Source organism: Somniosus microcephalus, chromosome 12, assembly GCF_052327205.1.
Source record: "Somniosus microcephalus isolate GS21.2 chromosome 12, FLI_Smic_1.0, whole genome shotgun sequence".
NCBI classification, from domain to species: Eukaryota; Metazoa; Chordata; class Chondrichthyes; order Squaliformes; family Somniosidae; genus Somniosus; species Somniosus microcephalus.
The window spans coordinates 80101675-80173763 of record NC_140998.1 but is presented as its reverse complement, the minus strand read 5'-3'; positions in this window follow the sequence as shown (position 1 = coordinate 80173763).

The window sequence follows — 72089 nt, the reverse complement described above, 5'->3', positions numbered from 1 at the left end:
CAGAGAACCCAACCTACTTACCTGACGTGATCTCCGAACGACGTGAACCCTGTTAAAAATGTGGTAAAATAGAAATAGGCTGGCAAAACAAGTATTTAACTATCTTAAATGCCTCCCCCGCCACTTGATGTCGGGTCTGTTGGGACATCGCAGACCTGACACTTTGGAAACTTACATGGGGGCGGGTTCGGAGCAGGTTCCCAACCTGCTGTCAATCATTTCAATTTTGACAGTGGACCCGCCTCCAAACCCGCACTCTGAGCGCCGGCAAAATCGCGGCCTGAGTATCTGTCTTCACGGTAGAAGACACAAAAACATTCCGGAAATAATGGGGAACCAAGGAGAGAATGAGGAACTTAAAGAAATCAATATAAGTAAAGACAATGGGCCAGAAATTCAAGTCCCCACGGGTGAGTATGCGCTGGGTACTCACGCGTAGGCCCAACGAAAGTGCCGGTTTCATGCATGCACTGCGCATGCGCGGGAAACCGGAACTTCCGTTCCCTTAAAGGAAGGGGTTCACAGGTCGAATGCGTACGCCGGAGAGGCAGTGCGTGCGCCTGGAACTTCCGGTTTTTTTCCAGATTTCTCCGGGAGGGTAAGTCTCCAGGAGCTACGCTTTTAAAAAGCAGTCGCAAGGCCTGCTTTTAACAAGATAAGTGGTGAATTAAGTAAAATTAAAACATTTTTTCCACAGGTTTATTATTTTTAAATACGTTAAAGAAAGGTAAGTTTATTTTTAGCCCCGCTAAAAACTGTAATTAATTTTTTCAAAAATTTAAATTATTATTTTAAATAGTTATTTTATGTAATTTATAGTTATTTTAAAAATGTGATTAAAAATAAATTATTTGAAGTTTTAGTTATGTTTTGGGGCTGAATTGTATTCATAGATTTGACAGGTCTTCCTGTCAAATCTATGAATAGAGATTCCCTGCTACGATTGGCTCTCCATAGCCCATGCGATCCCAGGGGACGCTTCGAACTAACTGCGCCCCTGGGATACGCAAGCACTGCGCGCCGGCAGTTGGAGCAGGCCCAGGATCGGAATCCCACGCAGGCCTACAGCACAGCGGCCGGCGCGCTAGGTAAGTGCAGGTCAGAGGCTTGCACCCGTGGGAAGCCTCCGACCCGAATTTCTGGGCCATAGTATTGGAGAAATTAGTGGGACTAAGTAGCGACAAATCCCCTGGACCTGACGACCTGCATCCTAGGGTTTTAAAAGAGGTAGCTGCAGAGATAGTGGATACACTGGTTTTAATCTTCCAGAATTCCCTAGATTCTAGAACAGTCCCCAAGGATTGGAAGGTAGCAAACATAACCCCGCTATTTAAGAAAGGAGGAAGAAAAACAACGAGGAACAATAGGTCAGTTAGCCTGACATCAGTAGTATGCAAAATGCTAGAATCTATTATTAGGGACGTGGTAACAGGGCACTTAGAAAATCGTAATATGATTAGGTAAAGTCAACATGGTTTTATGAAAGGGAAATTATGTTTGACAAATCTGTTCGTTTTTTTTGAAGATGTAACTAGTAGGATGGATAAGGGGGAACCAATGGATGTAGTGTATTTGGATTTTCAAAAAGCATTCGATAAGGTGCCCCACAAGAGGTTATTACACAAAATTAGGGCTCATGGGATTGGGGGTAATATACTAGCATGGATTGAAGATTTGTTAACGGACAGAAAACAGAGAGTAGGAATAAACGGGTCATTTTCAGGTTGGCAGGCTGTAATTAGCAGGGTACCACAAGGATCAGTGCTTGGGCCTCCGCTATTTACAATCTATATTAATGACTTAGATGAAGGGACTGAGTGTAATGAATCCAAGTTTGCTGATGATACAAAGTTAGGTGGGAAACTAAGCTGTGAGGAGGACGCAAAGGGGCTGCAGAGAGATATAGACAGGTTGACTGAGTGGGCAAGAACATGGCAAATGTAATACAATGTGGAGAAGTGTGAAGTCATCCACTTTGGTAGGAAAAACAAAAAAGCAGGATATTTTTTGAATGGTGAGACTGTGAAATGTTTGCATTCAGAGGAACCTGGGTGTCCTTGTACATGAATCACAGAAAGTTAACATGCAGGTACAGCAAGCAATTCGCTTTTGTTGCAAAGGGATTAGAGTATAAGGGTAAAGAAGCCTTACTACAATTATACAGGGCATTGGTGAGGCCACACCTGGAGTACTGTGTACATTTCTGGCCTCCTTACCTAAGGAAAGACATACTTGCCTTAGATGGAGTGCAACAAAGGTTCACTAGACTGGTTCCTGGGATGAGGGGATTGCCCTATGAGGAGAGATTGAGTAGACTAGGCCTATATTCCCTAGAGTTTAGAAGAATGAGAGGTGATCTAATTGAAACATATAAAATTCTTAAGGGATTTGACAGGGTTAATGCTGGAAAAATATTTCCTCTGGCTGGGGAATCTAGAACACGGGGTCACAGTCTCAGAATAAGGGGTCGGCCATTTAGGACAGAGATGAGGAGGAATTTCTTCACTCAAAGGGTTGTGAATCTTTGGAATTCTCTACCCCAGAGAGCTGTGGAGGCTCAGTAATTGAGTATATTCAAGACAGAGGTCGATAAATTGTTGGGAACTAAGGGAATTAAGAGATATGGGGATAGTACAGGAAGGTGGAATTGAGGTAGAAGATCAGCCATGATCTTGTTGAATAACAGAGCAGGCTCAAAGGGCCAAATGGCTGACTCCTGCTCCTATTTCTTATGTTCTTATGACTTTCCACAACTATACAGCTGAGATCAGGCACTTACCCACCACTTCATGGTAAAGCACATTAGAGCTTCTCTCTACTGTGATCCCCACCCCACTGACAACCAATATCTACATTTTCAAAAGTTACATTTTGTATCGACTCTAATGGAGCATCTTCCTCTTAAAAACAAACCAATTATGTTCTTGATTTCCAATTACACTTTTTTTTCCTGATTTACTGTATGACGTCTAGCAAATCTATTTTAACCTTTAACTACTTCATGGGAAGAAATCATCAAATATGGTGTTTTACTAGATTTCTAGGATGTAATAACACATTTAAGTGGAACAAAATGAATTGTAGTCAATGCTCATGCTGTGAACAAAATCATTACTGTGTGTGGTTCACTTAGTGTTTTCCAAATACATTGCAGCAGGACTTCAGTGAAAAAAGCTCAAACTTCTTTGTGTGTATTTTGATTTCCATCTAGTTTGCTATACTTATGAGTTGTGCAATTTTTTCCAAGTCAGACAATGAACTATAGTCTCAGGGGTATTCCAGCACACATTTGACAACTTTAACAAATGAAAAACAGAATTTAGAAAATAAATTATGGTTGAGAGGATACGACCTGATGTTTCCAAATTGTTTTGCCAAAATGTCATGTAAATGTTAATATGATTTTGATGCGATAAAATATTTAACTCTGCAAAACACAATCTGTAGTCCTTTGTGGAACTACAGCAAAGCCCTGTTAAATCAACATAAATAAATAGTTAAAATAGGCAAGATTGGGGGATTTCATAATTAAGACTTCTTTTAAAAAAAACAAAATGAATACAAAGAATCACAATTAACTGTAATATCCTTTTTGTTTCTTTCTTTTAACATTTTTTTCCTTTTCTCATCAACTTTCTCTGCCAATTTTCTCCGGTCCCTTACTCTCCTGAATGCTTTGGCTGCTTGCTGAGGTATGGTTCCGTGGGTAATGACCGTCCTTCGGTACCTGACCCAGTTGCCATCGCCTATGTGTGAGTCTTGGCAGGATGCTTGACTGTGAGGAACATGACAGCTGAGCATGATCTTGCCTTCACCTGAGGTCCATGCACATACACTTTCAGCTGGAGTCACTGGACAGCACTCGGGAGTGAAAACCTTGCCAATTTCCCCCTTCCTAACCCAGGGTCAGTGATTATTCCTCCCCTACTGCTGACCCAGCTGAGAACAGCTAACTCAACACAGGCTGTGGATTGAACCTGAGACATTCCTGGTCTTTATGACTCAGGTACTCATTAGATAAACTTGCTGAACCATAAGAGAGCTTTCTATTGATTTTAAAAAAAATATTGTTTAAACAATCTAGGCTGATAATATGATGTGGTGAAATGGCCCACAGGAGCTAGTGACTGTCTGAGAACTGAATTAATGTCAGTAAGGTTATAGGCCCAAATTTACTAAAATTTTCCAGTGAATTTGGGGTGTAAATACAGTGTACTTGGGATGTAATTTGTGTACGACCCCTTGTCTGCCATGTTTCTGCAATAGATGGGATGCACATTGCAATTCAAGCTCCCACAGTTAAACCGTTCAACTTTCTGAATAGAAAGGCGTTCAACTCTCTGAATGACCAGATTGTACATACGAAGAATTTTCTACATCGTGTCATGATGCCTTCATCCTCAGGAATTCTGCCCTACCTAAGCTCTTCAAGGAAGATAGTCAAGCACCCACATGCCTTGTGGGTGAAGAAACATACTCCTTGCCACAATGGATTATGGCCCCTCTGCGAGTGGCAAGAAAGCTGAGGTGCTATAGTGAGGCACATGCCTCTCCCCAAATTATGTTAGGGATTTTAATTGGGTGCTTTTGCTGCTTTGTTAGATCAGAAGGGGCTCAGCAATATGCTTCGATGTGTGAACATAAGAACATAAGAACATAAGAAATAGGAGCAGGAGTAGGTCAATCGGCCCCTCGAGCCTGCTCCGCCATTCAATAAGATCATGGCTGATCTGATCCTAACCGCCAATCCACTATCACAGAACCATCTCCTGAATCTAACAGAATTAGACACACGAAATAGGAGCAGGATCAGGCTACACAGCCCCTGGGCCCGCTCCGCTACCCGCAGGGCCATGACCGATCTGAACCTAGACTCATGTCCAAATTCCTGCCCGCTCCCCATAACCCTTAATTCCCTTTACTTCTAGGAAACTGTCTATTTCTGTTTTAAATTTATGTAATGATGTAGCTTTTACAGCTTTTTGGGGCAGCATATTCCATGGACCTACCACCCTCTGAGTGAAGTAGTTCCTCCTCATCTCAGTCTTGAAAGAGCAGCCCCTTATTCTAAGACTATGCCCCCTAGTTCTAGTTTCACCCATCATCGGGAACATCCTCCCCGCATCCACCTGATCCAACCCCTTCACAATCTTATATGTTTCAATAAGATCGCCTCTCATTCTTCTGAACTCCAATGAGTAGAGTCCCAATCTACTCAACCTCTCCTTATATGCCCATCCCCTCATCACCGGGATTAACTGAGTGAACCTTCTTTGTACTGACTTGAGAGCAAGTATGTCCTTTCTTAAGTATGGACACCAAAACTGTACGCAGTATTCCAGGTGCGGTCTCACCAATACCTTGTACAACTGAAGCAATACCTCCCTATTTTTATATTCTATCCCCCTAGCAATGAAAGCCAACATTCCATTGGCCTTCTTAATCACTTGCTGCACCTGCATACTAACCTTTTGAGTTTCGTGCACCAGGACCCCCAGATCCCTTTGTACTTCAGTACTTTCAAGTTTCTTGCCATTAAGATAATAACTTGCTCTATGATTTTTCCTGCCAAAGTGCATAACCTCACACTTTCCAGTATTGTATTCCATCTGCCAAATCTCTGCCCACTTACTTAGCCTGTCTATGTCCCCTTGCAGGTTTTTTATGTCCTCCTCACTCACTACTTTCCCTCCCATCTTAGTATCATCTGCAAACTTTGATATGTTACACTCGGTCCCCTCCTCCAAATCATTAATATAGATTGTAAAGAGTTGGGGACCCAGCAGTGACCCCTGCGGAACACCACTAGTTACTGATTGCCAGTCTGAGAATGAACCATTTATCCCAACTCTCTGCCTTCTGTTAGATAGCCAATCCTCTATCCATGCCAGAATATTACCCCCAATCCCGTGATTTTTTATCTGAAGCAATAATCTTCTGTGTGGCACCTTGTCAAATGCCTTTTGGAAGTCTAAATACACTACGTCCACTGGTTCCCCTTTATCCACCCTATATGTTACTTCCTCAAAGAACTCCAGCAAATTTGTCAAACATGACTTCCCCTTCATAAAATCATGCTGACTTTGTCCTATTAAATTATGATTATCCAAATGTCCTGTTACTGTCTCCTTAATAATGGACTCCAATATTTTACCTACCACAGATGTTAGGCTAACCGGTCTATAGTTTCCAGCCTTCTGTCTACTGCCCTTTTTAAATAAGGGCATTACATTAGCAGTTTTCCAGTCTGCCGGGACCTTTGCTGAGTCCAGGGAGTTTTGGAAAATTATTACCAATGCATCCACAATCCCTACCGCCACTTCCCTCAAGACCCTAGGATGTAAGCCATCAGGTCCAGGTGATTTATCCGCCTTGAGTCCCATTATTTTACCGAGTACCACTTCCTTAGTGATTTTGATCGTGTTTATCTCCTCCCCCCCATAGCCCCCTGTTTGTCCAGTGTTGGGATATTCTTAGTGTCTTCTACTGTAAAGACTGATACAAAATATTCATTCAGTGTTTTTGCCATCTCCATATTTCCCACCATTAATTTCCCGGTCTCATCCTCTAAGGGACCAACATTTACTTTAGCCACCCTTTTTCTTTTTATATAACTATAAAAACTCTTACTATCTGTTTTTATAATTTCTGCTAATTTACTTTCATAATCTATCTTCCCTTTCTTAATCAATCTTTTTGTTATTTTTTGCTGTCTTTTAAAGTTTTCCCAATCCTCTATCCTCCCACTAGATTTGGCTACCTTATATGCCCTTGTTTTTAGTTGAATACTATCCTTAATTTCTTTACTTAGCCACGGATGGCTGTCTTTTCTTTTACACCCTTTTCTTCTCAGTGGAATATATATTTTTTGGAAGTTGTAAAATAACTCCTTAAATGTACACCACTGATCATGTATCGTCTTACCCTTTAATCTATTTTCCCAATCCACTCTACTCAATTCCGCTCTCATACCTTCATAGTCTCCTTTATTCAAGCCTAGCACGCTTGTTTGAGATCCAACCTTCTCACCCTCTAATTGAATATGGAATTCAACCATGTTATGGTCACTCATTCCAAGGGGATCCTTTACTAGGACATTTTTAATTAATCCTGTTTTGTTACACAGGACCAGATCTAAGGTTGCTTGCCCCCTGGTCGGTTTAGTTACATACTGCTCAGGAAACCCATCCCTAATACACTCAATGAACTCATCCTCAAGGCAGCCCTGCCCAATTTGATTTGTCCAATTAATATGATAGTTAAAATCCCCCATAATTATAGATGTTCCCTTATTACAAGCCTCAACTATTTCCTGATTGATACTCCATCCAACAGAGTTGCCACTGTTCGGAGGCCTATAGACTATGCCCACTAGTGCTTTTTTCCCCTTATTATTCCTTACCTCCACCCAAACTGTTTCATTATCCTGATCTTTTGACCCAATATCATTTCTCTGTATTACAGTGATTCCTTCCTTTATTAACATAGCCACCCCACCTCCCCTTCCTTCCTGCCTGTCCTTCCTGATCGTTAAATAACCTGGTATATTTAATACCCAGGCATTGTCACCCTGCAGCCATGTTTCTGTAATGGCCACAAGATCATACCCATATGTAGTTATTTGTGCCAGTAACTCGTCTATTTTGTTACGAATGCTACATGCATTCAGATAGAGAACTTTCAAAGATGTTTTGTGACACTTAGTTCCTGCTTTTGCCCTTTTTATTACTTTACCTTTTACTCCATACCTTCTGCCCCTTCCTGACATGCTCTGGTTTTCAATTTCCCCACTGCTACCTAAGTCTATGACCTTCTCTGTTGTCATTTTTATTATTTGCTCTCTAGGAACCTCCCCCCCCCCCCACTAGTTAGTTTAAAGCCCTCTCTACAGCCCTAGTTATATGATCCACCAGGACTCTAGTCCCAGCACTGGCCAAGTGAAGCCCGTCCCAATGGAACAGCTCCCTCCTGCCCCAGTACTGGTGCCAGTGTCCCAGGAAGCAAAACCCATTTCTCCCACACCAGTCTTTGAGCCACGCATTTAACTCTCTAATTTTATTTGTCCTAGCCAAATTTGCTCGTAGCTCAGGTAATAATCCAGAGATTATTACCCTTGTGGTTCTGCTTTTTAACTTGGCCCCTAGCTGCTCAAACTCCCTCAGCAGAACCTCCTTCCTTGTCCTATCTATGTCGTTGGTACCAACATGGACCACGACAACTGGACCCTCCCCCTCCCACTCCAAGTTTCTCTCCATTCCAGAGGAGATGTCCTTAACCCTGGCACCAGGCAGGCAACACAGCCTTCGGGACTCTCGCTCTCGGCTGCAAAGAACTCTGTCTATCCCCCTAACGATACTATCCCCTACCACTACAACATTTCTTTTAACTCCCCCCACTTGAATGTATCCTGTATAATTGTAACCTGCTGTGTCCTGCACAACTTTGCCATCCATAAAGGCCTGGGCATGGAGGTTGCTGGAAGGTCTCTCCAGTTACTTTAAAGAAGAAACAACTTGCATTTATTTAGTGCCATTCATGACCTCAGGATGTTCCAAAGTGCTTTACAGCTAATGCTGTACTTTTTGAAATGTAGTCATTGTTGTATTGTAGGAACTTGGAGTGGATCAGCATGAGACTGTCACTCCAAGGCCCCGATTTTCGGCTTGTGTGGGGAATGGTTGGATTTCCCCGAATGTGGGGTTTCTGATACACATAAAAAAGTGTCAGCCAGCCCCACGCAATTTTCCCTCAATTGGCCAATTAATTCCCAGCATGGGGGAAGCCTTGCTAATTGTCTAAATCGAGTCAGAAATCCCCACAGTATGATGTCATCATTCGTGGTGCTTTCAAGGTCCATGGCAAGCACTGCATCCTCTGAAGGCTTCCAAATGAACCATACAGGATAGCAGAGGAGCCTGCAGCAGCTGTGGACAGTGCCAGACCCCGAGCTGCCTTCAAATTCGACGAGGCTTCACTGCAGGCTTTATTAGATGGGGTTAGGGCCCACAGGGAGGTCCTCTTCCCTAGGTCAGGGAGGAAGAGGCCTCCCACTGAGACCAATGCTGCATGGATGCAGGTGTCATCAGATGCCAACTCGCTGGGAGTCACCAGAGGAACCTTGGCATTACATCTGTAACTCCTTCCTTTACTCCCCCACAGTACCATCCAGAGACCCCGTCCTCATTGTGGAGGAGGAAGAGGCTGTGCAGCCAGACTCCTCAGAGGAAGCTCCAACCTCTGAGGGTGCAGCATCAGCAGAAGTAAGCACACCCAGCACCAGCGCAGCCACTCACACCTCGGGGGGACCTTCGGGACATAGAGTAGTGTTGTCACCTGGTGTTTCACAGCTGACAAGTGAGCCTCAGCAGATTCTGGAGACAGGGACAGCAGTGGAGAGTCCTCGTCGGAGGCCGCAGGGCTCTGCCAGCTCAGCTCAGCTGTGCTGCATCTCGACCCTCTGCCTCTGGGTCCATCCGCAAGAGAAGAGGTGATGGATCTCCATGCACAGATGCAGGAGTCTCTGGCAGGTTTTGTCTCCAGGGTCGCTGCGAGTGTGGAGCGAATGGAGGAGTCCATAGCGACCATGAGCAGAGCCTTTGTGGAGTCATTGGTGCATGAACGCAGCACCATGGAAAGGTTGGCAACCTCCTTGGAGGAGATAACTCACCAGCATATGGAAAACATGGTGAGTGCTCATAAGAGAATGACATCTCTTGAGGAGCGTTGGCCATCTGTTGAACAGAGAAACCAGATCTTCATGGAAGTCCTTCTGAGTAGGACTGCCAGTGCAGAAACGGGTCCCACTGGCCCCCTAAAGCGCAGCAAGGTGCTCTCAAGCTACTTCCAAGCGCTGGCCCCTTCTGGCTTGTGCAGCTTCAGGTGAGTGAGCAGCATCCTGGTGCTCCTGGTAATCATCCTGCTGTTCCTGGTTCTGCTGCTGCCACCTCTGCTGTTGGAGATCCTCTAATGCCAGGAAGGGAAGGTGCCAAAGACCTCCCATGCTTCTAGCAGATGCCTCGGTTGAGGAGGTCCTGAGTTAGGGTGGTGAGAGGGGCTTCCCAGGAGCTCACACTGAAGAAGTGTGTGAGGCTCCAACTTTCTGCAGCTGCTCCTAAGGCTTCAAATAGTTCCCCCAAGCCTTGATCAACAAGGTCCTGCAGCCTGCAAATGCTGACTCTTTAAATCTCTTCAGCCCTCAGCGAACTGCTGCTGCAAGCAAGCAAGCCAGCTGTTTTCATGCCAGCTCTCATCGGCGGGGTTCCCCGCAGGCGGGTTTCAGGTGGGAAAAGCCCCAAAGTCACAACGGCCCTGGAAAATCGTCCTTAACAAGGTGATCATTGGTGATTAGTGCTCCGACGAGCCGTCCCGCCAGCGGCGGGCGGGACTGAAGCGGGGCGCGTGGAAACGACGGTCCGAAAGTCGGACGGTGCGGGGAATCAGGCGGCGGGGGGGGGGTCCCGACCCGCTTTTTCCGCGATTTTCGGACCACAGCCGCATGAAAAGCCGCCCGACGGCGGCCAGAAAATCGGGGCCCAAGAATTCCTCAGAGAACGCCTTGGGCTGTTTTTATTATGTTAAAGGCACTATATAAATGAATATTTTTGTTGTTGTGATGACTGCAAGAGGCATCTGAAGTGCTCTTACCTATTGTCACTACTGCCAATACCCCATTCCTTCACTTCTGAGAAATTATAACCCCTTCAGTACAGTACATATCCTAGAACCTCACAGCACCCCAGACCTCTTGGTCCCTATCTGACCATATAAGTCTTTATAAGTTCCATGAATAACTGAGCATGAAATGTGTGCACCTTTTCATTTATTGCAACAATTTCATCAGTAAACACTAGCCTTCCTGCACTATCTTCACAGTGTGTTTTTCCTGGGTGCCTGAACATGCCTTTCTTTCTCCTATTCTAGTGCTTCTCCTAGGTGCAATTTGAGGGCTAGAATCATGAAAGGTGGCTGGCTGCTTTTGTGGTATGAAAGGTTAATTGGACAGAGGTTGTTCCTCCTCTCATGGCAACTTGCTCCTGGGAGCAACATGCTGGGGGCTGCATCTCTGGATCTTCTGCTGGGCTGCCAGGTGTCACCTCCTGTGTGCCACTTCCGTGGTGCTCTGAGGGGGAAGGCCGGATGCTTGCTGTGTGCTGCTTTCCTGAAAAATGGCAGCAACGTGCAATCTCCAACCGCCACCATTCCATTGAGCTCTGCACCTGTGTCCCCGCTGATCAGCGGACTGGCTAGACTACAGGCAGCTATCAGACCCTGAAATCTCTGAGTGACAGAAGCCTTCATTTTAACCACTGGAGTCTGAAAGCAGGTGCGAATGGGGTTCGGAGTGGATTAGTGGGTAGAAGTCCCATACTTGCAGCATTGGACAAATGGCCCTGTGGAATTTTGGGGCGACAGTAATTAACCCATGATTGCTTCAGTGATCATAATTTTCAGTTGTAGAAAGACATGAACATTCTCTTGCAGTGTTGGGCTCAAACTTTTACTCTTGATTATATCACTAGTACTTAGTGTTTAAATAAACAAACTCAAAAAGATCCTCAAAAGCTCCATGTGGTGTGATATTAATTCAGAGAATCCAAGCCAGAACATCCCAGTTTCGATCCTGCTCTGCCTAGACCTCAAGCTCTGGAATTCCCCACCTAAGCTCCCCCACCTCTCCACCTCCCTTTCTTCCTTTAAAACTATTCTTAATACCAACCTCTTTCACCAAGCTTTTGGTCATCTCTTCTAATATCTCGTTCTTTAGCTCAGTATCCATTTATTTCTGATTATACCTCTGTGAAGTGCCTTAGGATGTTTTTCTACATTAAAGGTGCTATATAAATGCAATTTGTTGTTGTTCATCCATACTTAATCAGTCACTACAGCATTTGGGGTGTAACAATTGGTAGTGCCCTGGGGTAGGGAGGGGAAAAAAATTATTCAGGACTCACTCCTGATCACTGTGTGTGTGTGTGTGTAAACATTGATGAAGACAAAATTAGGTATAGTTGTGATGCCCTACACAATCTAATATCATGTTAACACTCTGCCTAGGTTTATACATGAAAAATGGCCACTTGTGTGAGGTGGAATTGTACTCCAACAAGAGTTATCTTTGATTGGATAGTCATCAGAAGTAGGAATCCCAATTGAATTCTGTTATTGCCTCAACACAAGGACACTAAGTGCTCTACCACTGCATTGGCTGAGATTGAACATGGTACCTTCCTGTTCTGTGTGACTCAGTTCCAACCCAGTTGTGATGGATGCATTTCTAACTGCATATATAGTTTCAACTTCTCGTGTCACATTATTAAAACTATTAAAAAGAAAAATTGCACTCAAAACAACTCAAAGGGAAAAGTTCATGTGTCTTAGATTGTAGGTTACTATTTAATCTATATTGGTCAGATAATTAGTTTCTGATTGAAAGGAGTAAGGTTTCAAAATGCTAACCCAGATGTTTTAGATTCATAGCTTCAGTAATGAGATAATAGATCTAGGGTCAAATAACTGTCAACTTCTTTTGGTATCCATCACCTTTTTCTCTACATTTTTAGTGAGTGGCAATGTGGTTCCCATCAGGGCTGGCCCTAAAAGTGGAATTTCTGGCCTTCCATTAATTCTACCACACTCTTTCCTAAGTGGTAATCTCACTGGGGAGGGGAAAAGGCAACCACTTACTAAATCTGTTTATATGTTGGATCAGACTAGAAACACAGGCCTGATGGATCCAGCTGAACAAATAAGATGCGTATATGTACTCCTTACATTCAGGGTACAGTATAATGTGATCTTACGACCAAAACAAAATGACAAGAAGTGCTGACTGGCCTTAAATTTTCACTAAATTCCATTGTCTTTTGACAAAATGATCTTTTGCAAGTCCATTGAAACAGAGTTTAATTTAAACAACATTAAGATCCGAGTACTAGTTCCCAAATGATCTTTATCTACAGAGTTCAACCTCTGCTGGCCCTTGCAGAAGTGGTGTTAGGGGGTGGGTGGAAGGGTGGGTGAAGAAAGAATCTTTAAGAGCTCAGCATCTAGAGTCTTCAAAAATTAGACAACGCCTTCACTTTTCTAGCTCCAAAAGCCACATTACAACAAAGGAAATTGGTGAAAGATTTTAACAGCTCCTCCACCTTTGCAAGTAAATGCACTCATATGGTATAAATATTTCAGCAGTGGAGATATCAGCAGATTTTTTTCTCGTCATTATATCTGGTTTCTCTGTAACACATTTTCATCCTGCTTCTCCGTTTCTTTTGCCTCCGAAAGCTTTTGTAACATGCATTTAAGCACCTGTCACTTTGAGAGATGGCTAATGTGCTAATTGACCAGAACCAAAGAATTTAAGCTGTAAACAAATGAGAACAGTATTTATAATAAATCAGTTTTATGGTCCACTGATGGTGATGATATCAGCTTAATTTATGTTAGGAGAACTCACAAACTTCTATCACAGCTGAACATTTATGTTTCTTTAGCTGGGGAAAAGCTTGCTCAAGTCCCAGAGCATGGCATTAACAACATAATGGCCAGAGCTATCTGAATATGTTAACTCCCAAGTTATCACCAAAATAAAAGCACAATAGATGCCTGCAAAACACAATGGTGGTTTGGGATTAATGAAACAATTTTTTCCCATACCGATGTATCTATTTTTCAAAAATAAAGAGATTTAAAATTAGTTTGAAGTAACCTGTGTACACTCACTTTAGTCTACAAAGGTAAGCAAGTAGCCCATTATTACACTGTACCATTGTACTGGACCATGGACTGGGAGACTCTGGTTTAAGTTATGACTTCTGGTAACACTTCACCCAGGCATGGGCTGGACAATAAGTTGCCAATTTTGACTCCGATCCTTCAGGTATGGCACTGAGTGGGTGTGAATTACTTGACTGAAGAGGGAAAGAGGGAAGAAAAGGTAAAGGGAATTGACCTTCCCCATCACCAAAATAGTTCCAGCTGACTCGACTAGGAGTGGCACTGACAACATTCGTGGAAATAAACAAGGCAATCTCAGTTTGGGAGTATTCCTAGGTATGAAAGCAAAATGCAAAACAATTAATTTTTAAGTATTTCCATGGAAAGCATTTTAGAAAATTGCAGGCTATAGTTTGAGTGTTTATTTTTGTTTTAAACTGTTTTTAAACCATTGGTACACTGTGAGAACAAGAAATACTTAAAGTGGCCTCAGTGTAGTGGTCACAATGTTCTTTCTGTACCTCTAGGGATTGTAGCTTTGAGTTAGCTCAGTTCCAAACTTTCCACTATGCTCAGAAATGCATATTGTTCAGATATTTCTTAGCCAGCCGGCTAGTAAAGTATCAACAAATTTAGTCCATCTGCTTTCCTAAATGAAAGCTATCTGCTATTCACAATATATATTAATGATCTAGACGAGGGAACTAGATGTAATATCTCCAACTTTGCAGATGACACAAAGCTGGGTGAGCGTGTGTGCTGTGAGGAGGATGCCGAGAAACTCCAGTATGATTTGGACAGGTTGGGAGATTGGGCAGAAGCATAGTAGATGCAATATAACGTGGATAAATGCGAGGTTGTCCACTTTGGTGTCAAAAACAGGAAGGCAGATTATTATCTGAATGGCAATAGATTGGGAGAAGGAAGTGCAACGAGACCTGGGTGTCCTTGTGCACCAGTTGCTGAAGGTAAGTATACAGGTGCAGCAGGTGGTTAAGAAGGCAAATGGTATGTTGGCCTTCGTAGTGAGAGGGTTTGAGTACAGGAACAAGGATGTCTTGCTGCAGTTGTACAGGGCTTTGGTGAGACCACACCTTGAGTATTGTGTGCAGTTTTGGTCACCTTATCTGAGGAAGGATGTTCTTGCCATGGAGGGAGTTCAGCGAAGATTCACCAGGCTGATACCTGGGATGGCAGGAATGACGTATGAGGAGAGATTGGGTCGATTGGGCTTATACTCGCTGGAGTTTAGAAGAATGAGAGGGGATCTCATTGAAACTTATAAAATTCTGACAGGACTGGACAGACCAGATGCAGGAAGGATGGTCGGGGAGTCCAGAACCAGGGGTCACATTTTAAGGATAAGGGGTAAGCCATTTAGGACAGAAATGAGGAGGAATTTCTGCACCCAGAGAGTGGTGAACCTGTGGAATTCTCTACCACAGAAGGCAGTAGAGGCCAATTCATTAAATATATTCAAGAAGGAGTTGGATATATTTCTTAAGGCTAAAGGGATCAAGGGATATGGGGAGAAAGCAGGGACAGGGTACTGAATTTAGATGATCAGCCATGATCTCATTGAATGGCGGAGCAGGCTCGAGGGGCCGAATGGCCTACTCCTGCTCCTATCTTCTATGTTTCTATGAATTAGCACCTGATCCATGGGCTTGCATTGGTATCAAACAGTAAACGTCTATGCAAACAACAAACCCATTGTCTACAGTGCACTGGCATGGGGAGACAGCACTAAAGGAAAAGAGATACGGAAAGGAAAAATGTGGATTAGTTGGACAAAATAATGGAATCCTATTGTAAATCAAAAAAGGGACACACTGAGGTATTTTAGTGTTTTTATGGTGGTTAGCAAAATCTGAAAGGCTTTTCCTGAATTTTACCCCTTCACCAGCCACAAATACAGGTGAACAATTCACACGCTGCATTGCAATAGATTTGAGTGCAGTCACATAATTTACACTAACCATAATGCACCAGGTTGGTGAATGCATTAATGTTTAGAAGCAAACTACTGACTGCATACTGTAAACTAGCATCTGTTTCCATCCAATTTTTTTTGATCCTCCTCCTCTCCTTAAGGGAATGAATCATGCCAAAGTATAGCTCCACATGGAGTGCCCTTCTGGTACCCCAGTTCAGTAATCATTCTTCATTGATGAGCCTGGACAATGAGTGTTGGTGACTTATTTGAATGTGTACACCAACAGCCTGCCCTCATCTACCATCCACATGTATGCACTTCCAGAGGTGGATAGCAATCAGGAGCAGGAATTCTGGCTCTATTTCCAATCTCCTAGGAATGCTGCGAACAGCTGATATCTGAAACTTGTGTTTTTACACATTTAAAAATTGTGTTGCTACAGTTCTTTTTAACAGTTTTAGGTTTATTCATTTTCACATTTGTACCTGCACGGCATTTGCTTAAGTGTTACTGGCACTGCTCAAGATAAGAACTGGACCATTGATTAGTTTGTAGATAATGGCCGATGTTCTCCTGCCTCCCTTTAAGAGACTGGGGCCAATTGTTGCCTTACTGATTGTTTACGCCTGTTAATGGGGTGAACGGGGCGGGAGTGAGATGAAAATTGCAACAAAAAAAACATTAACTCAATGCTGGACATCCACCTGTTCTGATTTTTGGACGGGCCTCAATTTAGGCAGCCAGTTCTCCCACTGGAAAAAGGTGGGGGCCTAATTAAAATATTGAAATATGAGTCAAATGACACAGTTATGACACCAACACGATTTTCATGTCAGTCAGCACTGCCACTGCTACTTCCTCAACAATATAAATTGTGGGGCAGCCATTTCCAACATTATTTAAAGGCATCATTAGTTGCAGTAAAGAAAAGCTGGAAGCAAGTCATTTTTCCTTTCAGAGTTTTGAGCCTTAAGGTTTCCTTAACTTCATCTCCTTGCTTCTGGGTGTGTTCTTTAAATGTCTCCAACACTGAAATAAGCTCCTCTGCACCCTCTCAAGAGCCTTCACATCCTTCCTAAAGTGTGGTGACCAGAATTGGACGCAATACTCTAGTTGTGGCCTAACTAGTGCTTTATAAAGATAATAATGTCTGCCTCGCTGGATTTCCCGCCCTCCCAAATAATAGGCTGCCTATAAACAGTGCAATTAGCTCTGACAGCTCTACTATACAATACTATTGAGGCCAGATCATTAAAATCAATCAGGCCTCACACTGATAACATCAGGCAGGCAGAGCAGGTGCTCCTCCCACCAATGTTCCCTTTATACGGAAATCCGGGCAGTGGTAGAGAATTCCAAAGATTCACAACCCTCTGAGTGAAGAAATTCCTCCTCATCTCAGTCTTAAATGGCCGACCCCCTTATCCTGGGACTATGCCCCCTTGTTCTAGACACTCCAGCCAGGGGACACAATGGACGCCATCTGGCCAGCCCTGGGGAGGCGGGTATGGAAGCGGGACTGCCAGGAAAATTGCAGAATTTGGGGGCGGGTGCCCAACCCACCTCCATACCATCTTGCTAGGAGGCGGGTAGCCGTCCCGAGCCGGGCCCCATCTCCTTGGAGGCGGAAAGGGATTACAGCCACTTAATTGCCTGTTAACAGGTAGTTAACAGGCAGAAAATAGACTTATCACCATTTTGCCTACACAAGTGCGGACTTCCCGAAGGTTCCGAACCCCACCAGGGTCACCGAAGCGAGTAGTGGGTCTGCGGGGGTCTGCGGGGTGCAAAAGTGTGTTGTGAAGGTAAGCGATGGGTGCAAGAGTGGAGAGGTGCGTATCTGAAGTAAGTGCAAAGTGTTAGAAAAATTGTACTTACCTTTGTTTCTTCCTGCAGGCTTCAGTCGGTGGAGAGTCTCGCACCTCCGCGGTAGAGATAACAGATGGCCGTTGCATTCTCCAATGCAACAACCATCTCATCTCTGCAAAAGAAAGAGGTTTGATGAGGTCTTGAATTCAAGACCTCATCAAACTACAGAGAATGTCACTGTTTGACAGCTTCACAGAGCTGTCAAATGATGAAAGTTCATCTGTCAAAAATTTTTGACAGATGAAATGTCACACATTCTGTGCAACCGGCTTTCCCTTAATTCACCTGCTAAGCCCGCTGGGCAGGCTTAATAAGGTCAATCAAGGGAAAATAGCGTGGGTTGGCCAGAAGTTGATGGAGGCGGGACTGAAATCTGACAAATGGGAGTCCCGCCTTCAAAAGCTCCCTATTGGCAAAATCACCCCCAATATCTCAGCATCTACCCTGTCAATCCCCCTCAGAATCTTATATATTTCAATGAGATCACCTCTCATTCTTCTAAACTCCAGAAAGTATAGGCCCAATCTACTCAGCCTCTCCTCATAGGACAACCTTCTCATCCCAGGGATCAACCTAGTGAACCTTCGTTGCACCGCCTCTAAAGCATGTATGCCCTTTCTCAGATAAGGAGACCAAAACTGTGCACAGTACTCCAGGTGTAGGCTCACTAAAGCCCTGTACAATTGTAGTAAGACTTCCTTACTCTCGTACTCCAACCCCCTTGCAATAAAGGCCAACAGGCCATTTGCCTTCCTAATTGCTTGCTGTACCTGCATGCTAACTTTCTGTGTTTCTTGTATGAAGATACTTAAATCTCTCTGAACACCAACATTTAATAGTTTCTCACCATTTAAAAAATATTCTGTTTTTCTATTCTTCCTACCAAAGAGAATAACCTCACATTTCCCCACATTATACTCCATCTGCCACCTTATTGCCCACTCACTTAACCTGTCTATATCCCTTTGCAGACTCTTTGGGTTGGATTTTCATTGAGGAGTCGGGTAGGAGGCGAGACTACAACTTTCGGGGTTGTAGTCCCACCTCCATCGAGTTCTAGCCAACCCATGCGATTTAGACTTGATTGACCTTGTTGAGCCCACCCAATGGGCTCAGCAGGCCAATTAAGGACCACCTGGCAACAGGTGACGTCACAGATTCAAATTTCATCTGGCAAGACCTTTTGACAGATGAAATATCAGTGTTTGACAGCTGTTTGAAGCTGTCAAACACTGACAATCTGTACTCCAGGTTAATTCCTTCCTCTCAGGATGATTTAGAGATCTCCCTGGAACAGAAAACAGAGGCTGCAGATTTTGACAGCTGGCGGCCATTCTGCTTTCTGTGCCGGTGAGATGAGAGACTCCCGAAACCTGAAGGAAGGAAGGCTGTAAAGGCAAGTAAAGGTTAGTAGAACTTCTTTAAACACTTTACACACACCAAACACACTTACCTCTGCACTCATGCAACCATCACTCACCTGAACACTGGACATCTCGACCCCTCCAAGCCCTTCATCCCGACGGCCCACCTCGCTAACTTGGCGTGGTTTGGAGCCGTCGGGAATCCCACATTTCAACAATGAAAATAGGGATTAGGCTAAAAACTGCCTGATAACTACCTGTTAACAGGCAGTTAATTGGCATTAATCCCCTTCCCGCCTCGGGGAGGCGGGTCCCAGTGCGGGGCGGGTACCCGCCTCCTTTGAAACTGGCACGGAGGTGGGTTGGGGGTGGGATGGGGTCGGGACCCCCAATTTCAGGATTTTAAACCCCCACATGCCTCCAATCCCGACTCCACGGCCCAATGAAAATCCAGCCCTTTGGGTCCTCCTCACAGCTTACTTTCCCACCTAGCTTTGTATCACCAGCAAACTTAGATACATTCACTTGGTCCCTTCATCCAAGTCATCAATATAGATTGTAAATAGCTGAGGCCCAAGCACTGATCCTTGCAGTACCCTCCTAGTTACAGTCTGCCAACCGGAAAATGACCCGTTTATCCCTACTCTCTGTTTTCTGTCCGTTAACCAATCTTCTAGCCATGCTAATATATTACCTCCAACCCCATGAGCCCTTATCTTGCAAAGCAACCTTTTATGTGGCACTTTATCGAATGCCTTTTTGGAAATTCAAATATACTACATCCACTTGTTCCCCTTTATCTACCCTGCTAGTTATATCCTCAAAAAATGAATACATTTGTCAAACATGATTTTCCTTTCATAAAACCATGTTGACTCTGCCTAATCATTTTCTAAATGCCCTGATACCACTACCTTAATAATGGATTCCAGCATTTTCCCGACGACTGATGTCAGGCTAGCTGGCCTATCGTTCTCTGTTTTCTCTCTCCCTCCTTTCTTGAAGAGCGGGGTTACATTTGCTACCTTCCATTCCAATGGGACTGTTCCTGAATCTAGAGAATTTTGGAAGATCGCAACCAATGCATCCACTATTTCTGCAGCCACCTCTTTTAGAATCCTAGGATGTAGGCCATCAGTTCCAGTGGATTTGTTGGCTTTTAGTCCCATTAGTTTCCTGAGTACTTTTTAGCTACTGATATTAATTACTTTAAGTTCCTCACTTTTATTAGCCCCATTGGTTCCCCACTATTTTTACTATGCTTTTTGTGACTTCTACTGTGAAGACAGATACAAAATATTTGTTTAATATCTCTGCCATTTCCTTATTCACCATTATAATTTCTCCTGTCTCAGCCACTAAGGGACCAACACTTCCTTTTGCTACTCTCTTCCTTTTTACATACTTATAGAAGCTCTTACAATCTGTTTTTATATTTTTTGCTAGTTTACTCTCAAATTCTATTTTCTCCTATTTTATCAATTCGATTCACTCTATGTGATATTAGGAAATGGCTGAGCAGACTGAATACAGCAATGGCCCTGACAACATCCCGGCTGTCGTGCTGAAGACTTGTGCTTCAGAACTGGCCACTCATCCAGCCAAGCTGTTCCAGTACAGCTACAACACTGGCATCTACCCGACAATGTGGAAAATTGCCCAGGTATGTCCTGTCCACAAAAAGCAGGACAAATCCAATCCAGACAATTAACGCCCCATCAGTCTACTCTCAATCATCAGCAAAGTGATGGAAGGTGTCGTCGACAGTGCTATCAAGCAGCACTTACTCACCAATAACCTGCTCACTGATGCCCAGTTTGGGTTCCGCCAGGACCACTTGGCTCCAGACCTCATTACAGCCTTAGTCCAAACATGGACAAAAGAGCTGAATTCCAGAGGTGAGGTTAGAGTGACTGCCCTTGGCATCAAGGCAGCATTTGACTGAGTGTGGCATCAAGGAGCCCTAGTAAAATTGAAGTCAATGGGAATCAGGGGGAAAACTCTCCAGTGGCTGGAGTCATACCTAGCACAAAGGAAGATGGTTGTGGTGGTTGAAGGTCAATCATCTCAGCCCCAGGACATCACTGCAGGAGTTCCTCAGGGCAGTGTCCTAGGCCCAACCATCTTCAACTGCTTCATCAACAAACTTCCCTCCATCATAGGATCAGAAGTGCGGATGTTCGCTGATGATTGCACAGTGTTCAGTTCCATTCACGACTCCTTAGAAAATGAAGCAGTCCATGCCCACAAGCAGCAAGACCTGGACGACATTCAGGCTTGCGCTGATAAGTGGCAAGTAACATCTGCGCCACAGGACTAGACAGACTAGATGCAGGAAGGATGTTCCCGATGGCCAGGGAGTCCAGAACCAGGGGTCACAGTCTAAGGATAAGGGGTAAGCCATTTAGGACAGAGATGAGGAGGAATTTCTTCACCCAGAGAGTGGTGAACCTATGGAATTCTCTACCACAGAAGGCAGTGGAGGCCAATTCATTAAATATATTCAAGAAAGAGTTAGATATATTTCTTAAGGCTAAAGGGATCAAGGGGAGAAGGCAGGGACAGGGTACTGAATTTGGATGATCAGCCATGATCTCATTGAATGGCGGAGCAGGCTCGAGGGGCCGAATGGCCTACTCCTGCTCCTATCTTCTATGTTTCTATGTTTCACACAAGTGCCAGGCAGTGACTATCTCCAACAAAAGAGGGTCCAACCACCGCCCCTTGACATTCAACGGGATTACCATCGCCGAATCCCCCACCATCAATATCCTGGGGGTCACCACTGACCAGAAACTTAATTGGACCAGCCACATAAATATTGTGGCTACAAGGGCAGATCAGAGGCTAGGTATACTGTGGTGAGTGACTCACCTCCTGACTTTCCAAAGCCTTTCTACCATCTGCAAGGCACAAGTCAAGAGTGTGATGGAATACTCTCCACTTGCCTGGATGCGTGCAGCTCCAACAACACTCAAAAAGCTTGACACCATCCAGGACAAAGCAGCCTGCTTGATTGGCACCCCATCCACCACCTTAAAACAGAAAACAGAGAGTCAGGATAAATGAGTCATTTTCAGGTTGGCAAACTGTAACTATTGGGGTGCCGCAGGGATCAGTGCTGGGGTCTCAACTATTTACAATCTATATTAATGACTTGGATGAAGGGACCGAGTGTAATGTAGCCAAATTTGCTGATGATACAAAGATAGGTGGGAAAGCAAATTGTGTGGAGGACGCAAAGAATCTCCAAAGGGATATAGATAGGCTAAGTGAGTGAGCAAAAATCTGGCAGATGGAGTTTAATGTAGGAAAATGCAAGGTTATCCACTTTGGTAATAAAATAAAAAAACAAATTATTATTTAAATGGGGGGGTGGATTACAAAATGCTGAGGTACAGAGGGATCTGGGGGTCCTTGTACATGAATCACAAAAAGTTAGCATGCAGGTGCAGCAAGTAATTAGGAAGGCAAATGGAATGTTGGCCTTTATTGCAAAGGGAATGGAGTATAAAAGTAGGGAAGTCCTGTTACAACTGTACAGGGCATTGGTGAGACCACACCTGGAGTACTGCATACAGTTTTGGTCCCCTTATTTAAGGAAGGATATACTTGCATTGGAGGCAGTTCAGAGAAGGTTCACGAGGTTGATTCTGGAGATGAAGGTGTTGTCTTATGAAGAAAGGTTGAGCAGGTTGGATCTATACTCATTGGAGTTTAGAAGAATGAGAGGTGATCTTATTGAAACATAAGATTCTGAAGGGGCTTGACAGGGTCGATGCCGAGAGGATGTTTCCCCTCATGTGGGAATCTAGAACTAGGGGGCATAATTTCAGAATAAGGCGGCACCCTTTTAAATCGGAAATGAGGAGGAATTTCTTCTCTCAGAGGGTCGTGAATCTTTGGAATTCTCTTTCCCAGAGAGCTGTAGAGGCTGGGTCATTGAATATATTTAAGGTGGAGATAGATAGATTTTTGAAAGGTAAGGGAGTCAAGAGTTATGGGGAACGGGCAGGGAAGTGGAGTTGAGGCCAAGATCAGATCAGCCATGATCTTATTGAATGGCGGAGCAGGTTCGAGGGGCCAAATGACCTGCTCCTGCTCCTACGTTTTATGTTCTTATGTTAAATATTCACTCCCTCCACCACCAGCATACCATGGCTGCATTGTGTACTATCTACATGATGCACTGCAGCAACTTGACAAGGCTTCTTTGGCAGCACCTCCCAAACCCGCTACCCCTTCCACCTAGAAGGACAAGGGCAGCAGGTGCATGGGAACACCACCACCTTCAAGCTCCTCTCCAAGTCACACACCATCCTGACTTGGAAATAAATTGCATTCCTCCACCGTCGCTGGGTCAAAATCCTGGAACACCCTCCCTAACAGCACAATGGGAGTACCTTCACCTCACCGACTGCACCGGTTCAAGAAGGCGGCTCACCACCACCTTCTCAAGGGCAATTAGAGATGGGCAATAAATGCTGGCCTTGCCAGCGACACCCACATGCCATGAACAATTTTTAAAAACTCCAAAGAGGGTAATCCCAATACAAAAGTATAAACTTAGATCAGACATGTTATGAGCCTGCAATTTCAAAAAATCTCCCGTTAGAATTCTGGTTAATGCCAGATCAAGTTCAGTTTCGATTGAATTTTCCTTTCTATTGTTAGTACTAAAGGTTATGTTGATTTCCATGAACTACCACTATGACATGATTTTCTCACTGTTGTGACAGCAGTTGAACTCTGGATTGCTTTAACAATCCAAGAACAAGCTGGGCTTGGTTGGTTACAATATAGGAATGTGAAACCACATGAATGATTAAGGGCAGAAGTTAACCAGACAAGAGGTGGAATGTAAATCAGGCAATGATACGCCTTACACAATGCTCAACAGTTTTTACTGAGTTTAGGCAGTTATGGGATAACAGTCTCAAGGTCTATTTCAAATCAATAAAGCCCCCGTGTCTAGTTTTAAACAGATATTGCCCAATACAAATAGTATACTTTAATATATGTATTATAAAGTGACTCAAACAAGTGATATGTACATTGTAGAAGTTGAGGTTTCTCTTATTCACCACCTGTGCATAATACTTGAGCTCAATGTTTTTACCAAACTAGCTCATTACCTATGGATGGAAAACTTACTTTTGTTACACAATACCACAATAAAGCTTTCCTTGGACTCTTTTTAGTTAGTACAATTTCATTGTACATTCAAATAAATATACAGGAAACTCTTTATTATCTGGCACCAACGGGACCGGCGTGGTGCCGGTTTATCAAAAAGTCCGGATTACAGAGAGGCATAGTTTAAAAGGTCCGAGATCTCCGTACACAGCAACAAATCCAGGCTTCCCTGTTGCTTAGCAACATGTGCAGGAACTCCGGCCACAGACCAAGCGTCCCTGTTGCTTAGCAACAAGTGCACAAACCCCAGTTACACAGCCACAGATCCAGGAACTGCCACTAATATGAAGTAAAACTTACCTGAACCTACTCCTAAATTTTGCCGGTTAACAGAGATTTCCGGTTATTTTTTTTAGGTGCCAGTTAAAAGAGAGTTTCCTGTAACAGTGATACCTTAATCAATAAAATGATCTAACCTGGTCCCAAAAGTGGCTGCATATATTGACATCACTATTCCCGGACAGAAGGGTAATTCCCCCATCAATCATGCCTGGAGATCACACTGCTGTAAGTAACTGGGATTGAGTTTTTGCACAAAATGTGTATGTAATTATCCTTCACTCACTGCATTTTGCTGGAGAAATCACTTTGCTTTTATCGGGAGAAGTTGCTACAGTTTTGGCCATGATTTCTGTTTGCTGCAGTTCTTGGAGACTCTTTTTAAATAGAATCTGAAAATAAACTTTATTTGATTTGCTGTTTGCTTTCTATTTACTGTAAAATACACTGTTTGCTGTAAGTCCTATCCTAAGTCCCACCCCGCCTCCAACTCATGGGTGACACAGTTGCAACTCATTGGCTGATGCAGTGGTGTCAATAGACACAAAAGCGCACCTGGCAAATATAGAAACTCTGATCAGACAGGATAATGGTCTCATTAGTGTTGTGAAAATACTACTTTGTCTAAATATATTCAGGTTTGTGTTTGAAAATCAGACAAAGACAAAGACAATAGACCTCAAGGGTAATAATATTACCTGAGCCACGAGCGAATTTGGCTAGGACAAATAAAATTAGAGAGTTAAATGCGTGGCTCAAAGACTGGTGTGGGAGAAATGGGTTTTGCTTCCTGGGACACTGGCACCAGTACTGGGGCAGGAGGGAGCTGTTCCGCTGCGACGGGCTTCACTTGGCCAGTGCTGGGACTAGAGTCCTGGCAGATCATATAACTAGGGCTGTAGAGAGGGCTTTAAACTAACTAGTGGGGGGGAGGTTCCTAGAGAGCAAATAATAAAAATGACAACAGAGAAGGTCATAGACTTAGGTAGCAGTGGGGAAATTAAAAACCAGAGCATGTCAGGAAGGGGCAGAAGGTATGGAGTAAAAGGTAAAGTAATAAAAAGGGCAAAAGCAGGAACTAAGTGTCACAAAACATATTTGAAAGTTCTCTATCTGAATGCACGTAGCATTCGTAACAAAATAGACGAGTTAATGGCACAAATAACTACATATGGGTATGATCTTGTGGCCATTACAGAAACATGGCTGCAGGGTGACAATGCCTGGGAATTAAACATACCAGGTTATTTAACGATCAGGAAGGACAGGCAGGAAGGAAGGGGAGGTGGGGTGGCTATGTTAATAAAGGAAGGAATCACTGTAATACAGAGAAATGGTATTGGGTCAAAAGATCAGGATAATGAAACAGTTTGGGTGGAGGTAAGGAATAATAAGGGGAAAAAAACACTAGTGGGCGTAGTCTATAGGCCTCCGAACAGTTGCAACTCTGTTGGACGGAGTATCAATCAGGAAATAGTTGAGGCTTGTAATAAGGGAGCATCTATAATTATGGGAGATTTTAACTATCATATTAATTGGACAAATCAAATTGGGCAGAGCTGCCTTGAGGATGAGTTCATTGAGTGTATTAGGGATGGGTTTCTTGAGCAGTATGTAACTGAACCGACCAGGGGGCAAGCAACCTTAGATCTGGTCCTGTGTAACGAGACAGGATTAATTAAAAATGTCCTAGTAAAGGATCCCCTTGGAATGAGTGACCATAACATGGTTGAATTCCATATTCAATTAGAGGGTGAGAAGGTTGGATCTCAAACAAGCGTGCTAAGCTTGAATAAAGGAGACTATGAAGGTATGAGAGCGGAATTGAGTAGAGTGGATTGGGAAAATAGATTAAAGGGCAAGACAATACATGATCAGTGGTGTACATTTAAGGAGTTATTTTACAACTTCCAAAAAATATATATTCCACTGAGAAGAAAAGGGTGTAAAAGAAAAGACAGCCATCCGTGGCTAAGTAAAGAAATTAAGGATAGTATTCAACTAAAAACAAGGGCATATAAGGTAGTCAAATCTAGTGGGAGGATAGAGGATTGGGAAAACTTTAAAAGACAGCAAAAAATAACAAAAAGATTGATTAAGAAAGGGAAGATAGATTATGAAAGTAAATTAGCAAAAAATATAAAAACAGATAGTAAGAGTTTTTATAGTTATATAAAAAGAAAAAGGGTGGCTAAAGTAAATGTTGGTCCCTTAGAGGATGAGACCGGGAAATTAATGGTGGGAAATATGGAGATGGCAAAAACACTGAATGAATATTTTGTATCAGTCTTTACAGTAGAAGACACTAAGAATATCCCAACACTGGACAAACAGGGGGCTTTAGGGGGGGAGGAGCTAAACACGATCAAAATCACTAAGGAAGTGGTACTCGGTAAAATAATGGGGCTCAAGGCGGATAAATCACCTGGACCTGATGGCTTACATCCTAGGGTCTTGAGGGAAGTGGCGGTAGGGATTGTGGATGCATTGGTAATAATTTTCCAAAACTCCCTGGACTCAGCAAAGGTCCCAGCAGACTGGAAAACTGCTAATGTAATGCCCTTATTTAAAAAGGGCAGTAGACAGAAGGCTGGAAACTATAGACCGGTTAGCCTAACATCTGTGGTAGGTAAATTATTGGAGTCCATTATTAAGGAGACAGTAACAGGACGTTTGGATAATCATAATTTAATAGGACAAAGTCAGCATGGTTTTATGAAGGGGAAGTCATGTTTGACAAATTTGCTGGAGTTCTTTGAGGAAGTAACATATAGGGTGGATAAAGGGGAACCAGTGGACGTAGTGTATTTAGACTTCCAAAAGGCATTTGACAAGGTGCCACACAAAAGATTATTGCTTAAGATAAAAAATCACAGGATTGGGGGTAATATTCTGGCATGGATAGAGGATTGGCTATCTAACAGAAGGCAGAGAGTTGGGATAAATGGTTCATTCTCAGACTGGCAATTAGTAACTAGTGGTGTTCCGCAGGGGTCAGTGCTGGGTCCCCAACTCTTTACAATCTATATTAACGATTTGGAGGAGGGGACCAAGTGTAACATATCAAAGTTTGCAGATGATACTAAGATGGGAGGGAAAGTAGTGAGTGAGGACGACATAAAAAACCTGCAAAGGGACATAGACAGGCTAAGTAAGTGGGCAGAGATTTGGCAGATGGAATACAATACTGGAAAGTGTGAGGTTATGCACTTTGGCAGGAAAAATCGTAGAGCAAGTTATTATCTTAATGGCAAGAAACTGGAAAGTACTGAAGTACAAAGGGATCTGGGGGTCCTGTTGCACGAAACTCAAAAGGTTAGTATGCAGGTGCAGCAAGTGATTAAGAAGGCCAATGGAATGTTGGCTTTCATTGCTAGGGGGATAGAATATAAAAATAGGGAGGTATTGCTTCAGTTGTACAAGGTATTGGTGAGACCGCACCTGGAATACTGCATACAGTTTTGGTGTCCATACTTAAGAAAAGACATACTTGCTCTCGAGTCAGTACAAAGAAGGTTCACTCAGTTAATCCCGGGGATGAGGGGATGGACATATGAGGAGAGGTTGAGTAGATTGGGACTCTACTCATTGGAGTTCAGAAGAATGAGAGGCGATCTTATTGAAACATATAAGATTGTGAAGGGGTTGGATCGGGTGGATGCGGGGAGGATGTTCCCGATGATGGGTGAAAATAGAACTAGGGGGCATAGTCTTAGAATAAGGGGCTGCTCTTTCAAAACTGAGATGAGGAGGGACTACTTCACTCAGAGGGTGGTAGGTCCATGGAATATGCTGCCCCAAAAAGCTGTAGAAGCTACATCATTACATAAATTTAAAACAGAAATAGACAGTTTCCTAGAAGTAAAGGGAATAAAGGGTTATGGGAAGCGGGCAGGAATTTGGACAAGAGTCTAGGTTCGGATCGGTCATGGCCCTGTGGGTAGCGGAGCGGGCCCAGGGGCCGTGTAGCCTGATCCTGCTCCTATTTCGTGTGTCAAATTCTGTTAGATTCAGGAGATGGTTCTGTGATAGTAGATTGGCGGTTAGGATCAGATCAGCCATGATCTTATTGAATGGCGGAGCAGGCTCGAGGGGCCGATTGGCCTACTCCTGCTCCTATTTCTTATGTTCTTATGTTCTTAAAGACAATACATTATTGGCTCAGAATTTGCAGTCAGCAGCGACGTGAAGGCGTTCGCTCCTGGCTCCTTAGTATGCTCCGCACAAGGATCTCACAATCCCTGTGTTGAGAACTTCGGGATTTCCGACCTTCAATTCAATTCAACGGATTGTAGGGGGGATGTTAAGGGGTGATCTGATTGAAGTTTTCAAGATATTAAGTGGAACTGATAGGGTAGATAGAGAGAAACTATTTCCGTTGGTTGGGGATTCTCGGACTAGGCGGCATAGTCTAAAAATTAGAGCCAAACCTTTCAGGAGTGAAATTAGGAAACACTTCTACACACAAAGGGTGGTAGAAGTTTGGAACTCTCTTCCGCAAATGGCAATTGATGCTAGATCAATAGTTAATTTTAAATCAGAGATTGATAGCTTTTTGTTAACTAAGGATATTAAGGGATATGAGCCAAAGGCGGGAGTTAGGTCGCAGATCAGCCGTAATCTCATTGAATGGCGGGACAGGCTCGAGGGGCTCAATGGCCTACTCCTGTTCCTATGAATTCCCTTGTTCGAACTGCTGTGATGTCAAGAGGCTGTCTAAGCAACCAATCAAAAGGCAGAATTCTCACAGACAGCGAACAAAGAAGTGAGTAAGCTCTTAAAATTCTATTTTTTTTAAATAGTTAGAGAGAACAATAGAAAGATTGGGGCTCACACAAGGGGGAAAAGGCAAACTTGAAATAAAGATGGACAAACTTTAAAAAAAGTACATTTCTTTTTGAAAAGTTTCTTAAAAAAATGTATTTTTATTAAATTGGACAAATTTCACACTGCACCAAATTAAAATTAGTTTTCCAGGCCCTTTAACATTTGTTTAGCAGTCAATACGCTGTTAAAATCCCCAGTACGCCTAATCCCTTTGGGCCTAACTTTTAGTGGGGTATTTAGCAGCATCCTTACTGCGGAAGAGCCGAAGTTTTTGTCAGTTTCAATGATTTGGCTGATTAAACAGATTGCTGGCTCTGTTGGGGGTGGCGGGGGTGCGGGGGCACAGAGCACAGCCTGTTTCGGAGCAGTGAATGACAGGCTGCAACTTCAGCATTTCCACATGCGCCTGCGCCAAATCCCAAAGTTGCGGTCAGTTTCAAAGGCAGAATGACAGCGAACGCTGCCAGTTCACCATCATCCAGACCGCAAATTCTGGGCCATTGTGTTTCTGAAATGGTTATATACTTACTTTGTGTGTATTATTCTCATTTTCTTTTCATATTATTGTGAATCATCTTTTATATCACCTTTATTGAAAGTTTTGGACTGCGATGTTTAAATTTCTCTTGCAGTAATAGTGAAACAAATTGTATTTTATATAGCTTAGTAAAAAACAACAACATTTAAGGGGCATTGTCTTCTTTTCACTTGTCTGCAAACCAGTAACACAATAATATAAATTGTGTCAAAACTCAGCATTGTGTCGAGTATGAAATAACAGTGATGCAGCTGCTACATGGCCTTTTTCCTTCCCCCCCAAAAAAAATTTGTGAAGCATTTTCATGAAGACAGTGTTTCTTTAATACACGGTACTTCACATCCAGAATGCTGTTTTATACTTTAAATAAATATACATCTGTCACCGTTAATATAAGCAATTGTCATAATGCGTGTTGTCATGACCAGCTGGTGAGCACATTTAGTTAAACATTAGCAATTATATGGAGTGTTCAAGCAGTCTCCTTTACATAATAATGTATTTCAGGGAGGAGAAGGCCATTAGTCTATCAAACCTGCCCATCCAGGTATTTTCTTTCTATATCGTGGGATATCTTTATATATTATTTATACATTTTAATTACCATATATGTAAATCCCTATACATGCTAGAACTTGTCTTTTTATGTATGCGCATTCATATAATCTCTCTTTGAAGAATTAGAAAAAGTGTTATCTACTCATAGGTAGGGCAGGGAGCGGATGTTCCAGTGGCATATTTCAGAAAGATTCAAGAATGCTTGGAATTTGAACTCCTTTCGAGCTCTCTAAAAGGGAGAATTTCCACAGGGTTCTCCCAATCTTCTGCCATCGTTTCAGCATCCATTCAGCAAAAACCCTGGAAAAATGGGCGTTTTTAGCCAATTACTCCAGGTAGAAAACTGCTTTGTTTTATTATCCAATTAACAATTACATGACAAGACACATAGACATGGCATTTTTGGATAATGGTGATTCGGGCCTTCAGCGGGGGGAATTCTCTGGGCAAGCAGATCAATTAGCAAACACTGCATTTAGGGTTAGGGTTAGGGTTAGGGTTGGAACATACACAATCTCCTGTGAGTTATCCTATGATATCCATTTTGGACCAAAAAAAATAGATCTGAGTATTATTTAAATGGTGAAAAGCTAGGAACAGGAAGGCCAAAGAAATTTAGGGGTCCATGTCCACTAAAATGTAATAGTGAGGTACAAAAAATAATCTAAAAGGCTAATGGAATACTAGCCTTCATAACTAAAGGGCTAGGATACAAAGGGGAGGAAATTTTGCTACAGCTACATAAAACCCTGTTTAGACCACATCTGGAGCACTGTGTGCAGCTCTGGACACCGCACTTTAGAAAGGATATATCGACCTTGGAAAGAGTGCAGCACAGATTCACCAGAATGATACCAGGGCGCCAGGGGTGAGATTATGAGGGGAGATTACATAAACTAGGCTTATATTCCCTGGAATATAGAAGGTTAAGGGGTGATTTGATTTAGGTTTTTCAGGATTTTGAAAGGAATTGATAAGGCAGATAGAGAGAAACTTTTTCTGCTGGTGGGGGAGTCTAGGACAAGGGGACTTGACCTTAAAATCAGAGCCAGGCCTTTCAGGAGATAAGTTAGGAAACACTTCTTCTCGCAAAGTGTGATAGAAATGTGGATCACTCTCACACAAAAAGTAGTAAATGCTAGCTCAATTAATAAGTTTAAATGTGAGAATGATAAATGTTTTGCTAGACAAGGTTATAAAAGGATGTGGAGCCAAGGCAGGTGGATGGAGTTAAGATACAGTTCAGCCATTATCTCATTGAATGGAAGAACAGGCTTGAGGGGCTGAATGGCCTTCTCTTGTTCCTATGTTCCTATACGTGTTGTAAAATTTAGTAAACCAATTATTGCAATTTCGCATCTTAACAAGTAGCATGTTTTTTTAATCTGTTCTCAGGATGTGGGTAACACTACCACACTGCACTTATTACCAATCCCTAGTTGCCATGAGGAGGTAGTGGTGGGCCTTTTCTCTGAACCAATGCAGTCCTTGTGGTAATGGTTCTCCTATATTGGTGTTAAGTAGAGAATTTCAAGATATGAGTCTTTTGATCCTTATGGGAAACAAATTGGCCAGAGCCATAACTCAGGAATTGTCAAGCAAGACCCATCTTAATGATGTTGCATTGTCTATTGTTGTTGAATAGGTACTTGGCTAATATTCATCCCATAACTAACACCTAAAAACAGATGATCTGGTCATTATCTCATTACTGTTCGTGGGATCTTTCTGTTTGCAAATTGGCTACCGTGTTTCCCTACACTACAACAGTAACAGCACTTCAAAAAGTACTTCATTGGGTGTAAAGCACTTAGGAATATCCTGAAGTCATGAAAGGCGCTATATAAATTCAAGCCCTTTCCTTTCAGCAAATTTCATGTCCGGAATGCACCCTCACCCATTTCCACATGCAACAAAGAAAGACATTACTAAACAGCTCGATGCTATTTCCACCACCAGTAGAACCTTTCAGGAGGGACAACAACTTGTGTGGTAAAGTAAGTAAGATGAAAGTAAAGCAGAAGCTGCCCTTCAGCTGTCAGTACACTAGTCTGTTGGTGGTAAGCAACAAGAGCTTAAAATGCTTTTGTCGGCAAAGGAAGTTACGGTGGAATATTTGCTGCAAAGAGACTTGAAGGGCGACTGAGGTTAAAATGGAAGGGTCTGCCATCTGGTGCAATGTGGACAGGAGGCAGCGGTGCACAAGCACAGGACTCTCAGAAGTAGACCATATCCAAGGCAGAAAGAGTGACTGTAGGGCCATCTACAAGGCACACGTAAGGAGTGTGATATTATAGTCTCAACTTGCCTGGATGAGTGCAGCTCCAACAACACTCAAGAAGCTCGATACCATCCATGACAAAGCAGCCCGCTTGATTGGCACCACATCCACCAGCTTAAACATTCACTCCCTCCACCACCGGCATATCGTGGCTGCAGTGGGTACCATCTACAAGATGCACTGCAGCAACTCACCAAGGCTTCTTTGGCAGCACCTCCCAAACCCGCGACCTCTTCCACCTAGAAGGACAAGGACAGCAGGCTCATTGGAACACCATCACCTCCAAGTTCCCCTCCAAGTCACACACCACCCTGACTTGGAAGTATATCGCCATTCTTTCATCGTCGCTGGGTCAAAATCCTGGAACTCCCTACCTAACAGCACTGTGGGAGCACCTTCACCACACGGACTGCAGCAGTTCAAGAAGGCGGCTCACCACCACCTTTTCAAGGGCAACTAGGGATGAACAATAAATGCTGGCCTTGCCAGCGACGCCCACATCCCATAAACAAATAAAAAAATTACTGGACCTTAGATGACAGGAAAGTTTGGTCTATAATGAGAATTGGAAAACTAGCTACCACCTATGGACATTATACAATAAATCTTCTAATTAGGTTCTCACAATTTTCAGGCATAAATCAGGCAGACCTGATCAGACAATTGAAACAGGTGGAAGCTTTATTGTAATATTAAAATGAAGAAGGAATGATGCCATTTCATCCTGCATGCTATTGCCCATTGTTGAGTGCTTTTTATGACCATGTGTAATGGGCAGCAGGCATATTAAGAATATTCAGTCAACAATTTTCAGGCCATTTCTGCAAAGGTTCTCTTGATTTTTTTAATGTTTTTATTCTGCCGCCACTCAGATTTTCAGGAACCTTTGTGGCAATTGCTCTGTTTTCTTTTCTTCCATCCAGCCCCAACTGTGCCGCAATGGGTTTTCCATTAGGAATGCCCCTATATCGTAGCTTTTTGGAGGAAGAAGAGGGAGACCAATGCAGGCATACCAGAAAAGTTGGACTGTGCCAGAAGTGTTCTGTTCCCACCACCAGCACCCTACACATATAAAGGTGTAGATACCTCATATTGGCAGAGGATTAGATTGAGCTGTTGGTGAAAAGGATCAGGGCACTCACGGAGGAGTCACATAAGACATTTGCTATCATTTAATACAGTTCAATAACTGGCTCCTTGGAGACCTTAACCTCCTTGAACACTGCTCCTTCATTTGTCCTAGGTACAACATTCTGGCCCTACAGTCACTCTTTCTGCCTTGGATATGGTCTACTCCTGGGAGTCCTATACTTGTGCACCCCTGCCTCCTGTTCACATTGCACCACATCTGAAAGAATAATGGTAGCCATTATAAGATGAAAATCCACATTGCTGTGTTTGGTAGTGTGTTCATTCATAGTGGCAGCTCTAAGCTGCACCTAAAGATAATGGCCCAGAAATTCGGGTCGGAGGCTTCCCGCGGGTGCAAGCCTCCGACCTGCACTTACCTAGTGCGTCAGCCGTTGAGCTGTGGGCCCGCGTGGGATTCCGATCCTGGGCCTCCTCCCACTGCCGGTGCGCAGTGCTTGCGTATCCCAGGGCACAGTTAGTTCGATGCGTCCTCTGGGATCACGTGTGTGATGAAATATTCCATTCATCACTGCCTGTGACTGTGGTCGGTTTCGGTGTCATTTCCCTTCCCCCAGTCCTCATTGTATTGTTTATTGGAATGTGCTGGAATGTGCTGTGTGTAGGGCTCCGCCCATACCTGGCCCCTTTTGTAAGCCAGCTCAGTCTGGCCTCAGTCTCCAGAAGGAAGATACCTCTCTCTCTTACGTGTTACTTTCTAAGTTAATAAAAGCCTTGTTTTGTTTCGCTGACATCGGGTCTCGGAATTATTGAGGCACATCAACGTGGGCCATGGAGAGCCAATGGTAGCAGGGAATGCTTCATTCATAAAATTGACAGGAAGAGCTGTCAAAACTATAAATACTATAAGCCCCAAAGCATCACTAAATCTTCAAATAATTTTTTTTTTAAATCACATTTTTAAAATAACTATAAATTACATAAAATAACTATTTTAAACAATAATTTAAATTTTTGAAAAAATTAATTACATTTTCTAATGGGGCTAAAAATAAACTTACCTTTCTTTAAAGTATTTAAAAATAATAAACCTGTGGAAAAAATGTTTTAATTTTAATTAATTCACCACTTACCTTGTTAAAAGCAGGCCTTGTGCCTGCTTTTTACATGTGTAACTCCTGGAGACTTACCCTCCCGGAGAAACCTGCAAACAAAACGTAAGTTCCATGCGCACGCGCTGCCTCTCTGGTGTACGCGTTCGACTTCTGAACCCGTTCCTTTAAGGGAACGGATGTTCCGGTTTCCCGCACATGTGCAGTGCATGCACAAAACCAGCACTTCCGTTGGGCCTATGGGTGAGTACCCCATGCGTACTCACCCATGGAGACCTGAATTTCTGGGCCAATAAATGCAGGGCTTTTAAAACTGGAAACTGCAATGTGGTATGCTTTAATTGGAATCCCACTCCCAAACTTAATTGGTGCTTTAGTTTTGCATACCAATTAGCAACAGCTGAAACCTGTGTCAGTAGCTAGTAACACACATCCTCAGCGGTGGTCTGATACATGGGGCTGGATTTTGATTGAGGAGGCGTGTAGGAGGCGGGACTACAACTTTTGGGGTTGTAGTCCCGCCTCCATCGAATTGTGGCCAACCCACTCGATTTTCACTTGATTGACCTTGTTGAGCCCACCCAGCGGGCTCAGCAGGCCAATTAAGGGCCACCCGGCAACAGGTGATGTCACAGATTGACATTTCATCTGTCAAGAGCTTTTGACAGATGAAATATCAGCGTTTGACAGCTCTTTGAAGCTGTCAAACACTGACAATCTGTACTCTAAGTTAATTTCTTCCTCTCAGGCTGATTTAGAGATCTCTCCAGAACAGAAAGTAGAATGCTGCAGATTTTGACAGCTCGCGGTAATTCTGCTTTCTGTGCCGGTGAGATGAGGGACTCCCGAGACCTGAAGGAAGGAAGGCTGCACTAGTAAGAAAAGGAAAGTAAAACTTATTTAAACACTTTACACACACCAAACACACTTACCTCTGCACTCATGCACCCATCACTCACCTGAACACCGGACATCTCGAACCCTCCAAGCCCTTCAGCCCGACGGTCCGCCTCGCTAACTTGGCGTGGTTTGGAGCCGTCAGGAAGTCCACACTTCAGGGATAAAAATAGGGATTTGGCTAAAAACTGCCTGTTAACTACCTGTTAACAGGCAATTAATTGGCACTAATCCCCTTCCCGCCTCGGGGAGGCGGCTCCCAGCACAGGACGGGTACCTGCCTCCTGTGAAACGGGCATGGAGGCGGGTTGGGCGGGACGGGTTCGTGTCCCCCGATTTCATGATTTTAACCCCCCACACGCCTCCAATCCCGCCTCAACGGCCCGATGAAATTCGAGCCCATTGTATTGGAAGCGTTGCATTCCACACTCGAAACTCAACCCTTTAGTTATTTTCTTGCAGTTCTGACAAACAAACTGTTTTCATAATTTCGCAGAAAAACTCCACCTGAAATCAATATAATTTTTTATTTGAAAATATAATTTGCTCAGCTTTTACTTTAAAAATGAATTTAATTGTAATGATTGACGCACATTCTTAAAATGCAAGTTAACATTCAGCTGCAGCATTAGTTAGGCAGAGGCTGCTTCGGCCAATTTTCCTTCAAGCGTCACTCAAACTCATCGATTCTCACCGAGTTTTTCCAGTTTCCTTTTTTTATTACATGAAGTGTTGCACAGAAACACTAGTCTCATCTACTTGAATTCACCTTCTGCCAATCAAACATCAATGAAGGAGTGGTGAAGTTCGGAACCCTGAATGAAGAAGAAATTGAGATGTGTGAGTCAACAGTGGAGTGAGTTAGGAAAAATACATATTTTCAAACATTAATTGGAAGTTTTCAATGTTATAATTGCACTAAAACTTTTATTTAATGTTACACTAGAGTAATATTTACATACTTGTACTCAGCTGCATTTTGCTTTGGAATTTAAGTCTCTCCTTTTAATCCTCAGACAAAAGCTAGCATGGGGATATTAGCACTTTTTAACTTTTTCTACTGTCCTTTATGTCTCCTGCTGAATACACTTTAACATTTTATAACTGCTGTACTTGTAAGTTTTGTTTGAAAGTATTTAACTACATTCTTGAAAAATAATCGCTCCAAATATGATTTACATCCTTGCATTAAATGTCAGTGTTTCAAAAGACTGTTTAAGTTTTTGATGTTACCTCTTGCTTTGCTTGTGAAGCAGACAACAATTTGCAATGCACTTTTCCAGATGTTGAACTTAATATGGCTTTCGAATCTCTGAAGGATATATTTTGCAGTATAACAAATAATATAGTTCATTGCTCATTTTGAAGGATCTGGTTTGATATGGGTGTAATGTAGTGGATACTTCGTGGAGATGTGCGTGAGATGCCTTTTCCTTTCAAAAACTGAGGTCCCAGCTTAATGCTCTTGGATCTACTGAGGATTCTGGTATTTAAAGGGAGCTTTGAGGCAAATAGAAATAAGGGCATGAAAATGTACTGCTCAGCCTATGGAGTTTTGCACTGTTGTGTTGCTCGGAACTTCTTCAAAAATATGTGACTTGACAGGTTTTTTTCAAAAATCTTGGTAGCCATTTTAAAACCAAAGGGAGATGGGCAATTAGGTTGACAAACAGGATGGGAGCTGAGTTGCAAGAGCAATGAGGCAGACTGGTACAAAAGAAACAGACTGAGAAGGCAAAAGCAAAAGCAAAAATCAAAATGTTAAAGACCGTTACTCAAAGGTTCGAATTTATTTCTCTACGTTTTTGGTGTGTTCTCACTCGTTTGCCAATACAAGAAACTACAAAACTCTATCAAAGGAATACAGCAAAACAAACTGGTTCAAAGGAAAACTATGATCATTATTTGAACACAAACTCACAAGTGACATACCTCCAAATAGGATCATTCTCTGCACCAATTGGATAGGTTCACTCATAGGATCATTCTATGTGCCAATTGGGTAGGTTCACTCTATGGCCCACATAAAAATTGGTCACTTGAGATGAGGTACCAAAAGGTTGCCAATTCAATGGACTGTGTCCCTAACACATTTATGCATCTTTAGGAGAGGAGAATAGACGTAAAGGGAGAAAATTGAAGGGGAAAAATGTGTCTGGTTATTCACCAATTTACACTGCATCAATACTGGTATTTCTTCTTGTATTATGCAGGTTTAAACCTGTGGATCCCCACATGGTGATTTTCAAATCTTAATCATGCCACGGGAAAAGATGCCAAATGGACGCCAGGTCCTTCGCTGCAGGTTGGAAGGAAAATCAGGAAACTTCTCCGTGATCCTGCCATGCCAAGTACCCATTTGCACAATAGCATTGATCATTGTACTCATCGATCACTAGACATTGATTTAAAAGACCAGAATGTAAAAATATGTACCATATACAGTACTTGAAATAGGTTAAGTCCTTGTAATCATGAGGTTGCAATCTTCATATCACTCATTTATTTCTCTCGTGCAGCTCTCTACCATTACTCAAAATTATTCATGAGAATTTGAGAATGGTAATCAGCAGTACCTTTACAGTGAGTGCGCAACATGCATCTTTGCAGAGTAAAAGCAAAATTAAAGAGACTGCATGCTAAATCATTAAAAAGAAAAAATACATAGTAACAGCATTATTTCCCAGTAATCAGCTGTTAATTATTATCACTTATTAAACCCATAGTAGCTGGTTTACAATTATCAATCCTTTAATGCTTTACATGGTATGCATTGTAGTGATTGGGATCTAGAATGAACATCTATGTCAGCAATAAATGGGTGAAAACTAAACTTTGCACTTAGCAAATCTCTGGGTTGTTGCTCATGGTGAGTCAGAGAATTTATAAGATGTGGAACGTTCTATCAACTTGTATTATCGTGGGTCACTAACACTGGGAAAGATCTGTGGCTAGAAATTGCAACTGTAAAACAACTGCCAGTGTTGTTGAATCCACTTTGTAGTATAATTGGTGGGGATTCCAAAGAAGCAGCAGCCAAGATTATTACAAAACCACTTCAAGTAGAAGAGGTTCTGTAATACAAATTCAACATAAGTGCCATTATGATGGACAGCACACAATAGTATTACACAAAAATCAAAAGGGTCAGCAATGCTATCTTGGGACTGCGAAACCCTACATTTTCTTCAGCTGCTGGTAAAATTCTGATCTCAATATTATTTATTTAATACTGGTATAGTCGGATGATTTAATGAAATCTATGATGGCATAAAGCACCGTTACGTCACTGCTGGGACACAGATCTGGCATTCAAGCAGAGACCTGCAACCTCCAAGCATCTTTCTTGATTTTTACTGCTCATGTGCACCACTGGTCCCCCATTGGAAGGCAATAGAAAGAGGCTCACTTACCATGCTCTAACCTTTATTCTTGGCACCCATGAACAATTTGGTTCTAGGCCACAATTAGAGCCAAAGAATTTGTCTGCTTATTATCTTGGGCCTGCCATCAGCGGCAGGCGCACAATGCTCTGAACGTTAATGGCATGTTATCAGTGTAAAAATGGTTACAGTGCACAAACTAAAATGTGCACCTGCCCCACAGTGAAGTGCCGAGCTGCTTTTAAAAATAGAAGCCAAAAAAAATTGTAGACGTTTTCCACCTCGCACTGTGGCTATGAATTCACACAGCTGAGGTTCTGCCGCTCTGAGGACAGTGCCTATTTTGTTTTATCTTAAACTAAGCAAAGTGGCGATAAGGACAAAACAAAGCAACCCTTATCACCACACCTGTTTCGGAAAGGAAAAATTATGAACAGGCTAAAACTCCTGCCGACATGCCCCAATTACTCCAACGCCCACACAGACGCAAGGCCATGATCACTTATTTTGGCACACAGTGAAAAATAGGTTTGCTGGATGGAGGCCATTAAAAAAAAAATCAGGTACGTTAGGCAACTGCTAGAAAAGTCCACCCACAGTGAAAATCCCTCTTAATATATCTAAAGTAAATACAATTTATTTACTTCATGATGCTTCCCAACCTAATCTGAGCTGCCATTTTCTGAGCTTAAAGAGCTGGAGTGCCCAGAGTTGACTTGTTACTGCCGTGCTAAGTGGGTCCATCCTGCACTGCTGCTCGCCTTTTCTTCAGACACTGAGAGACCCTCTAGACAGGAGAACTTTCACAGCTGTCTTTATAATGTTTCACGTCATGTCTGCAAAATAATTAGAGAAATTCCCAAAATAGAATCACCATTTTTTTAAAAACCATAGTTTATTTTAATAGCAAAGTGGAATACATACAGCTATTTTTATGACTTAATGATTACCGCTTTTTAAAATAAATATCCAATTAGAGAAAAGGGGGGAAAAATTCGGTATCGCCCCATATGGGGTGCCATTACTGGCGGAGCGCAAAGTTTAGCGCCTGGCGCTAATTATCGCCTCCGACAGCAAACTTGGCTTTTATCACCCCTGGAGGTGAATGGAGCGCTAAATCAGACGCTACACACCTCTCTTAAGGCGCTAAGGCCGAAAGTGAGGCGTTACCTCAGAGGACGGGCGCAGCGCAGGTGATGTCAGTTAGCAATCGAACACAGACACACTGGTGCCGGTCAGTTCTTAAAGGGGAGGGTCGATCTTGCTCTGCAGCCACACCCTGCTCATTGGAGCCTTGAATCTCGGCCTGGGCAGACCTGTGGCTAAATCTAGCAGCCAAACACTATGGAGAGGGCCAGGGAGCGAGCACAGCGCTTCTGCGAGCAGGCTTTGGAGGCTCTGGTTCGCGGGGTGGAGTGCAGAAGATCCATTCTGTACCCCGAGAGTGGCAGGCGGCCTTTGCCACGCGAGTACAGAAAGGTGTGGAGGGAGGTGGCTCAGAGAGTGTCCTCAAGCAGCATGGTGCCTAGGACCCATCTCCAATGTAGGAAAAAATTCAACGACCTCACTCGGGTCATCGGGGTGAGTGCCTTTTCTTCAAAACCGCTTCATCCCTCCATCTCAACCTCACTTTATGGCCAGAGGGTCTTGAAAGCCCCAATGCCCAACACTCATCCAACACCTATGGCCCTTTCATCAAACACACACGCGCATTCCACACTTTGCATACAGTAAGGGCTATTCAACCATGGGAGGCATTTCAGGCAAGACCATGGCTGCATACAGTAAGGGCTATTCAACCATGGGAGGCATTTCAGGCAAGACCATGACTGCATACAGTAAGGGCTATTCAACCATGGGAGGCATTTCAGGCAAGACCATGGCTGCATATTTACTCAGACGCCGTCCTTTTTCTTGCAGGTCAAGCTGTCTCATAATAGGAGACAGCAGCAACGGACCGGTGAGGGCGGCCTCAGCTGCAACCCCTCAGCGATCTGGAGCAGCGAGTCCACGGGATTGTGGCAAGCCGGGTGTTTGGTCCCATCGCCACTGGAGACGCCGACCCCGTTCTGGACAGCAATGGTAAGGTCATCACCTTTTTGTCCTCCCTCCTTCCACTTGTTCCTCACAACAGCAGCCTTTGACACTTTCAATCCAAATCACTAAATCGCTGCACTCATGCCTCCCTTGCTGCCACCCTGTCCTCACGCTAAAGCCACTCTTGTACCTCCCTGCTTTCAGATGCTGATTCAGCAGGTGAGGAGACGGGCCCTCAAGCTGCCAGTGGGAGTGAAGCTGAAGGCGAGGAGGAAGAGGAAGCCGGACCATAAGCGCCACCCTCTACCGAGGCAGCCCATGCCCATACTGGGGACACGCCTTCCCTGGAGGGGAGCAGGGGGGAATGGTTTGATGAGGGTGAAGCTCTAGGACCCAGCGGGCTGCAGCAACGCGATGGGGGTAGGGAAGCTCGGGGGCCTTCTCCCCGGAGGGAGAGCATGGCTTCGAGTCCTGCTGCCTGGACACAGAGGAGGAGCGGGTCCTTGCTGAAATGAGCACCCAGGCGGAACACAGGCACATTGAATCACTGGCAAGGAGTGTGGAGCACTTCACTGTAGCACAGGCGGCTGCCACGCAAATGCTTAGTGCTGCAATGCAGTCAGTGGCTGGTCTCATTCAGACTCAGATTGAGGCCACACAAGCACTGACTGCTGCCACCCTCGCTGGATCGGGCACATTTCCCCGGGGCTCTCACTGCGCCGCAGCAGGCCAGCAATCTGTGCTCCATCAGATTGCTCCGGATGCTGAAGTGCTGCCCCGTGGGAGTGCCAGTGTGCCAGTCAAGCAGGGAATTGCTGTCCTCTCTCAAGATGACAGCATTCCTGCTGCCACCACTGGCACTTCTCCACTGCAGTTGCCACCACCTGTAGGATAGACTGCTGCCGCCCATGCAGAGTTGGTGCAGTCAGCAGCCGGGCCCTCCAGGCCCAGAGCTGGTCCAGGCCATCCCTCAAGGGCATCTGCAGTCTCAGTTTCTGACAATCAGCAGCCTTCCCCCAGCCTTGCTCCAGCCATTGGGGTCCCATTATAGAGGAGCTGCAGGGTGGGAAGGGGGGAATTTTGCAAGGGAAGCAGATCGCCCTCGAAGGGCAAAAAGTAGGAGGTGTGACAAAATGTTTTTCATTGTTTTATTGAAGGCCGAGGTTCGTGGTCAAATTTTGTAACTGTTTTGGACATTGTCTCCAGGTTGTGAGAGCCAGTTATGTGAATGACTGCTTTTTTTTTGTGTTTCTTTCTATTACTTTGTCATGCGGAAATGAGACACACAGAGTTTGTGAAATAAAGAAGTGTCTGTATTCAAAATGTACATGTTTGGTCTTTGCAATCATTGTTGCCTTGACCGGCTTAGGCGTTGCGGGATGGTTTCATGCAGGTTGTTTGAATGGCAGAAGCCATTTCCTCAGAGGGGGCCTAGAAGCAACTTGCTATGAGCCTTTGATGGACGGCCCTTCCACTTTGTGCCTCCCTCCCGCCTTGGTGCTGCTGATGATTATCCTCCTCATCTTCCTCCTCCTCTTCCTCCACCTCCTCTGCTGGTGCTTAAGTGCCTGGTGGCATTGGCTGGGTCCTGAGGATTGCAAGGTTATGCAGCATGCAGCACACAACAATGAAGTGGGAGACTCGCTCAGGCAACTACTGCAGGGCTCCTCCAGAATGGTCCAGACAGCGGAACCATTGCTTGAGCACGCCGATTGTGTGCTCAACGATGTTCCTGGTAGCTTGATGGCTCTCGTTGTATCGTAGCTCAGCAGGGGTGCTGGGCTAACGGAGCGATGTCATCAGCCAGGTGCACAGAGGATATCCCTTGTCCCCGAGAAGCCAACCTCCTGGGTGATGCGGTGCCTGGAAAAGGTCTGCCACAGAAGTCTGGCGCAGGATGAAGGCATCGTGGCTGCTGCCAGGAAAGTGCGCATTGACAGCGAGTATCAGCTGTCTGTGGTCACAGACCAACTGGACGTTTAAGGAATGGAAGCCCTTTTGGTTGTGGAAATCCTCGGCATTCTCTTGCGGCGCCCGCAAAGCCACATGCATGCAGTCAATGGCGCCCTGCACCATGGGGAAGCCCGCTATCATCGCAAAGCCCGTTGTGCGTTCTTGCTGCTTGTCTGGGGTCATGGGGAAAGAGATGTACTCTCGTCTCCTTTTAAAGAGGGCATTTGTTACCTGACGGATGCAGCAATGCACCGTGAACTGGGAGATATTGGCGATGTCCCCAGTAGCTGATTGAAATGGGCCGGTGGCATAAAAGTTGTGAGCCACTGTTATCTTCACTGCCACTGACAGAGACGTCCTGCTCCTCAGTTGAGGCTGCAGATCTGGCTGAAGCAGGTGGCAGAGCTCAGTGACCACCTCCTTGCTGAAGCACAGCCTTCGCAAACAGTGCTCCTCAGACATAACTGTTTGCGAAAAACCCTGGGAGGGTACGGTCTCCTGTACAGCGGCCTGTTGGCCCTCCTCCGTCTGGCCATGATTGCCACTCTCTCTCTGCATCTCTGTGCCCTCCGAATGTAATGGAGAAGGACGACGTTCCCATCCATTGCAGCCCCCATAGTATCTAGGCAATCAAAGTTATGAAGGTCAAAAAGCAAAGTACCTGCAAAGTTATGGTCAGAAGCCAAAACTACCTCAGACAGCGTTGACTCAATGCAGAAGTCTCTCTTTCTCTCTTTGTCTCTCTCAAAATCTCTCTCTCTCTCTCAGAACGAGTGGTGCAAAAATGGCTACCACACAAAAGCCAGGAAGAGGCCCCCTTTAAATAGCGCCCCCCCAGCCCCACAGCGACTGGGAAGCATTCCAGTCAACCTGTCGTTGGTTGCGCCAGGCGGAAAGGAGGGGGGCGCCACTCAATTTCCGGTCCGGGGCGCCCCAAGGGCGTTGCACTCTCGAATGACGTCAAGATCTGCATGCGCAGGAGATCGGGCGGTATTGTTTAGCACCGCTGCAAAATGTCCAGTCAATTTCGCGAGAGGCGCAGATATCGCCGCGTCCAGGCACCAGTTGCTTTGTGCCCCACTTAGCGCCCTCTTAAGGTGCTAACGGGTGGCGCTACCAACTGAATTTTTCCCCCAAGGACTCTCACAGTGACAGCAAGCCATGTAGACCAGGAGGCTCTAGGTTGTATCCCCCAGTCTGTGCTGTGTTAGCTGATCCAAGCTGGCACAACATTTGGATGCCAATAATGCAATAGTGAGTGCCTATTGGGCAGCTGCACATTGGGCAAAGGCTGCGTAGTTGCCAATTGTCCATTTTTGGAGTGGATAGTCAGCTTTTTTGATTACCATTTGTGCTATTGACATGGTTGTTGAGAAACCACCTGAATGTTGAAGTCACATCATTTTGGATCGCAGCGCAGCCTACAATACAGAATGGGCCATTGGCAGCACTAGCAGGTGTGATTGGGAGTGAGCCAATGGAGGCACTGACAGGTGGCAGAATGGAGTGGGTAGGTAGAAACCTCAGTGGCAGTATCGGATGGCAGAGTAGACTGATAGCAGCACCAACAGATGGGACTCTAAAGTGAGCAAGATTGAGACAATGTTGAATCTAATGCTGCAGAATTCAGTGACATGCATGAGGAAAGCTCCGATCACATGCTTGAGCTTTTATTCAAGTATTGTAAGGCACAAAGTGTCAAGTGATTTCAAAAGTTCCATTTCTACTTGATTTCCCTCCTTCTCAATCAGCCAGCTGTATCTGCGAGAGATTTTTTTCTTTATCCAACCACAAAATTGGTTGTACATTTAAAACCCTGGGGGAAGAAATGGGTCTTGTGTGGGAACACAAAATGGGTGACGAGGAATCAACGGTCGTTTCAAACTCCGACCGGTTTTCTTTTCCATTGGAGTGGAAAAGAAAATCAAGTCGAGGGTAAAACAGGCTGTGGATTCGCTAGCACCCATTTTGCGTTACCGCCCAAGATGTTTTTCTACCCCTTCAACTTTTATTTATGACCGGAAGGCTGCCGGTTCACAAACTGTGCCACAGGCTCCTGTCTGTAAGCCCTGTCCTTTCTGTTTAGTGTTGTATTAGAAAATGGTGTTCTCTTCTCGGTACTGTCCCTTTCCCTTTCAAAACAGTCATTATCACCCCCTACTCAAAAATAAACCACTCTCAACCGACGTTCCCTGTAAGCTGTGCGGCTGGTCCTGCGCAGCTTGGGACAGGCTTTTGCAATGTTAAAGTTAGCGCATGTGTGAAAATATGAATGGGCCGCACAGCGTCCACCCAAAAAAAAGATTATGGGGAACATTGCTCTCAACCCCTCTGTCCTTGCAAACTAGCACTCCACCTCCAACTTCCCTTACTCAAGTCGTTGAACATGTTGTCACTTCCCAAATGCATGCCCATCTTTCCCACAGCTCCATGTTTGAATCTCTCCAATCAGGTTTCCACCCCAAGGCAGCGCTGAAATAGTGCTAATCCTCTGTGACTGTGCTGTATTTTCCCTCCTCAACCTCTCTGCAGCCTCTGACATGGTTGGCCACACCATCCTCCTCTAACACTTTTTCTGTTGTCCAGCACAGTGGGACTCTTGCCTATCAAATTATAGCCAGATATCTGGCCATGGCTGCTCCTCGCCCCCGTACCGGTACCTCTCAAGTCCCCCAAGGATCTATCTTTGGCCACCTCCTCTTCTTTATCTAACTGCTACCCCTTGGCGACATCATCTGCAGACATGGGGTCAGCTTCCACATGTATGCTGAAGGCACCCAGCTGTACCTCTTCACCACCTCTCTCAACCACTCCATTACCTTTGTGCTATCGAACTGCTTATCTGACATCCAGTCTTCGATGAGCCATAATTTCCTCCAATTAATCATTGAACATCTTCAGCCCCATCACAAACTCTACCCTTTCCACTGATTCCATCCACCCTTTCAACTTTCTCAGATTGAACCAGACTGCTCGCAACCGCATACCTCCTCCATCACAAATGCTGCATACTTCCACCTCTAACCTTGCCCGCCTCTGTCCCTGCCTTCCTGATCCCCATGTTAGCTGACATTGTGAATGGTTCTCGCTCTTTTCGGGTACTGTCCCTCTTCTTTTCAAAACAGCCATCATCGCCCCCTCCAAAGTGGTGCAGATTCCAGCGACCCAGGAGTCTGTTGGAAGAAAAAAGTAGGTTGACAGCAGAGATGCAGAGCACCCTACCAGCGCAGTGTTCTGATGAGGGGGCTTTGGAGGTGCCCACCCATAGCAGCAACCCGCTTGCCTCCCCCATTCCCAAAAAAGAGAACCCATCCCCTGTTGCCAGTATCTACTAGAATGGAAACTATATGTAAGGTCTGAAGTTGTTCAAGTCATTATTAAGGCTAGTGAGCTGAAATGTGCCTAGAAGGAAGATGAAGTGCTGATCCTTGAATTTGCGTTGAGCTTCATTGGAACAGTGTAGAAGGCCAAAGACCGAGAAGTCAGAGTGGGAATGGGCCGGAGATTTGAAGTGGCAAGCAACAGGGAATTCAAGGTCAAACTTTCGACATAATGGAGGTGTTTGGCAAAAGAATCACCTAATCTCCATTTAGTCTCCCCACCAGAGGACCGCACTGTGAGCAGTGAATACAGTATACTAGGTTGGGGGAAGTACACGTAAATTGCTGTCTTACCTGGAAGGAGTGTCTTGGTCTGGGGGCCTGGACAGTGGTATGGGAGTTGGAAAATGGGCAGGTGTTGCATCTCCTGTATTTGCCTGGGGAGGTGCCAGGGAAAGGAAAGCAGGTGGTGAGGGGGGTGGATGAATGAACCAGGGTGTCACAGTGGTCCCTTTTGGAATGCTGAGAGGGGAGGGAGAAATGTTTTTGGTGGTGGGATTGCATTGGCGATGGCGGAAGATGATCTGCTGAATGCGAAGGCTGGTGGGGTGGAAGGTGAGGACAAGAGGGCTCTCTCACTGTTCTGAGAGAGGATAAAAGGGTTAAGAGTGGAAAAATAGGAAATGGGATGGACTTGTTTGAGGGTCCCATCAACCATGGTGGAGGGGAATCCTCAGCTGAGGATAAAGGGTATTTCAGAAGCTCTGGTGTGGAAGGTGGCAAAATTAAAACAGATGCAATGGAGACCGAGAAATTGGGAGAAGGGAATTTTATCCTTACAGGAACCTGGGTGGGAGGGAGTATAATCCAGGTAGTTGTGGAAGTCAGTAGGCTTGTAGTAGATGTTGGACAGCCTATCCCACAGATAGGAAGGGAAGAGTCAGAGAGGGACCTCGTAAAGGTAAGGGAGGGGTGGAAATTTGAAGTAAAATTAATGAAGTTTTCTAGATTCAGGTGAGGGTAGGAAGCAACACCAATACGATCATCAATGTAACAGAAAAAGAGGTCAGGAAGAGAACCTGAGTAGGACTGGAATGACAAAAAGAAAAGTGTAACTAAGACCCATGCGGGTTCCCATAGAGGAGAGGGTGAATCTCATGAAGCGGCGAGAGAGCAGTGGTTCGAGGAACGTTTAATATCACAAAGATATTGGTGATCGTGGGTGGATCGGAAACAGGATGAACTTTAAACCGGATTCCACATGGCATGAGTCTGAGCTGGAGGTGTGCTGAGAAAAGAGATGTGGCTGTGAAAACGGGTCTTAGCAAATACATCATCAAACACAAACCAGAAAAGGGATAGCAAAGAAGGTGAACAGAGTAAAATAAACAAATGGAAATCACATCAAAGAGGAGCAGAACTTCAAGGTGAACAGAAAACAAAATATGGGCGATGCTGTAAATCTAAAACAAAAACAGAAAACACTGGAGAGACTCAGCAGGTCAAGCAGCTTCTGTCAAGAAAATGAGACATTTAATTTATGTTGCTTGGAATACACAAGACTTTGAATTATATAGATTTCTTCATTTTGAATTTATGTTCCCTAGTTTTTGAACTCATTTTCAGTATGAACAATTTGTCTGGACCAATTTTCTTCATAATTTTGAGGCATGCATATCCACAATGAAGATTATTTTAATTACAAAAAAGAACATTATGATACATGAAAAAAAGCACAGAGCAGGGTGCTTGGGAGGAGATGAGTTATGTCAGTGGGCCACTGTATAGCAACAGCTTGTATAGTTGTATACATTTCATTCAGTGTGCATCCATCTTTTTGAAGACAGTCTGGATAACATATTATATTTCTTTCAATGACAAACTAAGTTGGAATTTCCCTGCCTCTTGGAGCTCCAGGAAGTCTGAGGGTACTGCTGCTATAAATACTGACCACGAGGCTGAAGTATCCTCCTCTCTCTTCCACATTATATCACTTAAATATGTATGCCGGTTGCACTGTGGAGGTCTCTAGGGTTGATTCCTCTTCACAATGACTGGTTGGAACTTTGTTCTTCAAATGCAGAACATTCATGCCCTTGATGGTGGTGGTGTGACCACATCACCCTTTTCCTCATCAGAAACAATGCAACTGCGTGTTTGTGGATATCTGCAGTGCTAGTGTTTGAGGCAGACCAGATAATCCGTACATCATCTATAATGGCAAACAACATCACTGTGAATTCTGTGGATATTTTATATATTTAGGACTAAATATGGAAATTTATGTACTTGTAAGGAAGCTGTAAAAGAACTTTGTGTTATAATGTCTGATTTTAGGAGAGTTTCTCTTTAAAGGTCTCTTGACATCATTTGAATATTTCTTGTAGTAATTCCATCGCTTTTTAATTGGGAAATGCTGTTTTTGTTGGATGGGAAGAAAAGGAACCAATTGTTGCCTAGCTGAATGCAGTCACACGATATAGCTGTGTGCTTTCCTAGCTGTGTGCTTTCCATGAGCCAAGTATGGTTTCAGGCACTTAAAGTGCTTCTTCCACCAGAAGCTTGACTTCAGTCTCTCTAAGGTGTCTTTTCCCCAGCTCTCAGAGCTTGCTAGCCTCACTTACAAAGATCTAGGAGCTCAGTTATAGGTCTTTAAGCAGGATTTCAACTTGGATTTGTTTATGCATCTAAATTTACTACTGTACAATAAATTTTAAAAAGTTGTTGCACTAGCATTCTGGCAATAAATCAGCAGAATTTGGACAATTCACTCCAAAACTACATTTAATCCTAACAAAATTCTAGCTTGTGGTAGTAGACTTTCATAGTACAATTGTTTGGGCCATTTATTTTTTCTTTACTTTTTTCCTTTCCTTAAAGCATTCACTTCTGTTGTGAGACCACTAAAAAGCTACTGACAGCACCAGGTCTCACAACCAACAGATCAGAGCTTTGTACATCTCCACCGCATTCAGATGGGAATGGTGGTGGATAATCAACCATATGAAAGTCAAAGCTGAAGTGTTTGTTAGTGTCTTTAGCCAAAAGTGCCAAGTGGACAATCCTACTCTGCCTCCTCATAGATACCAATGGCCAGCCAATTTGGTACATTCCATGCAACGTTGAGAAGAGGCTGAGTGCAATAAAATAGCAAAGGCTATAGGTCCTGATAGCCCCCTAACAGCACCCAACTGTAGAGCTGAATGCCTCCCAAGTGAAACAATTATAATTTCTTTGTAGGAAAATACATTACTTTTTAAGAAATGAAAATGCAAGCTGAATGCCAGAGGAGAGGTGAAACTATCTAACCTTGACATCAAAGCAGCATTCCACCAAGTATAGCAAAAAAATCCTCCAGTGGCTGGAGTCATACTTGACATAAAGGAAGATTATTATGATTGTTGGAAGGTCAATCATTGCAGCCCCAAGGACATTACTGCTGGAGTTCCTCAGGGCAGCATCCTCTGCACATCTTCAGGTACTTCATCAATGACCTTCCATCTGTCATAAGGTCAGGTGTGGGGCTGTTTGCTAAGGATTCCACAGTGTTCAAATCAATTCACAACTCCTTCAATAATGAAGCAGCCCACAGCAGGACCTGGACAACATTCAGGTTTGGGCTGACAAGTGGCAGATAATATTTGTACCATTACGTCCAACAGAAAGGCACAACCACCTCCCTCTGAACTTCAACAGCACCACCATCATCAAGTTCCCCACTGATGGGCCTTCAATAACCACAAAACTAGAAGTTATAGACTTAAACAAGTTGGCTTTTAATCACTAAGATCAGAGCTAACATCTCAACACGCCGACTGGTTCACAGGAATGAGTCATACAGATCCTGGGATCTTTATGTAAGAGAAGTCAGGGGCGGAGCCAAGAGCCAAGACCTGGAACCTCCCAGGTTAGTCGGGAAAGAGGAAGTGAAACTATACACAGTGGGGGAGGGTAATATACATGAGTGCAAAACGAATACAGGATCAAGACAAACAGATTTCATTACACCCACCATTAACATCCTGGCAGGTGGTTCATCATTGACCAGAAGCTTAACTCGACCAGCCATATCAACAGTGCTTACAAGAGCAGGGCAGAGGCTGGGTACATTATGACGAATATCTTACCTCCTGACCCCTCGATGCTTCTCTGCCATCTACAAGGCTCAAGTTAAGAGCGTGATAGAATACTCACCAGCCATTTACAGATGACTAAGGGGTTAGGAGGTGAGCCACTCTTAGCAGAATACCCAGCAGGAGTAATCACCTCATAGAGATGGTCTTGCATAATTTTGCTTCAATTTGACACAATATACCTGCAGCTAATATGAAGCTCATTTTTAGAATTTCTTTTTTTTTAAATACCTGTTCACTTTCTAAGGATTGTCCTATTGGCTGTTTTCCATCAGTAAAACCTTACCAGCCTTTGGAGGCCAGTAAGAGCAGTGCTGTTCACAGGGCTCTGCTATGCCCCACTCCACAACAGTGTAAATCATGACTGCTTGTTCCAGCTTTCATCGTTAGCAAACTGCTGTTGGCACCGCACCAATTGTTGTTGTATAAAGATGGCATGAGTCTCTTTAGTATGGGCCAAAAATGCAGCGCACAAGCTGCATCCATCTGATTCATGTCCTGACTAGGGTACATTGTAAACTGGAGCAGCTCTTCCTTTTAATGAAATCTATTCTCTTCAAACTCTTCAATGTAATTTTTATGGAGCGTAACTACACATGTCACTGTGTATTGTGACCTGATTTATATTTATATTATTCTGCGGGTGTTTGCTCATTGTAAACTACACAAACCACTTCGGAAGGAATTGGGAGGGAACTTAATTAATCCTGGACCCCATGCTTACAGATCAAGGCCTAGAAATTCAGTAAGGCGCTGCAAGCTTTGCGCCCAGTTACCGCCTAAAGAGGGCTTCTGCGCCAGTAGAGGAGGTTGCGCTGATATTGAGCTCGGCGGTATTGGGGGCGGTAGCCGGTAGCGCTGCGCCGGCACCGATGACGTCATCGGTGTGCGCAGTGCCCCGTTTCCGCCCCGATGCCGGCCCGACGCCCATATTCAGTTGCCGCCGCCTCCTCCGTGGCGGCCGCTACTAACATCCGGAGACCAGGGCCTTACTGCAGCCTTAGTGGGGCGCATAAAGGTGGAGGTGCGGCCGGCCGCTTTTTCGGCGGCCGCCTGCCCGCACCTCCTTCCCCAGCCTCCTCCACCACCCCCCCCCGCGGCATTGCCGGCTGCTTTCCGCGAGCCCGGCACTTCTCCGTGGTGCCGGGCTCATTTGCCGGCACAATCCAGCGGCGATCTCCCCGTTGCAGGCACCTCCACCTTAAGAGAAGGAGGAGGCCTGCAGTACCGCAGCCTGCCGCACCGCATCGGGTGGCGCAGCGGCACCTAGAGCGCTGAAATTCAGTTTCAGCGCCCCAAGCGGGGGCGGGCACACCCTGGAATAGCGCCCGGTTCCGACTTGGGGCGCAAAAACTGAATATCTGACGGTCGCAACTGGCTCCGCACCCAGCGCTAACTTTTGGGCGCTAGCCAGCTGGCGGGGCCATAGTGAATTTCTAGGCCCAAGTATTTGTCAATGACTTTGATACAAGGTCCAGTATTCGTGCAAAAACTGTAATATCACTGGGACTGAGGTCATCAGGCTGATGGTGCGTCATATTTTATTAAGTGGTACAGACCACCTCAAACCATTGAATGCCGGTGAGCAGAACTCTGCTTCCCTCACCAAACGTCAGTGCAGAGCTGGTAGTATAACTTGGGTTCACTGGCTCCACAACATCCTAAGCAGGTACCAGTCTCTAATGTGATACTTGTAGTATATTATAGAGAGTCTTTGGGGGGAAAATTCAGTCGTTTGCGCCTCCCGTTAGTGCCTTAAGAGGGTGCCAAGTGGGGCGCAAAACAACTAGCGCCCAGGCGCAGCGATGTTTGCGCCGCTCGTGAAATTAACTAGACATTTTGCGGCGGCGCTAAACACTACCACCACGATCTCCTGCGCCGGCAGATCATGACGTCAGTCGAGTGTGCAACGCCCCGGTAGCGCCCCGGACCGGAAATTGAGTGGCGCCCCCTGCCTTACTGCCTGCCACTGGCAACGACAGGTTGAGGGGAGCGTTATGCTGTCAGAAAGGGACTAGGGAAGTGCTATTTAAAGGCGACCACTTTCTGCCTTTTTTTGTCGGTGACATTTTTGCACCACGCATTCTGAGAGAGAGAGAGACTTCTGGAGAGATTCAACACTGTGTGAAGGAGTTTTGGGTACTGAGCAGCACTTTGCAGGTTGGTCTTGATTTGCCCTTCCTTGTATCGATTTAGAAGAGACTATGGGGTCTGCACTCTGAGCTCTTCCCCTGGTCTCGCCCTTGTTCTTTCCAGCAGATTTGATTTACAGGTCTCTCCAGGCTGAGATTCAGGTCGAGATTCAAGGCTGCAATGAGCAGGATGCGGATGGAGAGCAAGATCAACCCTCCCCTTTAAGATAAAAACAGAAAATGCAGGAGAAACTCAGCAGGTCAAGCAGCATCTGTGAAGAGAGAAACAGAGGTAACGTTTCAGGTCGATGACCATTCATCAGAACTCCCCTTTAAGAACTGGCCGGCGCCAGTGTGTCTGTGTTCCACTGCTGACTGAAATCACATGAGCTTCGCCAGCGCTGTGAGGTAGCGCCTCGCTCCTCGGCCTTAGCGCCTTAAGAGAGGTGTGTAGCGCCTGATTTAGCGCTCCAATCACCTCCAGGGGCGATAAAAGCCAAGTTTGCTGTCGGAGGCGATAATTAGCGCCAGGCGATAAACTTTGCGCTCCGCCAATAATAGCCCCAAATGGGGCGATACCAAATTTTTCCCCCTTTATGTTTGCAACTTCGGTGAAGAATGAATTTGTTCACTATTTTTAAACTGCATTTAATAACAAGCATTTGGAACATGTTAATATACTCCATATGCTAAAGATATTAATTACAGTGATAAAAGGATAGTGTCTTGTGCAATGAGAATCTGGCAATATTTTATGGCCACTAGGTGGCATTGAGATTTTTAAAATGGAGCACAGAATTTATATTTCACTCGGCAGAAAATGGGGGGGGGGGGAATATAGTTTATAAAGCTACAGGTGGGTTATGCTGATGACCTACCATCCAATTATAAGAGTAAATAAATCTACCCCTACCAGTAGAATCCCCTATCTATCACAAGACAATCTAGATACAATAAAATTTCAAACTTTACTGATCTGTGGTGAACCTGAACTGTGTATACATAATGGCCCAGAACTTGGTGTCGGGGGCTTGCCGCGCGTGCAAGCCCCCGATCTGCACTCACCCTGCGCGCTGACATCTGAAGCCCGGGCCTGCTTGCATTTCCTGTGACAGGCCCGGTTCAGATGTCAGCGCGCAGTGCTTACCTGATCCAGCGGCGTAGTTAGTGCGATGTGCCAGCTGGGATCAGGTGAGCACTGTACAACCAATCAGGGGAGGGGAAGGTTCATTCATGAGTTTGAGAGTAAGAACTGTCAAACTCATGAAAACTACGGGGGCCCAAAACACTATTTAAACTTTAAATAAAAATTTAAAAAACATCCCAATCATTAAATTAAGTATAAATAAGTTTTAAAAAATAATTTAAACAATCATTTTTTTTTTGGAAAAAATAAATTTTTAATAAAAAGGGTCTAAAACTAAACTTACCTTATTGTAGATTCTTTAAAATAATAAACCTGTGGGGAAAAAAATTCTAAATTACACTAAAACACCACTTACCTGTAAAAATAAATACTTACGTGTGCTTTTTACAAGCGTAAAGACCAGAGGCCTTTACACATGCGCAAATCCCCCAAAACAGAGGAAATCCAAGACGCACGCGCTAGCCTCTTCAACTCTTGGGTTAGAGGAGAGGAAATGCCGGTTTTCAGCGCATGCGCTGTGCGTGCTGAAAACCGGCATTTCCTCCGGCCAGACGCGTGAGTACCCCTTCCGTACTCACGCGTTTGGGGAGGAATTACTGCCCCAACGTTTCTCTCTGTCTTGCCCCTTCAGCTTCTCTTTCTTTTATTTTCTGCTTCTTTCTCCTTAACTCTTTTTGCTTTTCTCTCTCTTCTATTTTGTCTTTTTTTCCCCTTTTTCCTCGTAGATGGAGTTGTACGGCAAGGAAAGGAGCAATCGGCAGCTGCAAGGCTTCACTTGGGGTGAGGTTCTGGGGAAAATGTGGCCCTCAGCAGCTTCCAAAATCAATCATCAACAACAACAACTTGTATTTATATAGCACCTTTAACGTAGTAAAAAATCACAGGGCACTTCACAGGAGCAAAATTTGACACCGAGCCAAGTAAGGAGACGTCAGGGCAGATGACCAAAAGTTTGGACGAAGAGGTAGGATTTAAGGAGCATCTTAAAGGAGGAAAGCGAGGTAGAGAGGCGGAGAGGTTTAGGGAGGGAATTCCAGAGCTTAGGACCTTGGCAGCTGAAGGTACAGCCACCAATGGTGGAGCGATTAAAATCAGGGATGCTCAAGAGGCCAGAATTTGAGGAGCGCAGATATCTCGGAGGGTTGTGGGGCTGGAGGAGATTACAGAGATCGGGAGGGACAAGGCTATGGAGGGATTGAAAACAAGGATGAAAATTTTAAAATTGAGGCGTTGCTTAACTGGGAGCCAATGTAGCACAGGGGTGATGGGTTAGGAACAATGGAAACTTCAAGGAATTAGACATCACTGGCACCACCACCCACAACTTTACAATGACATTCTTGCCACCTCTTCTGCCACAATATATCACTCAATCTATGGCATCCAAGTGCAACCAGAGTAACTTCAGCGGTGAATATGTCGGGCAATTGGACATCACTGTCATCTCCATGCACATCATGTCAAAGACACTCACCACCTTTGCTGCCATGAACAAACATCCATTCTGTGTTTTCCAACACCACTCAAACATTCTTCAGCACTAGAAATGACTTCCAATTGATATTCACTGGGACTACCAATCTTGCGTCATGATGTTGTCGTCCCCACTCCTGGTCCACAAGCAGCCAATTGTCAGCATGCAAATGAACTTGAACTTGTTTCTCCTGTAGACATGTCCTCTCATCAAATGACCAAATCCTGAAAGAACATCAAAAGAATGAAAAATTCACAGACTATAAGTGCACCTAAAAACAAACACCCATCAAAACAAAAACATTTTTTTTAAACTACATACAACACCACACATACATCCAAAGAGTGAACTTTTAACACCATTCTAAGTACCAAAATACACGTTAAAAAACAAAACAATATCATGATTAATGGTGTTTCTGAAACACAAAAGTGAACATCTAACAACAGATCACAAAACATATGCCAGTCATTCACACGGTAAGATGAAAATGGATGTATTATCACACACCAATATACATAAAACAGATAGAACACCAAAGGCATTCACACACCAACGTACACACAAACACAAACCACGTAGGATATAAGGCACAGAAACATGTCATTTGCAGCACATCGAGCAGCAGCAGCCACGACGACTCGCAGTCCGACTGGGAGGAGGGGAGCCGGGAATGGTGGCCAGAGGGTGAGCGGGAGAAGCAGGCCACCACACGTGGAGCTGAGCCGGCAACAGTGAGGAGGAGGCCGCGGTGACGAGGAGGACGGAGCGGCTGAGGGACATCGTGCTCCCACTGCCACTGGATGCCAAAGAATTGACTTTCTGAACACGGCGCTGTAAAAATAGCTGATGTGTCCCTACGTGGAGTAAGCATTCCATTGTACTAGTTACATATGGCAAATAAAATTGAATTGAATTGAATTGAATTTGGCCCAACCAGTCCATGCTAGTGTTTATGCTCCACTCGAGCCTCTTCCCGTCTTTCCTCATCTAAATCTTTCAGCAGGCCCGGGCGTTGGGCTGAAGATTGTCGGACAGGAGGAATGGTGGAAATGGAATGGCGGCGCGCACCGACGCAGCGGCTTTGCTTCTCCCAGTCATGGGAGCTTGCAAGATCACATTTCGTTGTTCATGTACTTGTGCAATGACAATAAAGTTGAATTATTATTATTATTATTATATGCTTGTCTAGCCTCCCCTTAAATGCATCTATTCTATTGTATTTGCTTCAACCACTCCCTATGGTAGCGAGTTCCACGTTCTCACCACTCTTTGGGGAAAGCAGTTTCTTCTGAATTCCCTATTGGATTTCTTGGTGACTATCTTATATTGATGGCCTCTAGTTATGCTCTTCCCCACAAGTGGAAACATTCTCTCTGTATCCACTCCATCAAAACCTTTCATAATTTTAAAGACCTCGATTAGGTCACCCCTCAGCCCTCCTTTTTCAAGAGAAAAGAGACCCAGCCTGTTCATCCTTTCCTGATATGTATACCCTTGCATTTCTGGTATCATCCTTGTAAATCTTCTCTGCATCCTCTCCAGTGCCTCCATATCCTTTTTATAATACGGCGACCAGAACTGTACGCAATACTTTTAAGTGTGGTCTAACCAAGGTTCGATACAGGTTTAGCATAACTTCCCTACTTTTCAATTCTACACCTCTAGAAATAAACCCTAGTACTTAGTTTGCTTTTTTTATGGCCTTGCTAACCTGTGTCACAACTTTTAGTGATTTGTGTATATGTACTGCGAGATCCCTTTGTTCCTCTACCTCACCTAGACTCGCACCCTCCAAGTAATAAGTGACCTCCCTATTCTTCCTACCAAAATGTAATACCTCACATTTATCTGTGTTAAACTTCATTTGCCAATTATTTGCCCATTCTGCAAGTTTATTAATGTCCTCCTGTAATTTGTTGCGGTCCTCCTCAGTATTGACTTTCCCCCCCAATTTGGTGTCATCCGCAAATTTAGAAATTGTGTTTTTGATTCCAAAGTCTAAATCTTTAATATAAATTGTGAACAGCAGTGGTCCCAGCACTGATCCTCGTGGAACACCACTACCCACCTTCTGCCACTGTGAACAGCTACCATTTTACCCCTACTATCCACTTCCTTGAAGCCAGCCAGCTATCCATTCTGCTACTTGTCCCCTGACTCCACATTCTCTGACCTTGTTCATCAGTCTATTATGAGGTTGTTTATCAAAGGCCTTTTGAAAATCTAGATAAATTACATCTACTGCATTACCATTGTCTACTCTCTCTGTTACCTCTTCAAAAAATTGAATGAGGTTGATCAAGCAAGACATCCCCTTTTGAAATCCGTGCTGACTATTCATTACTATGATTTTGGTTTCCAGATGTTCTTCTATTTTCTCCTTTAGTAGGGATTCCATTCTTTTTCCTACCACCAATGTTAAGCTGACTGGTCTATAATTCCCTGGACATGTTCTATCCCTTCTTAAATATCGGTATTACGTTAGCTATCTGCCAGTCCTCAGGCACTACACCTTTTTCTAATGAATTATTAAATATGTGTAGTAATGCCTCTGCTATCTCTTCCCTCGATTCTTTTAAAATGCGTGGATGCAATCCATCCGGAACAGGGGTTTTATCATCTTTGAGTTGGATTAGTTTATTTAATAATATCCCCTCTTTTTATTTTAAATGCACTTATCTCAATACTAATCTCATCATCCAATGTCATGTCCACCTGTTCTATCTCCCTGGTAAATACTCAAGCAAATTAATTATTTAATATTGCTGCCATCTCTCTATTGTTACCTGTGGTATTATCCTGTTTGTCCCTTAATTTATTTAATTTATTTTATGGGATGTGGGCGTCGCTGGCAAGGCCAGCATTTATTGCCCAATCCTAATTGCCCTTGAGAACATAGAAACATAGAAGATAGGAGCAGGAGTAGGCCATTCGGCCCCTCGAGCCTGCTCCGCCATTCAATGAGATCATGGCTGATCATCCAAATTCAGTACCCTGTCCCTGCCTTCTTTCCCTATCCCTTGATCCCTTTAGCCTTGAGAAATATATCCAACTCCTTCTTGAATATATTTAATGAATTGGCCTCTACTGCCTTCTTTGGTAGAGAATTCCACAGGTTCACCACTCTCTGGGTGAAGAAATTCCTCCTCATCTCTGTCCTAAATGGCTTACCCCTTATCCTTAGACTGTGACCCCTGGTTCTGGACTCCCCAACCATCGGGAACATCCTTCCAGCATCTAGTCTGTCTAGTCCTGTTAGAATTTTATAAGTTTTGATGAGACTCCCTCTCATTCTTCTAAACTCCAGCAAGTACAAGCCCAATCGACTCAATCTCTCCTCATACATCATTCCCGCCATCCCAGGTATCAGCCTGGTGAATCTTCGCTGCTCTCAATCCATGGCAAGAACATCCTTCCTCAGATAAGGCGACCAAAACTGCACACAATACTCCAGATGTGGTCTCACCAAGGCCCTGTACAACTGCAGCAAGACATCCTTGTTCCTGTACTCAAACACTCTCGCTACAAAGGCCAACATACCATTTGCCTTCTTAACCGCCTGCTGCACCTGCATGCTTACTTTCAGCGACTGGTGCACAAGAACGCCCAGGTCTCGTTGCACTTCCCCTTTTCCCAATCTATTGCCATTCAGGTAATAATCTGCCTTCCTGTTTTTGACACCAAAGTGGATAACCTCGCATTTATCCACGTTATATTGCATCTGCCATGCTTCTGCCCAATCACCCAACCTGTCCAAATCATACTGGAGTTTCTCAGTATCCTCCTCACAGCACACACGCCCACCCAGCTTTGTGTCGTCTGCAAACTTGGAGATATTACATCTAGTTCCCTCATCCAGATCATTAATATATATTGTGAATAGCTGGGGTCCAAGGACGGATCCCTGCGGTACCCCACTAGTCACTGCCTGCCACTCGGAAAAAGAGCCGTTTATTCCAACTCTTTGCTTTCTGTCTGCCAACCAGTTCTCTATCCAAGGCAATACCTTGCCCACAATCCCATGTGCTTTAATTTTACCTTATCTATTTTACCAGTTACATCCTCAAAAAATTCCAGTAGATTAGTCAAGCACGATTTACCTTTTGTAAATCCATGTTGACTTTGTCCGATCCGGTCACTTTTTTCCAAGTGCTCTGCTATTACATCCTTTATAATGGCCTCTAGCATTTTCCCCACTACCGATGTCAGGCTGTAATTCCCTGTTTTCTCTCTACCACCCTTTTTGAACAGTGGGGTAACATTAGCTACCCTCTAATCCATGGGTACCGTTCCAGAGTCTATCGAATTTTGGAAGATGACCAGCAATGCATCTACTATTTCTAGGGCCACTTCCTTAAGTACCCTAGGATGTAGATGATCAGGCCCTGGGAATTTATCGGCCCTCAATCCCATCAATTTCCCTAATACCATTTCCCTACAAATACTGATTTCTATCAGTTCCTCCCTGTCATTAGACCCTATATTCCCCAACATCTTTGGGAGGTTATTTGTGTCCTTCTTTGTGAAGACAGAACCAAAGTACGTATTTAATAATTGGTCTGCCATTTCTTTGTTCCCCATTATAAATTCCCCTGATTCTGACTGCAAGGGACCTATGCTTGACTTCACCAATCTTTTTCTCTTCACATATCTATAAAAGCTTTTACAGTCAGTTTTTATGTTCCCTGCAAGCTTATTTTACAGTGAGTTTTTATGTTCCCTGCAAGATGATGGTGAGCCGCCACCTTGAACCGCTGCAGTCCGTGTGGTGAAGATGCTCCCACAGTGCTGTTAGGTAGGGAGTTCCAGAATTTTGACCCAGCGACGATGAAGGAATGACGATATACTTCCAAGTCAGGATGGTGTGTGACTTGGAGGGGAACTTGGAGGTGATGGTGTTCCCATGCGCCTGCTGCCCTTGTCCTTCTAGGTGGTAGAGGTCGCGGGTTTGGGGTGTGCTGTTGAAAAAGCCTTGGCAGGTTGCTGCAGTGCATCTTGTAGATGATACACACTGCAGCCACGGTACGCCGGTGGTGGAGGGAGTGAATGTTTAAGGTGGTGGATGGGGTGCCAATCTAGCGGGCTGCTTTGTCCTGGATGCTGTCGAGCTTCTTGAATGTTGTTAGAGCTGCACTCATCCAGGCAAGTGGAGAGTATTCCATCACACTTCTTACTTGTGCCTTGTAGATGGTGGAAAGGCTTTGGAGAGTCAGGAGGTGAGACACTCGCCACAGAAAACCTAATCTCTGACTTGTTCTTGCTGGCATAGTATTTATGTGGCTGGTCCAATTAAGTTTCTGGTCAATGGTAACCCCCAGGATGTTGATGGTGGGGGATTCAGCGATGGTAATGCCATTGAATGTCAAGGGACGGGGGTTAGAGGCTCGATTTTTGTAGATAGTCATTGTCTGGCACTTGTGTGGCGTGAATGTTACCTGCCACTTATCAGCCCAAGCCTAAACATCGTCCAGGTCTTGTTGCATGCGGGCATGGACTGCTTCATTATCTGACGAGTTGTGAATGGCGCTGAACACTGTGCAGTCATCAGCGAACATCCCCATTTCTGACCTTATACATAGATACATACATAGAAGATAGGAGCAGGAGTAGGCCATTCGGCCCTTCGTGCCTGCTCCGCCATTTAATGAGATCATGGCTGATCCTTTAATTCAGTATCCCGTCCCCGCCTTCTCTCCGTAACCCTTAACCCCTTTTGCCCGTAGAAATATATCTAATTCCCTCTTAAATATATTTAATGAGCTGGCGTACACTGCCCTCTGTGGCAATGAGTTCCACAGGTTCACCACTCTCTGAGTGAAGAAATTCCCCCTCATCTCTGTCCTAAATGGTTTAGCCCTTATCCTTAAATTATGTCCTCTAGTTCTGTTCTCACCCGCCAAGGGAAACATTCCTTCTGCATCCAGTCTGTCTAGACCTGTCAGAATTTTATACACTTCTATGAGGTCCCCTCTCAATCTTCTAAACTCCAGTGTGTACATCCCTAAACTACATAGTCTCTCCTCATAGGTCATTCCCGCCATTCCTGGTATCAGCCTGGTGAATCGCCGCTGCACCCCCTCCATGGCAAGAACATCCTTCCTCAGATGAGGCGACCAAAACTGTACACAGTACTCGAGGTGTGGTCTCACCAGTGCCCTGTACAGCTGCAGCAAGGTATCCCTGTTCCTGTATTCTAACCCTTTTGCTATGAAGGCCAGCATACCGTTTGCCTTCTTGACCGCCTGTTGCACCTGCATGCTCGCCTTCAGTGACTGGTGTACAAGAACACCCAGGTCTCTCTGTACTTCCCCCTCTCCCAATCTATTGCCATTTAAATAATAATTTGCCCTCCCGTTCCTGCACCCAAGGTGGATAACTTCGCACTTGTCCACATTATAGTGCATCTGCCATTTATCCGCCCAATCGCCCAGTCTGTCCAAATCGCTCTGGAGCTTCCTGGTCTCTTCCTCTGAGCCCACCCCACCTCCTAGTTTAGTGTCGTCTGCAAATTTGGAAATGCTGCATCCGACTCCCTGATCCAGGTCATTAATGTAAATTGTGAACAGCTGGGGGCCCAGGACAGATCCCTGTGGTACCCCACTTGTTACTGCCTGCCATTCAGAAAATGAGCCGTTTATTCCAACTCTCTGTTTTCTATCTGACAGCCAGTTCCCTATCCACGCCAAAACTTTCCCCTTTATCCCATGAGCCTCAATTTTCCATGCTAATCTTTTATGTGGGACCTTATCGAAGGCCTTTTGGAAGTCCAGGTACACCACATCTACTGGCTCTCCCCCATCTATTCTACCAGTTACTCCCTCAAAAAATTCCAATAGATTAGTCAAGCACGATTTACCCTTTGTAAATCCATGTTGACTCTGTCCTATCCTGTCCCCATTTGCTAAGTGCTCCGCTATTTCATCCTTAATGATGGACTCCAGCATTTTGCCCACAACTGATGTAAGGCTTACAGGTCTGTAATTACCTGTTTTTTCCCTACCCCCCTTTTTGAATAGTGGGGTAACGTTAGCTACCCTCCAATCCATCGGCACTGTTCCCGAGTCTAATGAATTCTGAAAAATCATCCTTAGTGCATCCGCTATCTCTAGGGCCACCTCCTTCAGTACCCTAGGATGCATGTTATCAGGCCCTGGGGATTTGTCCACCTTCAATCCCTTTAGCTTCCTTAACACCATATCCTTAGAGATATTGATTTGCGTCAGTTCCTCCTTTGCCAATGTCCCTATTTTTCCCGATATCCCAGGGAGGTTTTTTGTGTCTTCCTTCGTAAAGACTGACCCAAAGTATGCATTTAGTTGATCTGCCATTTCCTTATTTCCCATTATATATTCCCCCGTATCTGACTGCAATGGACCAACTTTGGTTTTCACCAGTCTTTTCCTTTTGATATATTTATAAAAGCTTTTGGAGTTAGTTTTTATATTTTCCGCCAGCTTGTTTTCGTAAGCTATTTTGCCCCTCTTGATCATGCCCTTTGCCCTCCTTTGCTCTATCTTAAACTGTTCCCAATCTTCCGCTCTGGCGCTTTTTTTGGCTATTTTATACGCCCTATCTTTGGATTTTATGCTGTCTCTAATTTCCCCTGTTATCCACGGTTGAGTCACCTTTTTAGATTTCCTTTTATGCCAGATTGGTATAAACAATTTTTGCAATTTTGTCATTCTATCTTTAAATGTTTGCCATTGTTTATCTACCTCCAGTCCTCTCAGGAACGTTGTCCAATCAGACCTACTCAGTTCCCGTCTCATGGCATCATAATTCCCCTTGTTTAAATTCAGGACCTTAGTCTCTGAGTCAATTTCTTCGCTCTCCATTTCGAGTGAGAAATCGATCATGTTATGATCGCTCTGACCCAAGGGTCCCCGTACAACAAGATTACTGATTAGTCCCTTCTCATTGCACAGTACCCAGTCCAATATAGCCTGTTCCCGAGTTGGTTCCTCGACATATTGATCCAGATAACCATCCCTTAAACACTCAAGGAATTCCTCCTCCTCATGTTGGAGGGAAGGTCATTGATGAAGCAGCAGAAGATGGTTGGGTCTAGGACACTACCCTGAGGAACTCCTGCAGCGATGTCCTGGGGCTGTGATGATTGACCGTCAACCACCACAACCATTTTCCTTTGTGCTAGGTATGACTCCAGCCACTGGAGAGTTTTCCCCCCGATTCCCATTGACTTCAGTTTAACTGGGGCTTCTTGATGCCACACCCGGTCAAATGCTGCCTTGTTGTCAAGGGCAGTCACTCTCACCTCACCTCTGGAATTCAGCTCCTTTGTCCATGTTTGGACCAAGGCTGTAATGAGGTCGGGAGCCGAGTGGCCTTTGCGGAACCCTATCTGAGCATCAGTGAGCAGGTTATTGGTGAGTAAGTGCCGCTTGATAGCACTGTCGACGACACCTTCCATCACTTTGCTGATGATTGAGAGTAGACTGATTGGGCGGTAATTGGTCGGATTGGATTTGTCCTGCTTTTTGTGGACAGGACATACCTGGGCCGTTTTCCACATTGTCGGATAGATGCCAGTGTTGCAGCTGTACTGGAACAGCTTAGCTAGAGGCGTGGCTAGTTCTGGCCTTATTCCCATCCCAACCTTCCCTTTTTTATTGATGTGCCTGCAAAATATTTTACTATTTTGGTTTATATTCCTTGATAATTTAATTTCAATGTTCCTCTTTGCCTTCCTAATTTTTTTTTGACTTCTCTCCTAATCCCTTCATATTCTTCCTTATCATGCACTCCCCTGCTGTCTATGTACTTAATGTATGCCTCTTTCCTTACCCTCAATTGTTCCCTTATGGCTTTATTCATCCACGGAGTGTCATTATTGTTAGTTTGTTCATTCTTTTCAGTGGAATATATTGTTCCTGCACTCTGTTGAACACCTTTTTAAATGTTTCCCATTGCTGTTCTACATCATTGTTTGCCAATATTGTTGCCCAATTTATTCTCAGCCCCTCAAAATCAGCTTTTCTCCAATCTATTACCCTGGTTTTCATCATACTTCTGTCCTTCTCAATTATCATCTTAAAGCGTATTATATTATGGTCACTATTACCTAGATGTTCCCCTACTTTTACTTCTCTTATCTGCTCTGGTTCATTCCCCATTGCTAAATCCAATAGAGAATCCTCCCTTGTTGGGCTTTTTACATATTGTCTTAGAAAGGAGTCCTGTACACATTGCAGGAACTCCATTCCCTTATCCCCTTTATCTACCTCTTCTGTCCAATTAATATCGGGGTAGTTGAAAACCCCCATGATTATTATTCTGTTTTTTACTCATTTCCCTAATTTGTCTGCATATTTCTTCCTCCACCTCCCTTCAACTATTAGGTGGTCTGTTGACTACCCCTATTAGTGTGATTGATCCTTTATTATCTTTTATCTCTTACCATATGGATTCTATTTTTGTCTTGCTGATAGCTGCATCACTTTTTTCTACTGCGATTATGTTATCCCTAATAACTACTGCTACTCCACCTCCCCTTTTTCCCTCTCTATCTTTTCTAAATACAATATGTTATACCCTGCAATGTTTAATTCCCAGTCCTGATTTTTCTGTAGCCATGTCTCAGTAATCCCTACCATGTCTGGTTCCTCGCAACACATGATTGCCTCCAGCTCTCCTGTTTTATACGGACACTGTGTGCATTGCTGTACAGACAGTTTAACTCATTTTTAATAGATTTCCTCTCACTTTATGTTTAACCATCTTTTTAGACTCCTGTTCAAAAAACTCTATTCATTCCCTTGCCATCAATGTCCTCCCTTACTTTATTCTTTCCTATGCTCTCTTTTCCTGTTTTGTTTATAATGAGGCTGGTTACATTTCTTGTAGATCTTGTAAATTATATAACCAAAATAAACACTAAAAGATATACATTTAAAACATTAATTTAATTAATCATAAAATGTAAAATGTGGCAGTCGATTTCAGCGGAGTATTCAGCATGGCGGATATCACAATGATTCTCCGCCATCACCCACATGTGCTGTTTCCAGCAGGGGGTTCACTGGACAGAAACAGGAGTGAGAACCGTGGCTGATTTTTCCCTCCTTAGCCAAGTGCACTGATGCCAATTATAACACCTGGCTGAGATTGTGCTGGCCAATATTTATCCCTCAATCAACATCACTAAAAAAAACAGATTATCTGCTCATTAACACATTGCTGTTTGTGGGAGCTTGCTGTGCGCAAATTGGCTGCCTCGTTTTCTACATTACAACAGTGACTCCACTTCAAAAAGTACTTCATTGGCTGTAAAGCGCTTTGGCACGTCCGGTGGTCGTGAAAGGCGTTATATAAATGCAAGTCATTCTTTTATAATCTAATTCAGCACTGGCCAGGAATTAAGCCAGGAACCTTCTACTCTACACAGCTTATGTGGTACCTTTACCACTAAACCATTTATGGAAGCTGTTAGCACTCTTTGTGTGATGCTAAGTATATTAAGAGCACTTATCAGTGAACTTTAATTGTGGTTTTGTGAACATTTATTGCAAAAAAGTTGAATGTGTACCTTGAATTCATGACAAGGAGAATCAATGAATTTACTTACAAAAATAGAAAACGTTTATTGAAAAATAAGTGCTTTCCCACTAAAAATACCAAAGAGATGTGTAATTGTGGTGTAATCGCTTTTGTAACATTCGGAAAGAGGTATTTTTATTCTGGTAAAGATGTATTTCCTGTGAACCTTGCACAACTGGTTGAAGCAGTCATTAAACTCAGAGTTGTAGAATTATCGCTGCTTCAAAAGATAATCTTTTAAATCAGGAATCTAACCTCTGATAGCTTGGCTCACCATTAGTAACAATAAAACCTCTTGAAGGAGAAGCGTAATGTTAAGAGAAGCAAGTTTTGAGGCAGGCAGCACAGGTTCAACTTGTTTACTTTAATAAGATGTTTCAGCACTTGTTATTGTTTTTTTTGAAAATTAGTGCTTTGTAGTTAGTTCTTTCCTTTTGCTTAGGCATTTAAATGCTTGCTGTATCTAATATCAAGAGCTGCAATTAACTTCTCATTAGGGCCTAAACGAGTTCTCCTGGATAAGGGCTTGTCCATCATACACATGCTCTTTGATGGCTCTGAATTACTCCTCCTGCTACAATGCACCCTTCAGATATCTTGTCCCCTGGGGAAATCAGGAGTTTTTGATGGGACTGGGAGGAGTAGGACTTTCTGTGTTTAAACAAAACTAGTTCAGGAGTTTGACATCATCTGTCTACAGGGTGCATCGTATTTGTGTTGACACCAGAAATTTAAACCTCGTACGTAGCTTTCAAAGTTCGTGGCGTAGCCTTGAACTTTTGTACCATGTATTATTTTTCTGAAACAGTTGTTCTTGTCTTATGGTGCAGGGAAATCTGTGCATGACTGAGACATCCTTATCATACCCTTAAAAGAGATGTTTAACCCTTATGCAGAGCAGCATTGGTTGGATCTGAAGAACACTTAGATACAGGCCCAAGCTTTTGGAAATTCTCAGTTCACTAAAGGACTAAACTATGAGATGATAGAAACGGAGCAGTGTAGGTTAGACCGCTGTGATAGCATCACTGTTTCATTATAGTGGTGAGCTATATTGTCTCAGAACAGCCTGCTGGTTTGTTAGAATTCCACACAACTATCACAAAGCAACATCACTATACTGTACCAAACAGCTAAAAAGTGTTTGCAGTGAAGTCTCGAGTATAATTTGTGCATGCATTTGAAGTTATGTGTTACTGTTTTCACATCATAGCACACAAGCAATGGTATTTATCCTTTATTAATATCCAGAACCATAACAGGATATAGTTATTCAATAGCCATAACTAAAGCTTACTATCGACATATTCTTTTTGTAAAACATTGAAAACAGTTTAAGTGTAATTTGTTTAACAGCAAAAAGTTTTGATCAGCGTAAAAAGTGTTGAGAGATCTAAGAAAAGTGTTTAAAATTTATGCCTCTATTTGGTTCCCCAAATTTCTAATTTCAAATGATTTACATTTAAGCCTTCTGATTTTGGGGTAAAACCGAATAATTACCTCCAAAAGATGAATTCCAAAATTTGGGTAAAACCCGATTAAAACCCAGAAACCTCAACGCCAACATCGGGTAAATCTGGTATCATGCACACAACCACTTCCTCTGTTTCACGCAGGGAGCACTTTATCTTTTCCATACCAATGGGCAATATTGATGTACAATACCACCTGCATCACATACAGATGGCTGAATAAAATTTCATGAGGGAGATGATGCTGAAGATGCAGCTAATGCGTATCAATTCCTCTTAGCGTGATAGTTGGTGAAGAAGATTTATTTACTTAACTTTAATTTGTTCCGTCAAATTGTTTTCCGAATTGAAACTGCTTTTCTGATTACAAACATTGATTTTTGACTCAACAAATCATGTACGTAGAATACGTTGAAGTTACAGTTGGCCCAAATCCTTCTATGCCCTTTTCCTTCATCCACCTGTTCAATCTAATCTTGAATGTTGACATAGTTTCTGCCTCTTTTACTAACCTGGAAGTGAATTTCACAGCCTCACAACTCTCTGTATAAAGAGGTTTCTCTTGCTCTCTGTTCTAAACCTCTTGCATTCAATTTTGTATCTACATCCCCTCCATCCTTTTAAAAAAATTAATTCTTGGGACGTAGGCATCACTGGCAAGGCCAGTATTTAATGCCCTGAGAAGGTGGTGGTGGGCCGCCGTCTTGAACCGCTGTAGTCCGATTCTTTATAGCTGTTTGATACAACTGAGTGGCTTGCTTGGCCTTCAGTTGACTTCAGAGGGCAGTTGGTGTGGGACTGGAGTCACATATAAAAAGAAAAGAAAGACTTGCATTTATATAGCGCCTTTCACGACCACCGGACGTCCCAAAGCACTTTACAGCCAATGAAACACTTTTTTTTTGAAGTGGAGTCGCTGTTGTAATGTAGGAAACGCGGCAGCTAATTTGCGCACAGTAAGGTCCCACAAACAGCAATGTGATAATGACCAGGTAATCTGTTTTTGTTATGTTGGTTGAGGGATAAGTTTTAGCCAGGACACCGGGGATAACTCCCCTGCTCTTCTTTGAAATAGTGCCATGGGATCTTTTACGTCCACTTGAGAGAGTAGACAGGGCCTCAGTTTAATGTCTCATCCACAATACAACACCTCTGACAGTGCAGCACTCCCTCAGTTCTGCACTGGAGTGTCAGCCTAGCTTTATGTGCTCAAGTCCCTGGAGTGGGAATTTGAACTCCACAACCTTCTGACTCAGAGGTGAGTGTGCTACCAACTGAGCCACAGCCGACACTAGGCCAGATTGGGTGCGGGCAGCAGGTTTCTATCCCAAAAGGACATTAGTTAACCAGTTGGGTTTTTACAACAATCCGACAGCTTCATGGTCACTTTTACTGGTACCAGCTTTTAATTTCCAGATTTTTTTAAATCAAATTTAAATTCTCAACTTCCATGGTTGAGGATTTGAATTCACATTGTCTGTGACTATTGGACCAAGCGTTATGGATTACTAGTCTAGCAACATAACCACTACACTACCAAACTCCTCAACTATTGGAAACAGTCTGCTTCTATCCACCCTGTCCCATTCATTCATAATTTTAAACACTTCTATCATATCATCTCATAACTCATGCCGTTCTAATGAAAAAAAGCCCCAATTTTTCAAGTCTTTCTTCGCATGTGTATTTCTTTATACCAGGAGCAACCCTAGTGAATCTGGGTTGTACCCTCTCAAGCTTTAATATCTTTCCTATAGTGTGGAGCCCAGTACTGCACACAGTACTCTGAGATCTTAAGGTTTTATATAAGCTCGTCATTACCTCTTGGCTTTTATATTCTATACCTCATAATAAAATCTAGAATTCTATTAGCTCTTTTTAATTCTTTATCAACCTGAAGTGTTACTTGTAATATACTCTGAACCTGTACCCCAAATACCCCTTCTCAGTATAATTATTGCTAGTTTTTTTTACCAAAATATATCATTTCACATTTACTGACATTGAATTCCATCTACCGCTTTATTTGTGTACAGCAATTCTCACATTTTGTACCTGAATTCAGGAGATGAACTCAAAATGCAAAAGTCCTAATTATGTTTCTGATGCAGCATAAAAGTAAAATACTTTAATTTATTTCGCACTTTTCATGTCTTCAGGATGTCCAAAAGTGCTTCACAGCTAATGAATTACTCATGAAGTGTGTTCATTGCTGTTATGTAGACAAACACAGCAGGCAATTTGCACACAAACAGCAATGACAAATGACCAATTTATCTATTTGGGTAGTGTTGGTTGAGGGATAAATGTTGGTCAGGACACCGGGTGAACACTCCTTTGAACAGTGCCATGGGGATTTTTGCATTCATCTGAAAAGCCAGAAAGATAAAAAACCTCCGACAATGCTGCTCTCCCTCAGTACTGCACGGAAGTGCCAGCCTAGTTAATGTGCTTAAGCCCCTGTTAAGGGTATTGAGCCCATGAACTTCTGACTCCAATAAATGTGCTGCCACTCAAATAAACTGCCATAATATTTTATTTTCAATAGTCGCCAATTTTACATTACTTTTATCTTGTAGGCTTTATCTCCCACCAAAGTTTGTCACTTCACTAATATCAAGCTAGTATTGTGTACAAGTTTATTTAAATTGTTTAACTGAAAAAGGTTCAGATAGTGTCCTTTTGGAATATACAATATAAGAAGCCAGATCAAAACAGAGTTCTAGAGCGACAGTTTACATCTGATTTTAATAATTGCCTGCAATTGTGTTTTTTTTAAAAAGCTGTTAAAATGAAATGTCTGTTTACCTTATGACATATGTGCTTGTGTGTGTATTTATACATAAATATTGATGAATTGAAACTGTGCACAAAAGTGGACTTATCCAATTGGAAAAAGGGGTGGAAATTTGTAATACCAGAATCTCTCCATTTAGCATACCACTTGCATTGGGTGGTGGATTCGATAGGGGCAGGAGGTTTCTGCTGGCTGTGATTCTCTTCATCTATCTCATTCCTCTCTCCTAACACCTCCTATGCTGTCTTTACTCCTCTGGAGATAATCTAACCTCCCCCACCTCCACCAACCAACTCACCTAATGTTCTTTTTCACTCCCTCAATGAGTCTGCCTTTGCCTTTTTCCTCCAACTCCACTCATCAAATGAATCCTTCCATTATGCAACAGCTTGCAAAACATTTGGTCACTTATGAACAAACCCTCCCTGTTCATGTCCTTATCCTGGAGGAGTAAATCGACTTTCTGGGCTTGATGGAAATCTGGCTCGCTACTGATGACTGCTTCCCCTCGGGCTTCACTTCCATCCTGTTCCATGCCCAAACTTCTTGCGAAATCTCACCTAAGACTATTCCCCTATTCCTCTGGCTCCTTCTCCATGTTGCCCTATACCACACCTTCCATCTCTCCTTTGCCACTTTCCACCTCTGGAAAAAGCAACCTCATCTCACTCCCAAGCATTCTCTCAAATTCTGATCCATTCCTGTGGCCTGCCATTCATGATAACATTGATGCTTCCGTTGACTTTCTCCACAACCGTTTCACCTCCATCGTTGACACCTTCATCCTGGATGAACCTCTACACCCAGCTCTGTCGATTCAAATCTGGAGACCGTAAGCTTGAGTGCACTTGGCAATCCACTAGCTTGGTTGTCCACCCTAGATCTGGCTGGGAGGCCTCAAGCTGTACCATTTCTCCCTGTCCTTAGCCAGAACTCCCTAGTACTCCAAGATCATCCTGCAGAGCAGGAACAAGTCCAAAATCCTCTTCTATCACAACCGCTAGCTCAGACTTCCAACCTGTACACCCTAAATTCAGCCCTTCACATAGCTGACACTGTTTTTTCCAATTGTCCCTCAGTTCTTCTCCTTCTCACCCTTCACCCAACCAAACCCTCCCCCATCTAGTTTTCTGTCATTTCTCCCCATCTCCCCCTCAACTCATAACACATTTGTCTCATCCAAGAAGATTACCCTATGCTGCCTTGATCCTCTCCCATCCCAGCTCCTGGACTCCCAGCTCCTGGACTCCCATGGGCTCCTGGACTCCCAACTTCACTTCCTCAACCCCATGCTTGCTAATATCATCAACCTGTCTTTATCTTCCAGCACTGTCTGCACCACCTTCAAGACTGTCATTGTCCTGCCCATCTTCAAGAAGCTCCACTTTTAACCCCTCCACTATCTTCAACTACCACACTATCTCCAGCCTTGTCTTTCTCTCAAGTTCTGGAGTGCATTGTTGCTTTGCAACTACACTCTCACCTTTTATGAGGCCCACTAATCTGATTCCCTGGCTTATAGCACTGAGACTGCACTGCTCAAAGCTACAAATGATATCCTGTGCGACTGAGAGCATTGCTTTCTGTCTCCATTCTCCTTGACTGCTCCACTAACTTTGCCAGCATTGACCATTCCATCCTCCTCCAATGTTTACCTTTATAGCACTGCTCTCTCCTGATTTCACTTGGACCTGTCACAATTCATGCACTATATTGCGTTCAACAGTTTCTCCTCTGGTTGGTTGTCTTCAGTGTACCTCTTCTTCACTGTCTACATAAGAGAAGAAAGAAATAACTTGTGTTTATATAGCAGCTTTCATGACCCCAAAGCTCTTTATAGTCAATGAAGTACTTTGAAGTGTAGTTACTGTTGTAATGTAGGAAATGAGGTGGCCAATTTGCACACCGCAAGCTCCCAGAAACAGCAATGCGATAATAACAAGATCATCTGTCTTAGTGATGTTGATTGAGGGTTAAATATTGACTAGGACACTGGGGAGAATCCCCTGTTATTCTTTGAAA